This window comes from Anser anser (genome assembly GCF_964211835.1).
Source record: "Anser anser genome assembly, chromosome: 18".
Taxonomy (NCBI): Eukaryota; Metazoa; Chordata; class Aves; order Anseriformes; family Anatidae; genus Anser; species Anser anser.
This window is the reverse complement of record NC_139739.1, coordinates 872758-944036: the sequence shown is the minus strand read 5'-3', so window position 1 is coordinate 944036 and position 71279 is coordinate 872758. Positions and strand designations below refer to the sequence as shown.

Genomic DNA, 71279 nt, shown 5'->3' with positions numbered 1-71279 from the left:
TGGGGAGGGAAAACAAATTTGTTTGTTTGTTTGTTTGTTTGTTTTTCACAGGAGGTTCTCCTGGTTGTTGAATACCCAGACACGACTGTGGCAGCACCCGGGCCATGCATGAAGCAGAGGCATTTGCTGAAAATTCAGCATCACTCACGCTGCAGGTGGGAGCAGTCACCCACATAAGGTGCAAACCGAGCTCATTGCACCCTGAGCCGTCTCCTGCCAGCACAGAGCCAGGGAGAGGCTGCATCTTCTAAAAGGCCTTGTGCAAGTCCTTCTACTCCTACCAGCAAAATTTTGTCTTCCCATTGCACCTGCTGAAAGGGGTGGTTGAACAGTCTGAGACGACTGTGGTAGACATGGAGCTTTGCTGTGATGCCTTGTCCGGCAGCAATTGGTGCTGAGAGCTGATTTCCAAGTTGCAATGCCTTCCTCTGAGATTTCCTATGCATATAAACATAACTCAGGTTGAGAATCCCAATCTAATTACCACATTTCACAGGTTGTGGGGCATTAGCTGAGCTACAGTAACTATCTGTGTATGCATTCTTAGTTTGCAGCAAATGTAAATTTATATTTAAATTGTTTTCTTGACATATAAGATCAGTAACAGTACTTAGCAATTACTTCTGGATAACAGTGTGTACTTGCCAGCTAGCTTAGGTGACCTACAGCAACCTGTTAAGTGCATTTACTTATTTGCAGAAAAGAAAGAGGGAGAGTAATGAACTGAAAAGCCATGAAGAAGAAAACTCGTCGTCTCGTGACTTCGATACTGAATTCAGCCACAACTGTTCCAGGACACGGCGTCGCAGTGAGCTCCCACCTCCCTAAAACGCTCTGCTCATCAGATCCTGTCAGGCTCCACCTCCATCAGTCCCTTGACTTCAGAAAAGTCCCAGGGCACCCAGACAAAAGCTCCCGTGTACGGTGGGAGGCGATGAACACCTTTTTCTTCCCCTGTGCGGTGTCCCGCAGTGGCAGCAGGCGGCGTGGCCACCGCCGGGCAGGGCAGGGCTGCTGGTGCCCCGCGTCACCCCCGGGGCAGGAGGGCCCAGCCCAGGGCTGCTGGGCTGCGATCCTTGGGTTACAGCCCCATCTGAGGCAGCTTTCAGTGGAAAGAGGACCCAGGCTCCTGAAATACAATATCACCCACCGCTTTCGGTGCGCAGCTGCCCTTGTGTCTTTATTAAGAGCCCCTCTCTATTCTACAACTCTAATGTTTCTTTTGCTTCCCCGTTTTAACCCTGAAGCCCTCCCCTCTTAGGCACCGTGCTCAGTTAATGTCTAATCTCCATGAGTCTCAGCCAGGAGGCGGATCAGTTACTGCCACCAATAATGACTCCATTTACAGAGCTCTTTCAGCAGATGCAACGTGATCCTATGCCCCTGACTTTCCCAGTCCATTCACAAACTTCTTTAGACGTCCCCCCATCATTAAACAGTCACTCCTGTCCTCTTCTGCTTTACCTTGACCGAGCACTATGGAAGAGACTGTTACACCGTATGGAATTTCTCCCACACAATGCTCTGCGACCAGACGGCGTTATTGAGCACACCCCTGCTCTGCCAGTTGTAAGGCACGGTTTTGCTAAGAAGTTTGCTGCAATCTGGAGTGCTATGGCAAAACCAAAAATGCAGGACAGGACACGTGCAGCCTAGCCTGACCGGAGCTCACGCACCGAGCCTCCAAACGCAGTCCCTCCAGGCACTCGTGCCGGTGAGGTCTGAGCAGCAAGGCCCAGACCGTGCTCTTCTCCCTGCTCCTCCTCTCCCCGCTCTGCCCTCCCGTGCCGGAGCCCTGATCAGTGCCAGCAGCACCGCCCCGCTCAGTGCTACCCAGGTTTGCCCGGGAGGCAGCTCCTTGGGCGTGCTGCAAGGAGAACCCCGAAGCATCTTCTTGTAACCAGTGGGACCTTATTGTCCAGCACACAGCCACTTCACGTGCCCCTGCCAAGTCTATCAGGCACTGTGGGGAAAAACGAAGTAAAGCAATGCTGCTTCTAATCTGCCTGCTAAAGAAATTGGAGGAAATGAGAGATTTCCAGATAAAGCCACGGCAGGGAATGGCATCAGGCTGCAGCAGGAACCTGGGGTTTAGAAAGTATAATAAAAATCAAGGCAAACCGAGAGATGGCAGGTGTGATTTGCCCATCCCTGCTACAAGAGAAATGGGATGTTGGTGGAGGTAAGGTAATTGCACAAGACACTGTGGATATAGCAGAGGGGAGCAGGGTGGCCTAGAATGCCACCAGCTTCTTGCTCGATTTCCCTCCCAGCTTGAAAACATCCAGGAATGTGCCACAGAGCACCAGACATGTAAGAAGAGACTGTGAAATCACCGTCCTGGTTGCAAAGCAGGATCTGCCAGCTGAACCTGGCCACCCTGCACATCCAAGTCAGTAACGCAGAGAGAAGTAGTGTAGCAAACAGATTTTTTCTGGATTTTAGGCAAGTCTGTGACACAGCAGTCAACACTCACCAGAAAGGTATTGCCCAAATTATCAATTCGTTGGTGATAAATAACTGGAGCGCAGATGGGACCAAAGGATTACGCTCAGCTGCATTGTGCCAGCTTACAGGGAGGCAACCAGCCCAGCAAGGTGACACGCAGATAGGAGGCAGGTGTTGGGGGTGAGCGGCTGTGCAAGGACGCGGCCCCAGGTGAGGGAGGAAACACGTCTGTGGATGTCTGCAGTGGAGGAAGGCGCACAGAGAACGGTCACACACCCCCTGCCCTCCTCTCCCTGCTGCCAGCCAAGCACGGGGTGGGACGGGAGCAAATTCTGGTTTTGTGTGAGCGAGAAGGGAAGCACTCAGTTCCTGGCCTGGATAGCAAGTCCCCAGACTCTGCTAAACCCCCAGCAGCGGGTGACTGAGCTGGCCAAAAGGTACCAGAGGATGCTGAGATGGAGCCAAGGGAGGGAGAAGCAGGACCCTTGCTGTTGTGTTTTCACTGTTTCTGGTTTTAATTTAGCTTTTTGAAGAAAGTGCGGCTTGGGTTTGATAGAAAAGAAATCTTTTCAGAAGTTTTGTCGAATCTTTATCTACTTTTCAAAGAAAATATTCGGGTTTTCATTGAAAATGCCAGTAACTCAGTACAGCAAGGTTTTTGCAAATACCTAACTTCAGTCGATGCTTTGTTTACTTTTTGACAGATTTCATTTAACTCAAAATGTTCATTGGAAAAAAAAGAAAAAAAACACACAGCAAATAATCCCTTTCTGACCAGACCCGGCAAGGAATGGAAACCACCGCAACGCACAGCGACCCTGCTGTCCGCACCCTGTTGCTCGTGGAGCTGCAGGAGAGGAAAGCAGCAGAGGGGTCCCGGAGGCGCTGCAGCAGCTTCACCTGCTGAAGCCCGACCTGGGCTGGCTCCCGCATCCCCCACGCACTGCTGGCACCTGCCCCAGGCACACTGTGCCCCACGCCGTGCTCTCACGCTGCTGCCGCCTAACCTGCAGAGCTAGTTACGAAATTATCTCCATGTTTGGGGGCAAAAATAAATATTTAATTGTGGTAATGGCCATAATTTGCATTCAAATGTTTTCCAGAGTACGAATTCCTCACTAAATGACACCAAAGGCTTCTGAGAATGATGAACTTATTTGAGAACATTGCTTTCTATTCCGCTGAACGTCATCATCAGAAAAATGGCTAAATTTAGCAAATAAAAAAAAGCAAACAAAAAAGAAAAAATCTATTTTCTCAGCTGTAATAAATATAGTGGGTAGTAAAAAGGAGCATACTTCAGTTGTAAGTGGGGTATTGTTATTTGATATGTGGGAGAAAAAACAGAAAGCTAATAAGACATTTTTATACATAAAGAAAAAAGAATCACGTAATCCTAGTGCATTATACACGTTATACTTATTCATGGTCTATCCACAGGCAGATATTTATTATTATACACAGCTATCTGTTATGCAAGGAGATGCAGATCTGAGCTTTCGCACGGAGAATCTTTGGGCATGTCCTCTGCTCAGAGAGGATCCCGGTGTTATTTATCCCCTGTATAAATACGGTTCTTCCTCTGGCCGAGCTGTTTGCAGTCGCCGTCACCGACGTGACCCCAACAGTCCCCGGGTACAGCCCGGTGCTCCCCGCTCAGCCCCGGGCACAGCGGCGGCAGCGGCTGGGCTCTGCCCCGCGGCACAGCTTCTCCTCTCGGCCCTGACTCCGGCCCTGGGTCTGTGCCCTCTGCTCTGCAGCCTGGGGAAGCGCCCGGGAATGAGCCTCCAACCGGGGCAGCACCACGCACACCTCGCGGGCTGCACAAGCTGCCCCTGCAGGGTGCTGTGCCATCCTGCCCCGAGCAGCCTCGCTGCTCGCTGCGCTTCTCCCGGCGGGGACCTGGCCGCTCGCGGCTCTGTGCCGGCTGTCCCCAGGCACAGAGCACCCTGAACTTCTGTATCCCCTTTTCCTTTCACAGGCGGTAGCTTATCTATCTCAGCGCTATTCAAAGCAACAAAGAGAGCACATCCTTTTAGTTTTGCCAGCTTTCTGATTATTTTTTTTTTCAACATCCTTTCAGTCCTGAGCACTGGCTGCTGTATGTCTGCCCAGTTTGTTCTTATGTGGAGATAATCCCATGACTTGATTTTCAAGTACATTTAATGTCTAGACAGGGCATTGTGATCCTTTGTCCTTCCCGCGTGGTTCCCTTATTGATTTCAGCAGCCCTTCAGGCACAGGCACTTCCTAAATTCAAAACCGGTCAGCATGGCAGGCCTCCCCACGCCACATGCATCCCAGCTTCCATCGGTGCCTCGGTGCTATCAGTTTGCTGCACTTTCTGCTTATACTTCTCATCAATAGCCAGGAATAAAATAAAATAAAATAAAAATAATAAAATAAAATAAAATAAAATAAAATAAAATAAAATAAAATAAAATAAAATAAAATAAAATAAAATAAAATAAAATAAAATAATAAAATAGTCAGTGTGGGATATGGCAATTACAATGGGGGAGGAAAACGGAAGGTGAGACAGTGACCTGTACCCAGACACTGGCTCCATGGACCTGCCCTCGAGTTGCCCCCTATGCTCAGGCTCTGGGCCAGCCTGGGGGGATGTGGCGCAGCCCCTCGAGGACACCCCCATCTCCAGGGTCCCCAGCAACACGCTGCCACGGTCCTCAACCCACATTCAGAGCATCCCAGCCCCAGAGTGTGGCTTATGGCGGCGGCTCGGACAGGCTGGAGCGCATCCGACTTGTGCCAAACCCACAGCGGGTCCTGGGAGTCCCGGCCCCAGGAGGGTCCCGGCCCCGGGGGGAGCCGCGAGGGGCAGCAGCCCAGGGCACCCCCAGGACACCGGGCACGCACTCCTTCCCTCTGCATCCATACATCAGGACAACCCAATTAAGTCATTTACAGTGAGGACCTGGAGATGGCAGCAACATATAATCACAAACATAAGCAGTTTTTACATGGTAATTATATATTCTATTTTTTTTATCAGTGCAACACAGACAGAAGATTATTTTATGCTTGATATCATTCTAATTTTTGATCCATTTTTCCCCCAACTTAAAAAGGATTAAGATTGGGCTTCTGGTAATAATTTTGGATATGCCGACTTCATAAGTACTACACAGCTTTGTATTAAACTGATTATTAGCTACTTTTGCTTATTGTTAACACCGCTTCTCTTTGGGCTAACATCTGAAGCGTATGAAACCAGATGGTTTGAATGGTCAAGCTGAAAGGCCGGAATATTTTTTAAGTCTGTTTTAAAATAAAACATACTCTTCCTTTAAACTCCATCTGATAAAACAGACTCAAGTAGATAGGCAATGAGAGAGGAAACACCGTGCCTGGCTTTGATCATTTTCAAAAGGAATTGGCACATGTGATTTTCCAGAAGATGAAGGCACCAGGTGAAACTATTTCATATCCCAAGACCTTTTCTCTGCTGAAACCAACATCTGCTTCTCGTTTTCCCTCGGTTTGAAGAGCAGTCTGCCTGACCCCCCCAGTTTACATCAATAATTGGTTTGTACCGACGGCTGGGCGAGAGGCAGCGGCTGCCACGCGCGGCCAGCACCGCCCTGATGAGTCCCGGCAGCGCGTCCTCGACTGGGGGACAGCCCCGTGGCAGGACGGGCTGCCAGGGCGGGGGGCTCCCTGCACCCTGCCTCCAAAAAGAGGAGCCTGTGCCCCCCGGGGAGCCGGGCGGGGGGAGCACGGGGCAGGAGGCAGGAGACGGAGAGGAGGGGGCGGCTGCCCAGAGGCTGCGGGGACGCTCGGCGGGGCAGCAGTAATGAATGGCGCTTCAAAGCCTTCTCTCGCTGTTTTTTCCTTCCTTCCCAACATTCGTCCCCGCTCACGTCGAATGATTCACTCGCTTTCCACCACACAACACAGTGTCCATAGAAACGGGTGGGAGCGCTGGGAAATGGGAAACGGTTCCTGGGGGCGCAGCGGCAGCCCCGCCGCTCGTCCCCCTCAGACCCGACTCACCGAGGGCGTCCGGCGGCGCTCAGCCTCGGTCCTGCCTCCCGGCCTCTGCCGCAGGGCCGTGTTCAACAGCCGGGGCCCCGGTGCATGCAGGAGGCTCCTCAGCCAAAGCAAATGGCTAAAGCCACCCCTTCTGGCCCCAGACGGCCGCGTGGCGGCACCGCACCGGCCACCAACGGGCAGCACCGCCACACATCCGCGTAAAATCAGACTATCATCAAAGACAACATTAATTATAACTAGTTCCCTAATAGCTGAAAATAACTAATGTAATTCTCTCTGTTTGGTGCCAGTGGGGAACAAGTGCAGGGTAAATGAGCTCATGGTTAGGAATCAAAGATTAACAGACTATCTAGGAGTAATTTCTTCTCCACATGAATTAGCAAATAGTAGGTAATTATTGTGGACAGAGCTAGGCAGGTTCATTTTACTAGGTCAGTTAAGAATAGCCTAGAATAATTAAATTGTCTCTAGAGCCGGTAACGATGCTGGAGTTGGAGCTGAAAAGGCCATTTTTCCCTCGCCGTTCATCTTTTCGGTAACTCATGTTTGCCCTTAGCGCTCCCCGTTGGGCAAGCCTGCGCTCACAGGCGCCTTTGGCTGCTTGGCCGGTGGGCCGAGCTGCACCACGGGGGGGCCGGGACACCCGGCTGCGTCCCCACGCCAGCACCCACACCCAGCTGCGGGGTCCATGGGGACGGGGAGGTGGTGGCACCGCTCTGATCCCACGGCAAGCGGGCCCCCAGGATGCACAACGTGGCTCTGAGCCCTTGCAGGTGGCACCGGCTCTGCCCGCGCAGCGCCTTCTTTTCTTCTTGCAGATGGGGAGTGAAACAATTTGTTTGAAAAGAGCCCATTCACACACATGGGTCACTCACTCAGGTGCCGGTGCCTGCCTGAAATAAATAATCACAGCATCGCTCGGGAGCTGGTGCTTCAGGTGGGATGGTGAGAGCCTGGGGGACTCCTCTGTGTATTACTTACCCCAGACGTTACCTGGCAGTGGGATGCAACTTTACCTCTCCTAATGCTCAATGCCTACTGGAAAAAGGATGCAGCATCATTAAAAATAGAAGCATGAAAGATTATTTACATTTCAAGAATAGCTAAGCTCTTTAAAGAAACTTCCATCATCCTTTAAAGGCTCTTAGTCAAACGTTGTTCATTATTAATGCCTGTTGGCTTTATTTAGCCTATGACTACAATTATATATTTATGAGGTAATCAGCAATTGGAAATTTCCCTGTAATGGTAACTGGAGCTTGGCATCCAAATAAAATGAACACCATTAAGAAAGTATTGCGGTCATTGGGGTGGATCAAGTGTGCTAATAGCCCAACTAACAGCAATTAAGTCAATTAACCATTCAGACATATGCTGCTCAATTTCCCTGCTTAAACAGCCCGGTGCATCTGCGAAATTTGTGGAACTTATTTATGGTGTAAGCGGCTGCTAGTCATTATTAACCAGGGGAAACAGTGAAAATAAGGGAGGCTTGTAAAAAATTAACTACTGCAGCAAAAAGATCTGCTAATTGTCAGATCCCTTCCCCATGGGGAAGGTTTCATTTTCCAGAGTATTTGTATTTGTCTTTTGAACGTTGCTACGAGCGTTTTATGGAATTGCATGTAGAGGTGGATGAGACGGGTGCGAGCTGCAATACCAATCTTCGGGCGTGCAGTGTGCTCAGCCCGAGCCACGTGCACAGGGGGATGTCTCGCTCAGGAGCAGCACAGGGCGCTTTGTCCATGGGGGCTGAGCCTTGGGAGCCGAGCTGTGCGGCTTGGACGTGCAGGGGAAGAGATGGAGCGGGGACGAGGAGGGGGAGACGGCTGCGCCACGCGCTCACGGCCCTGTGGGGACATCCTGGGACCGAGCACTTGGTGCTCAGCAAAGGGTCCCCCCGCTCCCCGTCCTCCTGCAGGAGCGAGCGGTGCACCCTGCAGCACCGCTGCGGGATGGGGCTGCCGGCCAGGAAGCATCGCAACAGAGAGCCCAGAGCGGGCAGCGGGAGCTGGGCCACCCCGGCCCTTCCCTCCCAAACGGCAGCACCGAGCTCGGGGAGGCTTGTTGGAACAAAGCGCCTCTCCTCTCCCTTTTACGGTTTTGGTTTCTCACCATCTGTCCAAGTGAGGATGTTCCAAAGTTTTGTTAAGTGCCTGTTTTAATGAATCCCATTAAAGTTAACCTAGCCATATAATATACAGGAGAAATCTACCATAAATATAGGTAAATAGAGATTGTAAAGATAAATAACAATACCGGTGTGTGAGAAGTGATAATGTACTCTATTTACTGCAGGCCCATAAAAGGCCAGTAAAAGATACTGCACCTTTAATGACTTACTTTCTCCATGGCAGCCAGCACTCACAGTTAGCAAGCTAAGGATGCAGTGACACAAAAAGCTTACAGATAATTAAATATTGATTTTTGTTTTCTAATCCTATATAAAAATTGTCCTGGGTCTCCCAATGGTAGTTTCATCTCACTAGGACACAGGGAGGGCTATTAACCCTATTTGGTTTCAAGCTGTTGCAGAACAAATAAACAGGGAGCCTGGAAAACTGAGGCAGCGGCTCCGGCGGGCGCGAGGCAGCTGCCAGCCCCCGCCTGCCCCATCCGCTGCTGCTGCCAAGAGCATCGTGCCCGGGAAGGAGGCCAGCGGCAGGCCTGTGATTAGAGCCACAGCTCTTTTGTACGGGTTTCATCGTTTTCGCCTGTGCGTGTGGTTCTCATGGTGCAGGGAGCCTTGCAGCCTCTGTGCAGACACGAGAGCCCCGTGCTTTAGGCATGTGCGCTAAAAGCAGCAGGGGCAGCGCAGGGTGCCCCGGCGCCTCTTCCTCCGGCTCCTGCAGCCCTCCTGTAACGGAGCTGCAGCAGGCACAGCCCTGCCTGAGCGCAGCTGCACCACTTGTTTCACCGCAGCACATCTCTGCCCCTGCGGAGGCAGCCGCAGAGCGGTGCCGCGCGCTGCGTGTCGGCAGCGGCGTGAGCAGCGCAGCCGAGGCCTCCTCGCCGGGCGGCCTCTGCCCGAAGGCTCTGCGAAAGCCGCCCCACGCAGCGGGGCTCGGGCAGGGCTGCGGGGACGCTGCCGAGCACGACCATGATGGACGAGCCGCCTCCGGGGAACCCCTAGGGGAGGCAGGCCCTCAGGGCCGCGGGAGCAGGGGAGTTTCAGTTGCTCGGTAATTTTTCAACAAGCCCTCTGTTGGCTAGAAAATATGAGATTGCGGCGCTAACGCGATGTGTTGATCTAGATGAAGTGTCATCAGAGGGATGTCTGTGGTGTGGAATTTCTGCTGAGGGTAAAGGGGAGCATGAGAAACCTCCCTGCAGCACATGGCCAGAGAGGTCTCGGAGTGCCGGCTCTGCGTGCCTGCCCTCTCCTGCGAGCCTATTTGCTCTTTAGAGACGCTGCTCTTCTCACTGTAGCCCCCACATCTACCATGTCCCAAACTCATTTAGACTGTCCCAGAAGATTTCTCCTGGAAAATGATATTTCGATTCTCATGCAGAACGCGTGCAAAACCTCAATGTTTTTCACGACGCTGACGTCTCCCCAGGTCTGGGTAGGAGCGTGGCAGGCAGGCGCTCTGCGAGGAGGGTGCTGCTGGGGAGGAGCTGGCAGGAGCCGCCCGCAGCACCGGCTGAGGGCTGGGGCTGCCTGCAGCCACCAGCGCAGGGGGAGCACGGTTCTGAGCTCGTGGCTGCAGCTGGGGCAAGGCTGGAGCTGCCTGGACCCATGGCAGACCTACGGTGCTGGCACCGCCGGGGTGCCGGGCGATGGCTCGCACGTGGCGGGGAGCGACGCAGCGACCCAGCGTGCGTGCTGGAGCGTGCGGGCACATTGCTCTGCAAGGAGAAGAAAGGTATTAAAATAATAACCTCTAAGTCTGCCACGCATGATGTTTTCTATTGCTATTGGGAAAGCAATTGCCTCCAGCAAAGATCTATTTCCTAAGTTGCTCATTTACAAACATGCGGTAAGTACTGTGTACACAGTATGAAATGGAATAAACCCCAACATTATACAATAGAGCCACTCATTCACAAAATGAAGCAAGGGGCCTCCTTTTCCAGTTATCTTTTCAAAAACACCATGCAGCATAACTCACACTGTTTACAGACTTCAGGATGTGAGTAAAGCACATTGCTTTACATAATTCCTGTCCTTTGGTAAATCGTGCCTTTTCTGAAAGAAGAGAACATCCATTCCCATCACTTCCCCAGTGCTGTATATAAATGAGGCCGTCGCTTTAACATGCCAGATGAGCCTGATTGTAGGGAAAACAGCAAAACATCTTCCTGAAAAACTGCATGCACCATTTGCTTAGAAATCTTAAATTTTGTCTTGCAGAAGCCTGTAGACTCAATGCTTCCCACGCCAAGCGTAAGCAGTTTCCTGCGTACACCAAACCCCTGCACAACCATGCTGGAAGTTCAAGGAAAATAACGAAAGAAGCACATCCCAACTTTGTGCTGGCCACAAGCATTAATGCCATATTAATAAATGCCATAAGCATTCCGAGCAGGTGAACTGAGGTCTGCAGTGAGCATGCTTGTGCACCCAGGGGGCTCACGCCTCTGCGCCTCCTCCCCCCCCCAGCCCCCAGCCGTGCTCCCCTCGCCTCCTCCCCAGCTCAGGCCTCTGGCTCACCGCCTTTAGAGCTGCGGCAGAGCTCGCTTGTCCAGGCACCCCTCGGAAGGACAGAGACAGAGCAGCAGCCCCCGCGCGATGCATCTGAACCTGAGCAAATAACCACAAGATCTTTTGTGGTTGTCTGACTCCTTCCCTGCTCTTCCTCTGGGGGTTCATGACCTCATTTGCATGCTTTGCAGGCTAACCGCTAATCTGTGCTCTCCTTGGTGTGCTCCTTCAGGAGGCTGCTCAGGAGCCCACGGCTGTGTTTGGAAAACAGCTCGCGCTGAGCCTGCTGCATTCCTTCGTGGGGACGGGCTGCTGCCCAGGCTCGCTTGTGCCTCCTGCCCAGACCACAGCCCCTGCCCTGCCCGGCCACCTGCACACTGTGCTCCCCACCCCTGCTCCTGCCGCCTGAATCCAGCCCCTTCACAGCCCCTGGGAGCACAGCCTGCCTCAGGACCCAGCCAGCGTCCGGAGACTCTGCCCAGGACCTTCTGCTGCAGCCCTGAGACCAGGCCTGACGTCCGCTCCATCCGCCTGCAGCTTTTAAGAGCCGAACACTTAGAGTCTCTCTAAGGATTGAAAGGATGTGGCGAATCCTGTTCCTACAGACACGTCTTTTTCTCTGCACTCGAGGAGCAGAAGTCGGCAGGTGAGGAGAAGCGCAGGGACCGGCAGCCCTGCAGGCAGCCCCCAGGCGGTGATCGGGCACCTTCTGCACAGAGGAGAGCTCTGACCCTGCCGCAGCCCTGCCCAGCGCCTCGGCACCAGCCCCGCTGCCCACCAGGCAGAGGGGGTGTGGGAGAGAAGCCCCACGTGCCGCCAGCACAGGACACATGCTGCCAGGCCAGGGCTCACCCGTGGGCACCAAACTCCCAGCCAGGAGGAGCTGGTGGCACCAGGGCGAGGGCAACGCCTGGGCACGCTGCGGGTGCTGCCCCCGGCTGGTTTGCTCCTGGGGAGCACGGAGCCACATCCTGGCAGGGGGCAGTTGGTGCTGTGCCGCCTAGCCGTGGTGGCCTGGGATGGCACAGCCAGTCGTGGCTGTGACACGACCACCAACCCTCCCGCTGCCCAGCCAGGGCACCTGTACCCCTCCGCCTCCCCAGGGCAGCCGAAGCTCCATCCCGTCCCCGTGCCAGGCCGCTGCCGACACGGTCCCTGCTTCGAGAGTGGGTTGTGGGCAACCTGGCAGCCTGGGTGCGGGGAGCACCTTCAGACGCAGCCACCCGGCAGCCGCTGATTGAGACTCAAAAGAAATTGTTGGAGGGCAGCAGGATGTCAGGCCAAAGCAGGAACAGCAGCAGGTTTGAGACTACAGACGCGTTAGTCAGAGCTGATGAATGCTGGCTTGTCAAGTCTTCCCATTTCAGTCCCTGGATTGCCTTTAAAGTTTGCCAAGTCACTTTTCAGCATTTGTGTGGGCAGAAGGAGACATGCAATTAAGCTGCAATTGCTGCACCAAAGCCGAATACTTTCAAGTTTGTTATTTCCTCAAAAATGACAAAATGCTGGTAGCAAGACAAGTAACAGGATGGGCGCTGCTGTTGCAAAACTACTCAGAGCAGGGACGTGTTTGTCCAAAAACTGATCCGGCTTTTGCTGAAGAATGAAGACATGTACATCAAAAGCTGCATTAGCATTGGAGAAGCAGACTGGGGAACTGAGAGCCATAATCAAAAAGCACTTCAGAGTGCAGGTGAATCACAGGCAGTTAGCGTGTCTGGCTGCAGCAGGCATCCCAGCGCTCAGAGACGCCTGGCTCGTGCACGCTGAAGGTGCGCGGCTCGGGGCTGGGTTTGGCAGCCCTGGGCCCATGTTCCCGAGGCAGCAGCACTCACAGCCCCTGCCTGAGCCCTGCCCCGGCTGCAGACGCGGTGCTGCCCACGGTGAGCACTACGGGCAGGGAGGGCAGGGGGTCCCCGTCCCCCTGCGCCCACACTGCACCGCTCGCCCTCCTGCCCCTGGGCAGCCCTCCTGTGCACGCTGCCGCATCTTTCCTCTTTTGTCTCTTCTCCCTCTGTTGTCCCGTTAATTGCTGTTGTTACCATGAAAAAGACAAAGATGAGGCTGCGTGCAGCGCGGGGCAGACGGGATGACAGGTAAAAGCAAGCTTTCATGCGCATCTCCCACTAAAGGACAGCAGAGCTACAGCTCTGAACACGGGCTGTGTCTCAGCACAGCTGTGATCAGAGCTTTCCTGGGAGCCTTTGGCAGCCTTCTGAGCAGCCAAAAAGCTGTTATTTCCCAAATATCACAGGGGTAGTTTTGTGGATACAAACCTGTACCAGGTTCCCTTTCAGTGGCCGCACAAGTACCAGCATGGTGCCGTGTACTGAGAAAAGTCCTTCTGGGCCACAAACCAGCCCGGCTGCGGAACCGATCGATTCGGAGCCAGTTGGCTGCTGAACTAAATTCATTTCATCCTAAAGTGCCTCGCTGAAATGCAGCAAACACCTCAGCAAGAGATCCGGGGCTGGGAAACGGTTCCATGAGGAGTCCACGCTGGAATCGGCGCTGGCATGTCGTGATAAATGCCCGCGAGTAACCAGGCAACAGGGAGCGGGAGTCCCCCTTGTGCAGCGGAGCTTTGGGTAACATACTGCTTCTTAATCAACACTTAAACAAGAAATGCTCTTTTCTGTCTAATGCCTGGGATGATTTCATAGCAGCTCTTCGTGCCATACAGTTTTAGAGCAGAGACAAACTTTTCAGAAGGGAACATTTACCCAAAACATGTGATTTAATTGAACAGTCATTTTCTGCCTTTCTGCTGACTGCAGAGCGCTGTCTGTGAATCCGAGCTGCTCGCATGCCAGCTCAGCTTCTCTTCTGCTGCGAAGAGGCAACAGCAACTACAAAATAATCAATTAACTTGCATAAATAACCCAGTGGTGGGATGGGAGAAGAGAAACTTGGGTTTTGGTTGGATATGCTGCGTACGGGCTTTGCGGGAGCTCGGCACAACGCTGGCCGTGCCGCCGGGAGGGGCCGGCCACCATCGGGGGGGACACGGCAGCGTCCCCACGCGCCCCCTCTCAGCGCCTCAGCAAAACCATCCCCGGTCACAACTTTTAAAACAGGCTACGGGGCATGATTATAGTTTTAAATATTAATGGCATACTAAATGCAAATTACAGAGATGCTGTGCAAATAAATGGAGCCCGATTTATTTTGTTCTGAGCTGTGGTTAACTAGGCCAGAACAATTGCAACCATACTGTTTATTTATGCCTGCTTTAAGACCGTTCTAATCCAGAATGGAGAAGTTAAAAACCACAGATTTACATTGGCTTTATTATGTAAAATGAAACAAAGCCTGAAAAAAACACTGCCCTCGTGAACATTTAATAAAAAGGAAAATATACGTGGACACAACTGAATTTGTGCCATATTCTGAAGGCCACATTCCCGGCCCATCTTTCTGCAGCGGCTGCTTTTCCCAAAGCTGATTATTTCCCCCACGCTGCTGAGCCTGCTGTGGCTGTTGGATGTGCTGGCACCTCGAGGGCTGCTCAGCACCACGGGCCAGCTGCGCTGCTGGCAGCCCCGGGCCTCCAACACAGACCACCGGCCGTACCGCCAGCCCCAGCAGTCCCCTCCCAGCGCAGTTTGCTGTTGCCACTCTAAAACCCGAAGTCATTTCTTTGGAAACTGTTGTTTTATCGCCACAAACTTTCCATGGCAACATGTGATTTTGATAAAGTTTAATTTCAAAGGAAATTGAAACAAAGTATTTCAATAATGCAAGTGTTCTTTTTAACATTTTCCAAATGTCACATTTTGATATTTTGCTTTGAAACGTCTTTTCTTTAGAAATTTATACTATTTAAGAAAATTAGGAGGAGATTAGATTTCTTCCCAAATCATATGACTGAGCGCGATTTCTGCGGGAATCTCTCCCACGTGTGCGTGGGCGGCCGGCCCGCTGGGCACCCTGAGCACGGCCCCCAGCCCCAGCCCCAGCCCCGCGCCCCTCTCCCCGTGCCCCTGGTGCGAGGCTGCCCCACGGGGCTCCTCCTGGCCCGGGGGGCTCGGCCCAGCAGCAGCAGCGCCACGGTCCCACTCCTGGGAAGAGCGGCTCTGTACGAGGCGCAGGGCAAGTTGCCTGAGCCGAAATCCCCTCTGACCTTGGAACACGACGGACAGAAAAACGACAACAACAACAAACAACAAAAGCTTTCCAACTGATGCAAATCAGACGGGAAGTGTCTTGAGGAAAATTTAGAAATGTAAGGTTTGCCACTGGTTCGGGGGATTCGAAAATTCTAAAACTAACAGAGAATGAAAATGCTGCCTTTAATTTAGCAAAATGTGAGAGAAGGAAGGAGAAAGGGAAAGCTTCTTAGCAGGACAGAGGCTGTTTCAGGGAACCCAGTCCTAACAACAGAAAGAGCCCAAGGTTTGCACAGGCAGTTCTTTTAGGTCCAAGACCTCCTGCAGGCGAGTCTTTGCCTGCCTCAGACAGGGGGTCTGGAGGCCAGTGCAGCACACGTTTCCTCCTGCCCGCTTGCCCAAGTGGCGGTACCAAACTGCAGGACACGACATCAGACAACGAGGAAGGGAGGTAAGGGCTTCACTTTTCAGTTTCTGCTGAGTGTGGAAGGGGAATTTTTCTGGTCTCCAAGGATTTTACTCACAGGGCTGTGTAAGATGACAAAGGTGGTATAGATTATTGGAGCCTTCCTCTGTAACGGGCGGCAGAAAGGAGCGGCGGCCATTCATTCTTGGGGGAGGGGGTCACAGCAATTCTTTGCAGCCTATTTTAAATTACGGCTTCCAGCAGAGTTGGAGAAGACAATGACAGGAGGAAAAAAAATGCCGAAAAAAAAATCACAGACAGCAATAAATTCTCCTACAATGGTCTGAAGAACAAAATGCTTCCTAAGCAAGTTCAGCTAAAAGTATGTGTGCAAAAACCATATGGGCAGTGGGAGTGCGTGGGCGCGCTCATCAGAGGTGCCGGGTGCCCGCTGCTGCCTGGGCACGGACACTCGGCACCTCCGAGCACCCGAGTGGGAGGGGGGGGGTGCAGGGAGACCCGGGGGGGTGGGCGGGGTGGGGGCGTGCAGGTGCCTGCACGGTGCCCGTGTGTGTGTGTGCGCGTTCACGTGCACGTGCGTGCTCCGCTCCGGGCGGCAGGAGAGCGGGCGGGCGCGGGAGTGTGTAGGTGTGCTGGGGGAGGAGAGTTTCTTTATTCAGAAGCCCACTAATTCATCAAGAAAACGTTTCCTAGTCGCGGCGCTCATTGGCTGCCACAGAAGTACATATTTATTTCTGTAGATCGTGAAATCATGGTGTGGGAGGGGACGTTCCCTAGGCAGTAAGCATGTTCATCCTCTGGTTTTATTCGGGGCCCAGCTTCACTCTTCAGATGCATGCCTTCAGGATGCTGAAATAACGGCGCCGCTAACCGCACTGTTGTAGGGTCACCCCACCTCGCCGTTAAAGCCCCTGCGTGTGCCGTGTATGTGCACAACGGCCCCGAGGACGGCAGGCAGGGCAGCACGGCGCATGCCCTGGCTCTCGTTGCCAGCTGGGCGCTGCAGAGCAGGGGGCTCCGCGCACCACATCCGCGGGCAGCTCCCCCAGCACTGGCCCAAACCCAGGCATCGGTGCTGGGGACAGCCCCTGACAGCGCAGGCTTTGGCCCCGAGGGGACCCCTGGGCACAGGAGGGCCGGTGAAACCAAACCACGCGTCCGGCGGGGTTCGTGCCACCCATAAGCACTTGGCACACAAAAACGCCCTGTGCAAAGCCTTTCACTGCATCTGCAGAAGGATTTCAAAGAAGTTTTCCCACAGGACTCGCCAAGCTCTGTTCGTTTCCAGCCTAAGGCCCCGCTTTCTCAGCGAGGGGACAGAACCAGGGGCTGAAGGCGGCGGAGGCGGCGCGGTGCCGGACCCGGGGGCAGCGCGGGGGGCGCGCACCCACGCGGGCACGCGGCGGCTCCGTGTGCCTGCCGCCGATAAGAGCGGGGCCAGGCGCCCTGCGCCGCGCGTGACGGGAATAGCGAGAGCACTGCTGGTCTCGAGGGCGGCAGAAGGAAACGGCTGCACGCTGGAGATGAAGTCAGCCTCAGAGCAGGGACAGATAAGGGACGGCAACGGGCAGCCACAGGATATTTTTAATACACGTTTAAAGAGAAGGTTGCGCCCAGTTTTGATGGTTAGGATAGCAAACCTTCGCTCCTTCTGATATTTTAAAAGGCTACAGGAAGGATTAAAATGTAATTCCAAATTCAGATTCATGTTTCTTCTTCAGCTCTTTCAAATACCCAAAGGAATTGTTAATATTTCAGAGGAAAATTTCTTCTCTCCAGCATCTTTGGCATCGCCTTTGCTTGGTAGCCTGTATTCAACACTGGGAATGCGAGAATAAAACACAACAGGTATGTTTTGCCTGTTTAAAATCCACACTCTTCTTCACAGCAACAGACAGATGAAGAAGGAGACCTGTGGCTTAAACCATGGGGTGAACGCAGGGATGTGAACAGCTGGTGACGAATTTCATCCCTGCTTCCCTGACCAGAACCTCGCACCAACAAAAGGCTGTTCCTATGGATGCTCCATAGGATGTTCCTATGCTTCGTCCTCCTGTGCTCCCACCCAGCCAAATACAAGCTGAGCTTCAGTCGCTGGAGACGCACATGGAGTGCAAAGCACTATCGTCACTAGACATTTATTTCTGCAGAAACCGAGCTATTGTTTTAAATTTAATTTGCCTCCGGTACCCAAAGTTCCCATTCCAGCCCCAGAACAGCCACGCGGCACCTGCCTGCTGCTGCCCTGCTGGTGGACACAGCATTGGCCCAGCCTCTCCCCTCAGCATAAATCCAAACTCAATGGGATTACTTCAGATTTATGCCAGCATAACTGAATTTAGCAAGTTAATAAATGTCTCCTCCATTAATAAGCAGAGAGCTGCTTAAGATCACGGACTTCATGACTACAACAAGGTCATGCCCGCCACTTCTGTCCTCATAACTTTTCCAGTGTTAGTATCTTCTGCATTTTGTTTCCCCCAGTGTGGACCCAAAGCCAGGGAGAAGGGAAGGGGCACCTACACAGGGCAGAGCTCCCTGGGATAAAGGCAGGATGAGGCCATCCCGCCCCGTGCTGCTCGTGCCGCGCTTCCCCCAGTGACGTTCTCTCCCCCTCCTCTCACGGCTCCTGCTCTGGCAGCTATGTCACTCTCATCCTGAACCATCTGGCTCCTGCAAACAAATATAAGTCCTCCTACACAGACCCTCTGCTGAGGGACTGATCCTTCCCCAGTTGACACCAGCTTCCTTCCACTGACGTTGGCGGAGCCGCTCCTGCCCCAAGCATTCATCCCGTGTCCCCCGAGCACCCCCGGCAGCGGTGGGTGCGGGCAGGGCTGGGTCCATCCCCGTCACCCAAGCAGCCCCTTCCGAGGGTGCAGGTGGGTGGCAAAGGCTGCAGGGCCCCGCATGCTCTGCTCCTAACTGGGGGTGTCCGGACCGGCTGGAACTTCTTTGCAAATTTCCACTTTTAGGGTAAGAGAGATGTTCCCGTACCACGATCCCCAGCCCCAGGTGCCAGCTGGAGCAGTGACGCTGGGCGTGCTTGCAGCTGCCCCAAAAGGATGGCTTGGTGTTGGGGCTCACCAGGGGATCCCCCCGGGACTCCTGCCCGGCACCGCGGCGGCTGCAGCACCGGGGAGCTCACCAGCGAGCACCCGACCCCCCCGTCACTGCACTGAAACACCAGCGCCCCAAGTTGCCTTGTGCTCAGGATCCGAACAACTCCTCCAAGCAACTGCCTGGAGAAAAAAGGATGTGCGGTTTGGGTCAATAAAAACAGTCAACTGAATAACGGCAAAAAAATATTTCATCCTGACTTTGGTTTTAAAAACTATTAGAAAACAAAATGAATTTGAAAATGAATATCCAGCAGTCCATTCCAATAAGGCCAACAGATAATGCTTTAACCTTATTAAAACGCGGAGGGTTTATTTCAAAGCAAAAACTTATTAACATAGAAATGTTCCTGCAAAAATAGTATCAATTTGATAAATTTCTGACAGGTAAAAATTGAATTGCAAAACTGTCAACCAGCTGTGTTTAGATCAGCCACCTTAACTAGAATTTGAAGGAATACAAAATAATGGGATTTTGCTTACACTCAAATTGTCTCTTATGTTTAGAGCTGTGTGAATAATATATTCTCCAATTGACAAAACACATAAAAAAATAAAAAAATACAAATAATTTTTGACCATTGGAGAATTGTAAAGTTCCAAAAAACTAATTTCAAGATGAATAGAGCAACTGTTGTTGCAAAAGTTACTATTTCACTGTGAGTGCTACTTTCAGATTTTGTTTTGACCTTAGTCGAATGGATTTTGAAATAATTCAAATTAATTTCTCTTCTCTGAAAATTTAAATATTCCATTTAAAGTGGCAGGTTGAGATTTTTTTTTTTCCACTCTTTTTGCCTTTTCCCTCTGCAAGCAAGCTGGTTGTACAAAATTGTGACATGCCTCCCTGTGACGGGGGAGCCCAAATTTCGCTTTGGCAGCAAGGTGGGACGCAACACCACCACCCGCAGCCCTGCGCCGGGCAGGGCAGGGCGCAGCACACGGAGCATCCCGAGGGACCAGGGTGCCGAGGGCAGCCCAGCAGCCGCAGGACCCCCACACCGCCAGGGCCCTCCCAGACCCCCAGGAACAACCGGGGGCCCCCACGCACGCCGGGCAGCAAAGTTGCATCTAACCCAGCCCGGCTCTGGGAATTGTCCTCGCATTTCTTCCCCTCTTCTATTGGTGTCTTTTGATTACAAGTCTGCTTTGAAGAGACACTAATTGTAGCCTGCACACAATGCTTGTAATTATGCCTATTACATTTTGATTCATTTCCATATGTCAACACTACTACAAGGGGGATGTGTGTGGGGGGGAGAGCACAGTTTTATAATCGGTTATTGTCTGCAAAAAAAATCTGCACAGAGCATGAGTGAAGTGTTCTTTGTGGAAATTGAAAATAAGATTATAAATAAAAGTCTTCCTCTGACATCCAGAAAATGGACACTTTAAAATAAATTGCCACTGTTGATCAAGAAGATTGCTAGCTACCTTTTACATTAATGAGGCAAATACTCTTCAAGTCCCTAATAGCAATATGTTTGAGTATGTCATTTCAATAGCTTCTTTCTTAATAGAGCTTGACCCTAATATTCCCTTTGCTGTCAAAGGCATTGTCCTGCCAGACATATCTGTGATTTTTAGCTGCTAATCAAAATAAAAAGGGGGGGACGGGGGGAGAGAGAGAGCAACTGTTATGCAAAGAGCCACGGCCCCCGAGCGAGAAGATGCTGCCGCTCGGCCGAGGTGGGACAGAGCCAGCACCCCCTGGAGCCCGGCTGCCCCTCAACCAGCGCGGTCATCCGGCTGCAGGCAGCCCCAGCACGGCCTCCCCACCGCCCAGTCACCCCAGCACGGCCTCCCCACCGCCCAGTTGCCCCCGGCCCCCACCCATGGCACAAATGACGCCGGCGTGGCTCGTCCCCGCCAGGTAGCTCGACCAACTAATTACAGCACTTGCAAAAGTAGGAGAGGAGCTTATTCTTTAGAAATCAATCAATACAAGTTAAAAGGGCATCTTGTTTGTTTCTGTAACAATGCTCTTTAGAAAATTGGGTCCCTTTACATTTCCTGGCTGATACACCATCAGTCATATGTTGCATCAGTCACATCACGTTACGTTTCAAAGCATAATATAACATGATGTGACTGGTGCATCAGGCAGGGGATTTACAAAGAGAGGCATTCTGCAAGACGTTAGATCCACTTTTTTTTTTTAATCCGAGCTTGAAGATAAAAGCAGTTGGCTTTGTGTACCGTGCGCCGTGGTAGGAAGGGTGCCCAGGCAGCAGAGCGCGGCCACGCTCACCACGCGCACACACACATCTCCCCCCGCCACACTCAGAAGCAAAGAGAAATAAAATGGATGCTGACAAATAGAGCCTCCCAGGGTCCAAGCACAGGGCAGGCACAGCCACGCAGCCCCCGCTGTGCCGGGGTCCCCGGGCAGCAGCCCCTGTGCCAGGCACCCGCAGCCCATAGGGAAAATGACGGAGCCGTTCCCGCCGCGGGCACCCGCAGGTTCCCACTCTCCCCGGCCCGTCTGGCCCCTGCTGAGCCGCACCCCACGTGCCGCAGCTTCTGGGCAGGACGGGCATCTTCTGGCTGCGGTGTTTCACAGCAACACGTGCGAGGGTCTCATGAACAAAGCCGCTCCTGCATCTCCGTCACGTGGATCAGTTCACTATCTTTCAAGTTCTTCAGAGACTCCTATTTTAGCAAAATGAGATTTTAAACTCCGAAATGGCACAAAAGCTACATTTTCCCTGGAAATAATGGTAGCAGAATTTTTTTTCCTGGATTTGCACCAAGCTATATTATATAAATATAATACAACTTTAAAGCATAAGGAGATACAAAGTGTTTGATTTTCTCCAGCACCCATGCTTGATCTGAATTCCTGCGCACCTCCAGACCTCCCAGCTTGGAAGGCCATCTCAGAAGGTTGGCATGAAAATGAAATATAATGCCTGAATTACAATTAGCCAAAAGTTTGTTCTCAAAGTCTGAAGGTGTAGGCTCCCTAAAGCCCTGTCACGAACCCAGGTCTGCGCCACCGGTAATTTCTGGTTCCCCTTTCAGAACCATCCCCACCACAGCCGCTGCTCGCAGAGGGATGCAGCGGAGCTGAGGAGGGTTTCAGCAGCGGAAGGGAAGGGATGATGTATGCCGGTTTTAATTGGGGCTGCAGAGAATATTCAGACAGCTGCCCACATAGGAATATAACCTGGATGTAACACGCAGGCTGGTAAAAAAGTTTATGAGAAGGAAACATTGTGACTTTTTCCTATAGAACACACTAAACAGTCTGAGCAAAAAAAATAATGATTGGAAGATTCCTTATTTATTCTGATAAGTTATCATCAGTGTCACCGAGACGAACATTTAGGCAGAACAGCTCCCCTGCCCACACACTGTGTTTGCTTTTTAAAAGTATTGCAAATAGCTCAGCGGCTTTAAATAAATAAATAGCTAATGAGTCACACCAATAGGAATTTAATGTCAAGACGGAGGAAGTGCGTGCCCAAGTGCCTAGCCTACAAAGTTTGTCAGTATTTCTTAACCACGTCGGTGCTGCGCCCGCTAGCAGCTCGCTCTGGCGGACAGGGGAATTATGCTGGGCATCCCCAGCCGCGCAGCCGGGCAAAGGCAGAGCTCGTCCTGCAAGGAGGGCGCGGGGACGTGGGCACGGAGCAGGTGCATGGGGCCAGCCAAGGAGCACCTGGAGGCACAGACATCGCCCGCTGCCTGCGCAGGGCTGCGCACCATGGCCAGCCCGTGCCAGGGCCCATCCCGCAGAGACAAAGGCAGCAGCCTGTTCCTGGAAGCACGAACAGAGCCCTCGTGTTTCTGCTCCTGGAGGAGGTCCCCCACGCAAGCAGGAATGCCCAGGAGAAAGCCGAGATGGCACCGCTGGGTTTATTGTTGCAGCTGCCCGGGGCAAGCACAGATGGCACTGGGAGATGGGACAGGGCACAGGATGCGGCCAGCACGGGGGCGGCTGCGAACCCCTGCCCGCTGTCCCTAGCACAGGCTGGGCTGGGGGCTGCCGCGGGGCAGCCACGGTGCCTGGGCACGGGGCCCAGCAGCAGCCGTGCGAGCCCATCTGAGGGCGATGCACGGGGAGTCTGAACGAAGCTCAGCCCTGTCGGCATGCCCAGGGAGCGAGTGGGCGCTGGAAGGTGACACCATCCCTCTCCTTCATTCATTTCTTCATCCGAGAGAGCTGCAAAAGCCCCCCAGTTACTCAGAACACGAGGTCCCCTCTCACCACCCACTCAGCCTATATTGGTACCTTCACATTTATAACAAGCTGGCTAGCTCGAAAGAGCAGTCTGAGTTTAGCAAATCCTGCCTCGCCAGCGGAGCTGAGCTCAGAGCTAACCCCAGCCACCCTCCGACAGCTCCAGCTTGCGCTGACAAACCTGCTCCCACCACAGGCTTTTTCCCCACACAAATCCTATTAACGGAAGAACAAAAACTTTTCCAGCACTGAAAACCCATGCTCAGAAGTCATCCCAATGGCTTCCCCATCCTCAGTGACCAGAAGCCTGTCTAATAACGACGCGCTGCAGGGCCCAGGAGAGGAGCTCCGGCCCACCATCTGCACAGCAGCTCCTCTCCTCGGGGACACCGAGCCACACAGAGGGGACCCAGGTGCAGGGGGGTCGCTTTAGGAGACCCCAGGGCACGTGGGCAGGGAACCACCGGAGCTCTGCAGGGAGAGGACACCGAGACGCTAGCACCAAGTTACGTGCCGGCCGAGACACAGCTGCCACGTGCCACAGGACACCACGTCAGCTGCATCCTGCTCCTCTCCTTTGCTGGCTGCTCCAGAGCAGCCCTGGGGGTGTGCTGGGTGAGGGGCGAGCACAGGCTCAGGGCCACACCAATGCCCGGGGACCAAGCACCCGGAGCAGCACCCCTGAAGGAGCATTTCCAACTCAATCTTCTTGAGTGGGCTGTCCTACTAGAGCTAGATTTTTTCCAAAGGAAATCTGGTCCATCCTGCAAAACAATCCATTTGTCCAAAAAATACCCTTTTCAGTGAAAATAGTTGTAAGGGGGATTTTCAACCAGCCACAATCTTTGGGCAGGTGGCTGGGCGCATCCCAAGGGACACTGTGCAGGAGGAGCCACCAAAGCGCTGCCCAGGAAGGCAGAGGGGAGAGGGAAGGATGAGGCCGGGCAGCCGGACCCCCGGCACTGCCCGCTGGTGGGCACAGCCCGTGCGGGCCCAGGGCCCATCGGTGGGGGAGGAGATGAAGGAATGGAAAAATCATCACATACATAGCACAGATGGAAAGAGTTTACAGCCCTCCTCACTTCCTCATCCTCGTGGTGTAAATTATACGGACAGATGTACAATCTGGGAAGTTGTCCAGATTTTCTCTTTTTTAATTTTTTTTTTTTTAAGAAAGAGGGATGCTAAACCAACACTAGTTATGCCATGTCTCGTCCTTGGCTTTCATTGCTGGCTATGGGAGAGAAGAAGCCAGCGCTGCTGGCACGTGGTGAAGGATCCCGACGAGCCCCGAGCCTGCCCGTGGCACCTCTCACCATTCTCCTGCGGACAGGGGCGCACGGCGCTGCCGGGCCGCGGCCAGGCAGGGGCTGGTGGTGGCTGTGCCCCCCGGCTGCCCCAGCACCGAGCGTTCCCAAGCCCTGCCGACGGTGCTGGGCCAGGGTGACTGCGATCCTGCGCACAAATTGGAGCAGCTCTGAGGCTATTTACTAGATTGCCAGGAATGAGAGGGAGGGGGCGGATGACAACATGTTTCCAGTGCCTTGCTTTGCACAGATATCCTCCAGGCAGCATGTGTACGTCTGCAAAGGGCTCAGTGTGCCTCTCCGCGCTGCTTCCAAACAAGGATCAAGTAAACTTTCCAAAGCATATTCTCCCCCGTCAAACACCACTCTCACTTTGGAGACTGTCCATGGCTTTGACACGCCTGTGGGTTTTCTACCCACATCCTTGTGCCAAAGACTCCCTGGCGGGAGCAGCAGGTTGTGCTTGGCTTTTGATGGAGAGACGGGAGGCCGCTGGCGCCCAGCCCCACACCCGAGCTCCGGCTGCCATTGCAGCGGCCGCGGGGACGTGCCCCAGGACTCCGGCTGTCCTGCACCGGCCCTGCCGCCAGCAGCAGATGCAGGGATGGGCAAGACCCACGGATGGAGCCCACCGCAGCTAGCAGGTGCTGGTGCCCTGCAACACGAGCACCCGGGGACCCCACCTGTGCCGGCAGCCACGCAGCCCCATCTGCCCACACAAGGCTCCCGTCCGCCCAAAACCAAGCCCAGAGCACGGCTGGGCCTGTTCACCTTCTGTTGCTGCACATGGCATCAGCAGATATCTGCTTCCAAAACCTAAACTTGGAGACCCAGAGCCATGGCTCTGACCCCTCTCCCCACGGTCCCACTGAGCTCCTCAGCAGCAGGAGAGCGGCCCAGAGCCTCGAGGTCCTGGAGGACCCAAGGTCAGGGACACCCCAGGGGTGGCACAGGGAGGACAGAGGTGGTGAGGCTGAGGCTGGCTCAGCACAAAGCCCCGGGGGAGCCTGAATTGGGGGGCGCCCGGCTGGCAGCCCGGGGACCAGCAGCCCTGCAGACAGCAAGTGGCAGCCCAGAGGGCTCACAGCTGTGCCACAGGGAGCTGCCGGGCCCTTCTGGGCCATGCGGCACTGCACGGACCTCCGCAGGTAATTAAAGGGCTGGGTGGCTGGAGAGAATAAAGGCTTTATTTATGCCTCACTATGGCAGGGATTCAGAGCTGTTAGCAGGAATTCCCAAGCCCAGTCCTGCCTGCTTTGTTCTTAATGGGGATGGATTTTTATTCTAAACCACCAAAGAACCAGCAAAAAATAAAGTAAAATCAGACTGCACATTGGTCTCCTGTGCCCCACTGCAACACAGTGGTAAACATTTCCACCCACTGGCCACAGTGCTTTCCACCTCAGCTCACTGCCCCTGAGACCTTACCCAAAACCCATCACACTGAGCTGCACCCAGCCTCCAATACCAGCAAAAACAAGTCGCTCCAGAGCGAGGAATAAAATCAGAGGCATCTGTGTGCTTTATACTCTAAACAGGAACTGGCCTGCCACCTCAAACTCCATACCAAATCACAAGCAACAGAGCAGAAAACCAAATTATTCTCAGCTGTTACACTGCTTAATTTAATATTTCCAATGAGCTCCTTTTCCTTCTCTTCAAGAATGAAATGCATATTTGTGCTGTGTCACAAAACATTAGATTTTGTCAAGGCAATTCATTTTTCAATGGTAATTTGTAAGTGCACACCATACCACACACGGTCTGGGGAATTTTATGGCTTCTTTCAGAGGGATGGAAAATAAGAAGCACTCAAACTAGTGACGAGAGCATGGAGAAAAAAAAAGTGAGAAGAGGTAACAATAACAGACTGAGCATTCATCTCTCTCAGCCGCACCAGTCTCAGAAAGGAAAGGGAACCCAGGGAGTAAGCAGCGGCCATGTGGTTTGGGTGCTCCAAGACAAACACCACGAGCGTCACTGATGAGCACAGGCCATGCCCGCTCTGCAGAGCTCCAGCTCTCCGCAGAATTCCAAACACTGAATTTAATGGGGCATATAACAGGCTAAATAACCTCATCAGCTTAATAATAAAACAAATATAAGTCAGCCTGCTCCTAGGCTTGTTATCGCATAAAGATCTTTGTGAAAGACAAAGGACTTAAGCTGTGACATGGAGCTCGAGCAGGGACAACCAGCCCGCTGGGTGGCAGGGGATGCTCTGCTCGGAAGCCCCTGCCTCAGCCAGATGGCTGTGGCCCATCCACGCTGCCCACCAGCCTGGTCCTGTCCCGGAGCAGGAGCGGACGGAGAGCTGCTGTCCCGGCACGTCCTGCTGGAAGACGTGGCTGCCACGGCTCCAAACGCACACACCAGGAGCCAGCACCAACACAGCGAGGTGCCAGGATTGCAACAAAAGCTCGCACGCTCTGCTCCGGCCACCAGCACAGCCAGGGCTCGGCTGCCCCCCTGCAGCCAGCCCGGGGTGCCCAGGAAGGGCCCATCTCCAGGCTGCGGCACAGCCTGGGAGCCAGCCAGGGAGCAGCTCCGGTCACCAAGCCAGCAGCCCCGGCAGAAGGGGCCCAGAAGGAGCACCCGTGCCCAGCCGTCGGGCTCAGTGCTCTCCTGCAGACACCGCCTCCTGCAGCAGGGCTCTCCCTGCTCAGCCCAGCCAGCTCCACGAGTCCCGGGCTGGCACCGCAGGCATGGGCATGGAGGCAGAGCACACCGCCAGCCTTAAAACAGAGCTTGTAAAGTTGATGGGTGGAATTGTGTGACAAAACAGGGTGATCCTCTAATTAAACCTGTGATTTGAGGCTTGAGTTAGGTCACCAACAGGGGCAAAAGGAGACTTGATCTACTGTGTTTGTTGTACTACGCTCATAGGCAGCCATTTAATTAAACTCACACCTCAGGGAACTCCACAGGCCAGAGGCAGGAAGATATTCCCCACCCGCCTGATGCAGAACTTTGCTGCTAGTGTTGTTTTGCTGTCCCACCTTTCCCCAAACATCAGATATCAGCCACCGCTGCAGGCGGGGATGTTGGCTGCACGAGCTGTTTCTTCAAGTAACACTGACAACACTGCAGTCTGGTGCTGTTTCAGGATTAAGCCAATGCTTTGGTGTCAGGACAGAATTTTTCCCAGATCTGGCCGTCTGGAGGCTGCTTTTGTCTCTGGTTCGGCCACCTGAGCACTCACACCACAGCAGGACCCTAAGGTCCCTTGCTCTCTCCTGCTTTCTCCCCAGTTTGCGTTGCAGCTCAGAGTTTTTTCATCTTTGTAGCAGGAGTCCTTTGTTTGGCTGTGGCACATTAGCAGGTGTTTTTAGTTTATGTTTTGTGCCTTTGGAGGAAACTGTCAGCTCAGGTAAGCCGCAGCAAGGATTACAGCTGGGATTTCCATTAAACCTGCAGGAGTTTCTGTGCTCCTGGCCCATGCACATCTCACAGGGACTGTGGTCTCCAACTCATGTACACGCTTTCTACCAGTTGAAGCACCAAAAAAAGCAAATACCAGCGTACTCACACATCTCAGAGGGCCACAGGCTCCTGGGTCACGCATGCATTTCCAGAATCCTGCCCTGCTCCTGGACGTTCCCGCGTGCCAGCCGAGCCCCGGGCGTGCAGGAGCAGCCCCTGACTGCCCGGAGGCGCTCCCTCTGCTCCGCTCCAGCCGCTGCCTTCGCTCACCACCTGCACTTTGTGTTTGCTGCTAGTCTGCAAGCTAATAGCAGGTATCCAGCCTGTCACAGGCTGACATGTTGTGACATACCGTAATATGACAAGTCCTGAGTGATGCCACTAAATGGGATCTTGCTGCATCAGTGCCAGACAGACAACAATATCTTTCAGGTTGGTACCAATGCCCCCGTCTCAGTAACAGACAAAGAAATATTCATTTAATACCAGCTTGCTTTGGATATCTCACTTGGTTTTCTTGCCACCAAGAAGGTTATTAAGAGGGATTACCAGGAGCCTGAGACGACCATGCAGCCAGGCAGAGCTGGAAGCTGTAGGCGATGCAGCAGGTAACCAGCTAGAGAAAACTCCTGCGTGTCCCTGGTTCTCAGGGGGGCACCAGCACTGAACAGGGGGATGTTTTTAGTATTATATTTAAAACCACGTGGTCTATGTTATTTAGTGCATTATGATGCAGCATAAAACACTGGCATGGTGTGGAATACACGAGCTAAATATTTTTGTGCTACGTGTTTCATACTACTTATTTTTCTTGAACTTGTTAGCTTCGCAGCTCAGAAATTCAGGTGTATCACTAGGAGGAACCAGCAAGGCTCTGCCACACAGCAGAACACAAGGGAAGAGGCACTAAGCCACCACACTGCTGGTCAAACCACCCTCACTAACACTTCACCAGGAGCAGAATAGCACCAACACAGTAGAAGCCACCCCGCATACACACAGGAAATACAGTTTAGCAGGAATAGCTTGCTGTGCTGTCCAATCCAAATCCTAGCTACAATATTTAGTACCTGTGCATCTCATCTTCAGGTGCAAGTTCTCCTTGAAGCCCAGCATAAGAAGATCACAGGCCCAATGTGTACGTTGTGTTTCTGAAGGCCTGGCTGGTGGCTGCCTGGTGGGTTGTTGTATGAGCACATTGGTTCACCCGGACTGGTAACGGAGATGTCTGGGGATGACAGCAGCTCTTCTGCAATTGCCTGGCAAGACACGCCACACCTCAGTGACTACGGTTTTAATGCGTTTTCAAAATAATCTTCTATATCTTCATCCTGGAGTTGCAGGCAAAGCACAGGCAAGGAGACTGGAATTACCTCTCCACCAGCTAGCAGTTCTCTTCCACCACCACCAGGCCAGCAGAAGACCTCAGACACTTGGTGGTGCAGCTTTGGCTGTATACCTCGACAGGAGGACAGAACAGCATAAAAACACCTTTTTTTCCACGATGCTGACTGCAGCCTGCGGCACCCAACAGCCCCACACCGCCAGTCCCTGCTGCCCTGGAGCTCCTCGCCCGGGCCGAGGGAGCTGGCACTGCCACGCGTGCCAGACTCAAGCGGCACAGGAATCTGTTTGCTTTCTCAGTGCTCCACGAGTAAGAGAATAAGATTTATAGCATATTTTAAGGTTAATCAGTAAAATCTTTCAGGCAACTAACTGTATAAGCTTCTATTCATATAGCATGATTTATAACACTGAGGAGAAGTGATTGGAAGCGGCGTGGAGAGGCAGAGAAGGTGTTTGCTTTGACTCCCCACTCGGAAGCATGCAGGCACCAGCACAGCTCTGCAGCACCCAGCAGAGGCACCCCTCACTGAGCTGTGCTCCCACGGGGGTTGTCTGTCTGCCTGCCCACCCCGACCCCGCGCAGGTAGCGGGGGACACCCCTGCCACCCCTGGGCCCAGCAGGAGCAGGATGGTCCCTGCAGACCCCTCAGGAGGGTGCAGCACCCAAACCACCCGCGGGGAGCGGTGCCAGGCACTCATGGGCACCCCCGGAGAGCATCGCTCTCGTGCAGTGCAGGCACCTCACAAAACCACGGCTATTTCCTCAAAATGAAGTTTTGTTGAGGAGGAGAAACAAAGAAGAGCGGTAACAGCATTCAACCTGTCCTCCTGTAACAACTTTTTCAATTGTCCTTTGCGATATATAAAAAGTTTAACTGATTTATTGTATCTGAAACAGTACTTGTGCCAATTATCTATCAGTCTTCCTGAAATACATTTTTTCTGCCATCCTGAGAATTTTCCTAAAGGGACAATCTAAATAACCAGGTTTCACTGCAGTTAAAAAGGAAGCTGAGCACCAAAATCCCCACATCCCTTTGCAGGGTGCGCTTTCTGTCCCCCTCCAGCTCTGACAGCGCCTTCCTGCTTCCACTTCACACCCTCGCAGACACGGTGGCTGTGCTGCATGTAATTAACAACCTTAATGAGTTCAGTGGCCTGCCTGTGGATAACCACAGCCAAACTCTGCCTTTAACGTGCGGCACCACAGAGCAGCGCTGGCTCCGCGCTGGGCTCGTGCCGCGAGCTCTGTGCCGGGTTGGGAGCGCGAGCGGTGCCTGGGCAGAGCACGGGGCGCAGAGAGGGCAGCCCCGGCCCCTGCTACAACCAGGAGGCGTTAAACAATGATTTCAGAGTGTGAGGGGAGAAGATTGCACAAAAGATAGAAACGCTGCATGGTTCCTGAGCCAGCAATCGAGTTCTCCAGGAGCAGCTAGTGAGGGGACTCCGATAATCACTAACAGTGTTTATTTGCCTTACTTAAAAATATAAAGATTTTCTCTCTAGTTCTGGGAAGGGGGAAAGGTTAATGAATTCCTTCAGAGCAAAGAGATCTTCAGACCCCTCGGTGGAAACAAGGTCAGAAATCAATGCTGGAGGTGGAGCAGTGAGGCCAGGTTGGAAAATAATGAAAAGGGAAAAAAAATACATAAATAGAGAGGCAGGAAAAAATGATAAGCTAAACAAATAGCAGGGTGACACTTGCTCAGCTCCCCACAAAGAATATTGAATTATTGTCTATAATTTGGGCTATCGAACCTAAATTAGGGCCTCCAGACTAAAAACTGCTGCATTGTCTGAGGGTACATCAAGGGTCAAATGCTCCTTTGGTTTGCTCATTATTTGCTCTGATACTAGGCTGTCATTAGCGGCAGCAGCGCTGAACAAAGCTGCATTACAAAGGCAGTACACATCAATGGTGCTAATTAATTGGATTAATGGAAGGGCAGCACAAATTAGGTCTGGCTTGGATAATTTCAATGAAAACTGAATACCAATCCCCAAAGTCATTGGAATATGGATGAGGCAAATTGAGTTAAAATAGAGGAGACTGCTGCATTCATTAGCCCGCCCACCCTCTGAAGTAGTTGTTTAATATGCAAACTATTAATATGCAAATCAGCGCAAATGAAAAAAGTGTGATTTTTTTTTTTAATTCTCCCGAACACAGGCAGCTGCCTGACGTGAAAGAGCTGCGCATTTCCACGCTGGCAGAGGATGGCATTGCAGAGAGCAGCTTTTATCTCAGAAATTCACATCTCGTAACCTGCGCTGCCCTCAGCTCAGCAGTACACAGGCAAGGGGAGGGAAAAGGCTGGGAAAATAACTAGTTAAAAATAAGCAATCCTGCCCCAAATCACACTGCCAGGCACGGGGAGCTCTAGCCACAAGCCCCACAGGCAGAGGGCCTGTCCTGACAGAGGGGACACGCTCAGGAGCTGCTCAGCGCAGCCCTGGTGCCCCCACGCCGCGTCCCCCCGGGGTGCTCGCCCTGCCACATCCTGGGCACATGCTCCCAATTCCGGGGTGGTGCAGGCGGCCCCCAGCTCACCGCCTTGTGCCTGCTGCTCCTGGCTTCGGAGCACTTCTAACAACTGAGTTTATTAAGGAAAAGTGATAGGCAACTTTCCCACTCTGTAACTGCCGCCTATGGGGGCCTTCTGGTAGTGGAGAGCTCTTCACCAAGGCAGAAACAAAGCAACATCCAACACCCATACTGAAGCTCCCACATTTGGGCCAGAAACAGAAGAAAAAAACTACACAATTCTTGAAATGATGCGCTGAGCCTGCCCGCCGCCTCTGTGACAAGATTTGCTGCGGTTCACCCAGCAACGTTGGGTCTGCGCTGGTCTCAGGCAGGAGATGCTCGGGTAGAGCTCCTGCACCCGGGCAGCACGGGAGCGCACATGAGATCGCTGCGAACGGCTCCTCCTGAGACTATAATCCGAATTGCCTTGGCCAGCATACGAGCAGCTGAATCTGTGAAGATTAGTAATAATTCCCAAACCATTTCTGACTTCACGGTTCCAGCCCCGTAAATTACAGCTCTATTGTGGTGCTTTCCCACCACTGCTGCAGCGCCAATCACCACCCTCCGACAATTACAGAGCAAGTGAAAAACTTCTTAGGAACTGTAATTACACCTAAGAACTGTTTCCCTCTTTGGCTTCCTTTGCTTAGCAGGTGACCCTTCAATGTTGTGACAAACACGTTGTTTGGAATTATTTTTTCATTTCTAGCTGTTAACCAGACATGTCACTGCTTCAGCTTTTGGCATTTTCTGCTGTGATTTTCTTAGTTAACTAAGATTGTGTGTTATCTCACACCCCCAAGCCCACTGCTTACTATGTGCACGTGCCACTCGCTGTGCTGCGTACCCCTGACCACCGCTGGCCCGCAGCTCAGGGGAAACTGAGGCACACACTGCGGTCCCCAAGGGCTGGGTACCCTTCATGCATCCATTGATGGTGTGAACCAACGGTCAGAAAAAATGGAAGTACTCCACATTTTATTAAAATACTTTCACATGGCTCAAGCTGAGCAAGCTCCAACCCCACCAGACTCGACCAGTCACCTCTCTTCCCTGGGAAGAGGAGCACCTCCCAGCCCAGCCACATCAGAACATCACTAACAGGACTGGGACAGGGAAAGCATCCACCTGATAACATTTTTCCTTCTTCGTCTGTTTCCTTTTAACATCTTCTTTTGTCTGTAGGTTCCTATACTGCACTCACCATTTGTTTTTGAGTGCCTAATCATCACAGCATATGTGTAAGTTCTTTGTGCAGAATTAAGCCATTAAATATTTCGAGGGATGGGGCATCTCACTTCTCCTCCAGGAAACTGGTGAGTGCAATAAACCGCACTGTCGGGGTCCCCTTCACCCTGGCTCAGTGCTTTGGCCTCGCCAGCAGGTTCGAGCACATCCCTTGTCACTCTCCCTGTGCCAGCATGGTCAGAAGGGAAAAAGTCCTGGAGCACTTGGGAAAGATGTGGTAATGGGTAAAAGCAGCCAAACAGGAAACGAGCATTTTTGTTTTATCCAACAATATACTCTTACTGATTTTCTTGGCACTCCATCCTTATCAGCAGGATGGGCAGCTGCAGCTGTGCCCAGTCTGCTCTGGGGCATGTTCTGCCTCTTCGCCTGCTGCGGGGGCACGAGCCGGTGCCCGAGGACCCAGCCCCGCACAGACCAACTGGAGAGAAACGGAAGCAAAATACCAGGTTCCTTTAATGACACTTATCAGGAGTACAACCAGCCTTTCCTAATTAAAGTCAGATCACCTCCTCGGGCAGAACAAGCCCAGAGCATAGCAGCTATTTTCTTGGTGATTTCATTCGGTTTGTTTTTCTGTGCATAAGGCAATGTTCCTGCGATCCCTCCAAGACCTGGCAGAGCCTCCATGCTCTTGTCACCCTGTAACAGCTTCCTGGATTAATGATTCTGCAAAGGGCTAATTCTTAAGAGGGCAATGTCTTTTGCAGGCTGGTATTGATCTTTGTCAGCTTCCCCTTGAAAGAAAGAAAATATTGGCTTATTTACAAAAGGTAGCTTTTTGCTCCTGGCAAGTCAGCCTCAAGATTCACAGCTCCTCATGTCCCTCAGAAATTGGATAGGCTGAGGGTAGCTCCTCGAGTGTCAAAATCAAAGTCCTCAAAGTTCACAAAACCACAAACTTGCATGGTAGAAAGGGACGGGTGCTTCCACTGAGCAAACGGACAGAAGGTCTTGTGCTGCAGCACAAAACCCCATCAAAGAGGGCTGAGCCTGAGCCAAGACTGAGGGAGAGGAGCTGCACAGAGAGCAGCCATTTGCTTCATTGCTGAAATGCTACGGGTGTACTTGGGTTTCTGTTCTAAAGTGGAAGAAAATACAGGTTTTCAACAGTGTGCATGGAATAGATTTTTTTTAGAAGTCATATATATTTGTATAACAGCCAAATAAATATATATATAAAACTGTACAAAATTCAAACTGAAAAAGAATCTAAAATTCTGAAAAAAATATTTTAGCAAAACACAAGATACCCTTTGCTAACCAGCACTGCTGAAACAGAAATGTTCTCCTTTCAGAAAGTGGCCTTTCCAGTGGCAGAAGCTGACACTGGTGACGGAAGGGCAGCGCGCAGGTGCCTGAGCACAGGACCAGCTCTGGTTCATCCCTGGAGAGGTGCCCAGTGCCTCTGAGAAGTGCAGGAGGTGCCGAGAACTCTGCACCCTCTTTGCCCTCCCAAGAGGGAACCTAAAATATCCGCACATGAATAACCAAATGCTCCGGGCTGGTTTGCAAAGCAATCCCAGAATAGCCCAGATACGTGTGTGCATGTGTACATGTAAGCATACATACAAATAGAGAAGGAGGCATTTGCAGCTCAGATAAAGGAAGAAACATGAATTATAATGCTAAAAAGATACAGGAGAATGTGTGGCTACAGCATGCTAGTCGTGAGCACCAGGGTCTAACGCGGACTCGATGCAGGGTTTTCCTGGGGCCATCCCACCCCTCCCGCACCCACGCGCACCGGGGGTCCCGCTGCCCACAGCACAGGAGCCGCGGTTCGGGGTCGTGGCCGTGCTCCTCCCACAGCAGACCCAGGGGTTTCCCCAGTTGCTTCCCAACCTGTCCATTCACTGGCGCTTCAGCAGCAGGAAGTTATTCTGTTTTGGGCTTTTCCTTTTCCCTTGAAAATATGAAGTATAATACAATCTACAAGAGGACTTCCTCGCCCTGGGGAGGAGCACAGGGTGCCTGGCAGTGCTCCCAAGGCTACAGCCCTGCAGCACGGGGATGGCAGTGGACACAGCGCTGGGGTGTAAGTTACTGCCGTGACCTCTACGAGAGATTTGGGGCAGTGACACTGAGCATGACATTGGCCCAGGTGTTGATACCTCTCACACCTGAGAAAAAGTCCCCGCAGCATCGTGACCGCAAATCCCAGAAGCACCTGAGCCCTGCGTCCGGCTGCACGCTCAGGTCGGCCCGTTCTGCACAGGGCTCCCCCCAAATCCCATGCTTAGCACCATGCTAAACAAGCAATATTACACACTAAAAACAAACAAACAAAAAAACTAAAAAGCTCTTCCACCCACTAACTCCTGCTGTGCAGAAGGTGCCAAATCAGATTACAGTGCACAGTTGCCACATTATCCTGTCTCGACTTCACTAACGCTCATTAAGCTTCTAAAATCCTTTTTATGGTGTTTATAACACCTCCAGAGGAGTTTACTGTGTAAATATTATTCTACCATTAAATCCTGCAACAAGGCAACCGTCAACAAGTGGAATTTGTAATGGGCCTGCCGAGAGGGCTCTGCTTGCAGGCTGCAAAGCCTGTGAAGTGAGGCCAACGAAAGCAGCCAAGAACACAGTACGGAGTGATAAAGCACTTCATTTTGATGCTTTAAATCTCCTACCACTTGGGCCTGCTTAATGTAACAGGCCCACTGAGACATTAGATTTGGGCCTGGAGTCAAATAAGCTACGGGGAGCCACTTACTGAAAGCAGCCTTCCACGTAGCAGGAGCATTAGCAGTTTAACCCAGCTAATCTGGCGCGCAGCCGACGCGGGCTGACGCGCGCCGGCCGAGCGAGGGCGGGATGGGGCACGGCGGTGGGGGCCCCTCTGCCCCCCGGTGCGGCAAAAACCCCACGGCTGGAGCCCGGAGGAGACGCGGGGCAGGAGGCGATGCGGGGCCAGTGGTGCCCGGCCACCTGCAGCCCGGCGCAGGGGCTCCCTGCCCGCCACCGGCCCCGCTCACCCCGGCCGCGAACAAAAGAAATGCAAAAAGGAGAAGGTCGCCTGGAAAAAAAAGGAAAGAAAGCAAAAAGCAGAAGGGGGAGCCTCGGCGAGCGGAGGGGAGGGAAGGAGACTCCCTGAAGATCCTGCAGAGTTGGCAAGTGTCAAAATATCAACAGCTGTTCCCAGAGCACAAAATAAACACATTGGAAACGCATGCTCTTTGCGAAACCGCGCCGCGCTCCCCGCGCCAAGCCGAGCGCGCTGCCTCTGTTCCCCTGCCAGGCCCCGCGCTGAGCGGGTTTTGGTGAAAGTGCTCGCAGGCGCGAGCCAGCCCCCGGCTCCATTTTCCAAGTGGCACCCAGCAGGTCCTGAGGCAAGCCAGACAAATCACAGACTTTCTTTTACTTCAGTGGCGGAAAATGAACCCAAAAATAAGCGCTTGGAATTTTAGGGCAACAAATAATTAAAACACTGAACATATTGTCGAAGCTGAACTGAAATATTTTGTTTCGAGTTGTTGTACCCCTTTCCTAGAGCCTTCCCTCCAAACACAAAGGCAAAAACCCAAATCCATCCTTAACTGTTAAATGCCACATTGAAATGAAAAATCTCATTTTGAAAATGGCAATCTGATACGCTTTGAGGTTTTGGAAAAAGAAAAAAAAAGATCATTCCTCCTTTTTCGGGCCAAAGCATTAGTCAAACTCAAGCTCAGGTTTATAAACAGCCCCGGTTCCTCCCCGGCCGACGGCCGCCCCTCGCCCTGCCCCACGGCTGGCTCAGCACCGCTCAGCACCAGCCGGGGCCGGGCAGCATCCCCGGCACGGCACAGCCCAACGCTTGGCAACCTGCGCTTGTACAGGAGAGAAGATGACCAAGTTTGGAAATGTTGCTAACTAATTTTTACCATATGTGTTTCCTGGTCCTTTGTCAGTGCCTGTGTCCAAAAACACGGCTCCCCCAGGTTAGAGGGGGCTCCGCTGCTGCAGCAGCCCCAGCCCGAGCACTGCCCGGCGCTCCAGACCTCCTCCGTCCTCCTGCACGGCCCCGCGCCGTGCTTCGAGTGGGCCAAAAGGCATCCACGGGAGCTGAAGTCCGAGCGCCTCAGCGGACCTGCTGCGTGAATTTCAAGCTTAAAAAAAAAAACTCTTTTGGAATGAGAGCAGAAACAAACGTTTTTAAATTGTCTGTGAAGGAATATGCTGGAAAGCAGTGCTGCAGCTTAACTAAAACGGTTCGGTTTTGACAAAAGCGCTTGGATTTTATTTCAATTTTGACTTCAAGCAAAATAATCTATCATGTAAAATTAATATAGGAGACAACAGTTACGATGCAAAACACAATGTAATATGATAAATAATGAAAATATTGAAATACAAGCTGTTTCTGAATTAAAAATTGAAATGACTTGATACGAAAATGTCACACAGGATGCCGTAGCGTGCTTGAATGTTTTTCCAGCTTTCCTCCAAAACAAAACTCCGCTGCAGCCCGGCCAGCTCCGCAAAGCACGGCGGTGCTGGGGGGCTCCTCGGCAGCTCCGTGCTGCCGGGGGCCGTGGGGGCTCCCCTCGGCCCCGCGAGGGGCTCTGTGCCCTCCGGCCCCTGCTCCCGCGGTGATGTCAAGCAGCCGTGCGGAACGTGTGAAGGAGCAGCGATCGCCATGGCTACGGAACACAACAGACCGCAGGCCCTCGCTGCGGGCTGCTGGCGGGGGGCCAGGCTGGAGCATGGGCCCGGCCCCCCCCTCCCCGCTGGGCGGGGGTCCCGTCCTGCCCCGTGGCCGCCCAGCCCTCAGCCACCGGCCTGCGCCCCGCGGAGCCCCCGGGGCTCGTCCCTGCCTTCAGACGACGATGACGACACCACGGCTCAGAAGGACTGGGACCGGGCCATCAGGAAAGGAGGAAAAAATATCCCGTGCCCCTCCTAAAGAAACACGGATTGGTAACTCCCCCCTCAAAGCTGCATATTTTAGCAGGGTTGTCATCCACATATTTATCATCTCCGTAATCCCCGAGAAAAGGCCAAATGCTCCTCACAAGCGAGCCCAGCAGCTGCGGGTCGCTGCTGCTTCCTGCCCAGCACAACAGCCCTGGAGAGGGTGAGAGAGAAGGGGGGAGCAGAAGTCCAGCGGGGGCAGGAGCCCACCATGAGATGCCAGGATTCACCAGACACTGACATCAAACAAGGGGACACCAAGGAGCACTCAAAGGGACCCTTTTCTGAAATGGAGTCCAGAGGAGAAAGCTGGAGGTCTTTACCAGCAACGGATGGTGAGCCCCAGCTGTGCCATAGGTGGCTTTAACACTGCAGAAAGACTGATCCTAATGTCAAAGCCTGCGTTCCTTTCACACTGCTTGGAAACGAGGTGTCTTTCCACTACGACAAGTCACACCGTGATCTATCCTATGCAATAAACGCCTTATGTGACACTGTAATAACAGTCCAGTTGCAAACACCCTCCTAACTCATATAAATTGTTTGTTTTCCCCTGATAAACACTGAAGACATGAGTCTTGATAAAGACAGACAATGGCCCCACACCAGCAGCTCCCTCCCCACCAGCCCAGCGGGCAGTGCCCGATGCTGGCTCCAGCAAGCCCACAGGGCACGGGGCCAGTCCAGCCACTCTGCTGCTGACCCCACACAATATGGGACCCGGCCCCCCTCGGCAGAGCATGGGCAGCACCTCCCACCCTACTGACTGCAGCTGGGCCCCCCAGGGCTACGGAGCCCCCCTCGTCCAGCTGAGGACAAGGAGCATCAGTGGCTTAGGGGACACCAGCCTGTGCTCCCCCAGCGCCAGATAGGGCAGCTCCGCGGGTAACAGCCTCCAGCACAGCCACAGGGCAGCCCCCATGCTCAGCACAGTCCACACATGGCAAACGCGTCCTTCACTTTGTGCACTGCAGTCATACAGCGCCGTGCAGCAGAGGACATCAGGAGAGGAGACCGGCCGTGCCCACCAAGCTGACCATGTCAGGGGAGTGCAGCCACCTGCAGGACAATTTCCTGAGTGGGGGGTCCTGATTGTGAGGGGGTCAGCTCTCCTCACTTTCATGCGCTGAGCTGCAGAGGCCACAAAATGTGGCCAGAAAGAGGCAGGCACCCCAGGCAGGATGAGGAGCGCCTACGTGCCGGCTGCACCACGCACCCTGGGCGCTGAAGGACGCCCTCGTGCACTTCGTGCAGCGTGCTGCGGAGCTCAGAATGCTCCAACCTGAGCAGTTACGTGTGAGAAAACAACCAGGGTGCTGAGGGCATTATAGCACATACAGAACACTAATTAAAGGGTTTCCATCAAAAGGGAGGCTTGGGTAAGGTTCCCAATTATCCCGACAGGGATACAGATTTTAATGGGCACCAGCACTTGCAACAAAGGTCTGCATGCTGGTCCTGACAAAATCCCATTCAGCAGCTTTTGTGAGGCTGGGAGGGAGCAGGGTTGGGAACGCCGCTGTGCCTCCGGGCAGGGGATGTGGATGTAGCTGGGGTGGCGTTGCCTCCCAAGGGAGGGATCATTGCAAGGCTCTGGAGGCACTGAGGATTTCACCTCCACCCCTTCCCATTGCACCCTGAGTGACCACAACGCTGTCTTTTGAAACTCTGATGCTAACGAAGTCCCTGCCATCACACTGCTTCTGCTGCAAGGGCTGCAAACACACACTCGGGGGACCCTGTCCTTTGCACAGAGAAGACCGCTGCCTCGCTCGCGATGCCAGACGTGAGCCTCCCACCGAGGGCACCTACAGCTCCTGAGCCACAGCACCAGCGCCAGCTGATGCCGGCAGCACCCGTGCCATGGCCGCCCGCAGCAGCTCGGGGCCGCGGTGACTCAGCCGGCAGGAATGTGGGAGTTTGGCACCACTCGGCACTGAAAGCCTTTTAATTCCAGCCTGGTGATGAATGGGCAAGGCCTGAAATGAAATGTTCGGAGGCTCAATGTACCAGGCCTCCCGCTTGTAATTATTTTTGTACAGAATATGTCAAGTGTCGTGCTTCACAAGAACTCGTTTAGCATGCAAACATTTTGTGATTAAGTGAGGCTTACTTAATTAAGCACTTTGTAATGACTCTTAAACCAAAGAGTAGTGGATTAGTGCGTCCTATTTGTGTCTATCATGTTAAAGGCGCGGTAATAACAGGTTGCTGCAGACAATTAGGGTTAGAATACAGAGTGGATGGAGGGAGAACCAGCAGGCACCCAGAGCCCTGCCACTCGCTCATGCCCTGATTTAAAGCTGCCTCAGCGCAGACAAGGTGAATTTGCTCCCTGCTTCTGCTGCCTCAAACCCCGCATGGTGCCACCGAGCCCCAGCACTTGGCATCGCTTGGTGTCATGCACCAGGATGGGCCTTAGGGTGCACAGCAAACAGGAGGCCGGGTGGGGTGGACATTGTTCTAGGAAATGGCCCCCACCCCAGCAAAGACTGGGGGTACACAGTTGCCATGGCAGTAGCCAACTGATGATTTGCTTGTGGGCATGCAGGTATGATGGTTTAGAGCCACGTGGATGAAGCAGGGGCCTGGCCCCTTGTGTGCTGGGGCACAGCACCTCCCCAGGGCAGTCGGGGTTGGTGGTCTCCTCTGCACCAGGGTAAGAGCACAAATGGGAGCAAGTCCCCAGAGACATGGTGTGCAGCCAGGCTGGCTATGATGCCCAGAGCACCACCTGGCTCCAGATTCTGCAGGCAGCAAAAAAATAAAATAAAACACTGAACTCACCAACCCAGTCTGCTTTGGCCTGCTGACACCAGGGCTGGTGGCTGCACCACAGCAGCTGGTGCTCCCAAACGAAGGCAGATGCGTGTTACCTGTGTGTTACCACAGAGATGCGGCTTCTGAGGTTTCTGGCTGCTACCAAGACTGGTGGGGATGCCACCAAACCTGTGCACTGACCAGCCCATCTTAGCGATGGTGGGTCATCCTACATCACTGTTCTTAATAAAACTAAAACAGAAGATCACATTCCTCTGCCTTCAACACATCTATCAGGCTGGATGGTTGCTTGGGGCTATCACACAATATCGATACCCCGTGCTCTTGAGCAAGGCGTTGCTTATTGTCTCAGCTTCTGACCACAGAAGGTGCAAACCACCTCCTGTGGTCACTTGTGATGTTTCAGAGGCACCACAGGCCAAGTTCAGGAACTGTTAAGCTGGAAGATGAAGAGCTGGGCAATTCAGCCCTGAATTGTCAATCCTCGGTTAAATGGTTAACAGTTGTACTTGATCTTTGAGGTCTCTTCCAACCTAGATGATTCTGCGATTCTTAACACTGCTCATCATGCGCCTGCAAAGCTCACAAGCCCTGTGGGGCCACACTTCTGTTCCACAGCAACGCTTACTTAGCAAGAACTATTACCTATTGATTCTTGCTATCTGAGAGGCACAAGTACAAAAAAAAAGTTGCAATAAACATGAATCTCCTGGGTGCTCAGGATAAAGGAAAGCAGCGTCGTGATGTCCTGTGCTGGAGAAAGCCCTTTTGTTTTCTGACCAGGAGCACACCAAGCATGCACAGAGCCCGGAGCCGTGAGCGGGGGCCTCAGATGCCACCCACCGAGGAGGAGGGAGGCGGCCGGCCCTGCAGGTCAGCGTGTGACCTTCCTCTGCTCCCCGCTCTGTCCTGGTGCCCCAGGCCACGATCTCTGGGGCAAGGAGAGCAGAAACCTCTCCCTGCCCGGGGAACCTTCCAGAGCCCCGCCTGGGGGGGGACACATCCAAAACGGGGGGGGACCGGCAGCAGGCGCCCAGCACCCCGCAGACCGCGGGGAGGGCAGCGCCGAGGGCTTCCCTTCCCGCTCCATTTCCCGGCGGCCTCGCCCGCTGCCACGCGGAGCAGGAGCGAGCCTTTTGTCTCGGCTCGGCCGGCCGAGGACAAAGGCGCTGCTGCGCCCTTGGCCGTGCTCTGGAGGGCGTGCACACACCGAGCTGCGGCCGCCGCCGCCCCGCAGCCCCCGGCACGGCGGGACCCGGCCCCCGCTCCCGGGACGCGGCCGAGCCAGCACCCGCGGCGTGCCCGCGCCCCCGCGCCGCGCTTCGGCAGGAACAGCGACCGGGGAGAAGGGGAGAGGGAGGCCGGGGTGACGGCAGCCGGCGCTGCCGAGCGGCTCCCCTGGCTGCCGAGCATTATTTTCCATGGTAACCGGCCCAACAAGCCCGGGAACAGCAACTTGGTTGGAAAACACGGCGGCGCTCAGCCTCCTCGCTGCCTCTCCCAGCCTGCTGGGTGGCAGGCACGTTTGTCACAGGTGACACCACCCTCCCGTACATCACGTGGAGAGAGGACAAATTATCTCATTACTCCCCAACAACTAATTCGTTTAAAGGACCAAACCAAGCAGCACATCAGTCCGGCAAGTACAGTGAAGGTGAGAGGCAGAGCTATAGCCACGCACACATTACATACCAGAAGCCACGTTGGAAGAGCACCGGGCGTGAAGCAAAATGGAGCACGCGGGGAGAGAGGTGACCAACGCAGCTCCAGTTTGCCACCTCGTGTCCCTCGCGTCCCACTGGGGATAACGCAGCAGCCAGCTGTGCTCCTGTGGGTGCAGGGCCACCAGCAGCCCGGGGCTGGATGAAGGCAGGGATGGAGGCAGCGCCTCCTGCAGCCCCTGCCTCGCTCCCACTTCCTGCGGCGAGCAAAGGATGCTGGTGGGGACAGCCGTGCATGGACAGTGCTGTCCTACAGGCACGGGCTGCTCTCGCCTCCGTTTTGGAGCTCGTGTGATGGTAGGCAAAGTTATTTACAACACAGAGCTCTCGCAGCTGCCTGCTCCCTCCACATCCCCGTCTGCTGAGCGCCCAGCAAGAGGTTTCCGGGATTTACACCATGTCAGAGATGAACGCTCACAGATGTGTGCGGGCCAGCTACACACACAGAAGGTGCTACACGAGCAGACCTCGGGTCCCATGTGCCTCACATTGGACATTTGAGCATTTCACCACCCTGATAAAACATGCTTCTCCAGCGGAGGGCAAGTGCAGAGCCCCCGCACCGGGACTCAGCCAACAGGCAGTAACTCAGCTCTTGCAGCTGTGCTGGTGCACCCAGCACACAGAGCTCCCTATGGTTGTTCAGTAGAATTATTTTATCAGGTTTTATGGTTTTCCTAATCCAGCTCTTTTGTCTAGAAACACCTTACCACTGCACCCTTCTTCCTGCAAGAGGATGAGTGGCTCAGGGCACCCCAGGTACGATGCCCAAGAACAGGGGCTCGCTCACCCTGGGCTGCAGCCTGCTCCCTCATTAGCAGTGCTATTAAGCCCAACACTAATTCAGTGGTTTGTGCTTTTTTTTTTTTTTCCAGCTGAAGAACAGGAAAATGTAGACAGTACCTATCCTGGAAAATCTTTCCCTTTGAACAGAGAAAAAAATTCTGAATTCAACAACAAAAAATGTTTACCTGCATGCGCATGGGGTAATGGGGCTCAGAGACAGTAGGCTTATGTGTTAGGACCAATTCACTTCTTTATCTCAAGAAGCACAAAACTCAAATATTTTCCTTCTGATAAAACAGTGTTATGAGCAAGCAGCGCCCGTAGAGCTGAAGGCAGCACATGCAGCAACATTAAGGCTCAGAGGCTTACAACTTCGATACCATTCACCCTCTTGCCCCCAGCTCCTTACTTTCAAATACTCAGAAGACAACAGGTAATAAATCTGGATGCTTTACACTTTTTCATTTCCTCTTACCTCACATTTAATGAGATTTCTCCCTTAACAAAGGTACTATTGAAGCTGACTCTTAAACAAGGCCAGATAGGGGCTGAAACATTTTGGGGACGGGTAGGGGAAGAGGACTGCAAAAGGCTGGGGGAAGAAAGGAAACAGGAGCTTAGCAAAGGGTCAGCCTGGCTTTAGTTCAAGCTTTGAGTGAAGGTTTAAAAGTGATTTTCTTTTATCTCAAACATATATCCAGCCTGGAAATCATCCCCCCCACAGTTGTTACCTTGAGATGAGCCTGGTCTCAACAAGTCCCGAGCAGCCCAAGCACCAGAGATTCAGTGGTGCAGCAACCAGAGCTCCCCCCCCACAGGTGGAATTTATACCGGTGAGAGGGACACCAGCTGAATGCCCTTGCAAACATCAGCAGGGGGATAAACAGCGGGACTAACTCCAGCATAGTTCAGTCATGATTAATTTGGAGTGCATTCCCCTGAGCAATGCCTCACAAAGGAGGGGCTTTGAGCAGTGCAGATGTACAGGGCTATGGGTCTGGCAGTGTGCAGGTAACGCCGTGCACACCTGGGCGCTCCTCTTCGCCCCTGGAAATGTGTGTGCTCTGCTAATCCTACACCGTGCATCAGGGAGAGATGCTATTTTTGCCTAAACTTAACCACCCTTGAACAAGAAGCAAACCCAGTAGATTTAAAACTACAGGAAGAAAACTCCGGAACTCAAGCTGCAGCTCTGAACTTGGGGAAGCCAAAACATTTTGCAAAACCTCCAACTACACAAGGTTTTCCCAGCCCTAAATACTTTAGATTTTAGTAGCTGTTGAATTTCAGAAGTTCAGTATTGCAACTGAAGGCGATTAACGAGCAAAGGAAAGGAGGGAATCAAAGCTCCTGGTCCTGTGAGTGCTCTCAAAGGAGATTTCAGGTGGAAGTGATACTTCTTAAGTCGGCTGTGATCATACCGCTTCTGTTAGATACTGCAGTGATGGCTCGGCTCTGCTTGCACTCCCCATTCTCCCTCTCCCTTTTGTTCCTGTTGCCATTTCATTGGTTTAACTCCTCCTTTTCTGTGTCACATATTTAAAAAAAAAAAAAAAAAAGGATATTTTAATCTGCTTTCCTGTCCTTCAAAGAGAAAGGACCGGCTGTTGTGCTCCGTCCCATCCCCGCTCCTCCACCCACTGCACGCACACTGCGCTGAGTGCACGTGCCACGGGGTGATGCTGAGCACCAGGAGCCAGCGTGGAGCCCACGGGTGCCCTCCCTGGTGCACCAAACATACCGATGAGGGCGTGCTGCTCCAAAGGGCTGGGAACGGTGCCCTGCCCTTCCCCGGGAAAGGCAGGAACACGTCTCACTGTTAATAACTTGAGCTGGAGAACGCACCCAAACAGGGCAATAAAAAGGGAAGAGCAAAGGACAAATATGATCGCTGGAGGGAAAAGCAAAGCTTCTGGAGGGGAGCCCTGGCTCCGGAGTCCGTCCTTCGCAAGTGCAGCGTGCGCGGTGTCTGACATCTGCTAGTGCTGCGACGCGGAGCTCCAGCCCGCTGGGTCTGGAAAAATGCTGCGCTGTTTTAGTAACTCTAGGCAGTTGGCAGTTTCACTTTAAATTGCAGCGTTAATCAGAAACACATTGTCCATATTGTCAACACTTCGTTTAACCACTTCTATAAATTCAGTATTAGTGTTAAAAAGATTCTGATTTGATGGATGAAATAGTCATCCTCCTGCAAGCCAAACCCAATAAAAGAGAGCTAATAATTCAAGGAAATAAGGCAGAAGATACTTGACAGAGGCACAAACTGGTGAGATTTCCCTTCATTTGTATCCGGTTTTGAAAGAATGGCCAGCGAAGCCAGAAACGTGAGACAGGAGAGCAGCTCCCTGTTGACAGGCTCGGTGGGAGCTCCTGTTCCCTGCCGGTAGGTACAACGGCTGGAGGAGAGCACGGAGCCATACACAGGACATCGACAGAGATTAAGTGGCATGAATACATCCTGAGTGTGTCTTGCTTTGAAGATGGCACAAGCTGCCCTGGCACATGAGCTTTTCTGGGCCTTTTTGGCTTTCTCTGGCTGGAGCAACACAGGCAGGCAGCGCCCATTCACCCCGTGCCGGCAGCAGCCCCGTGGAGGGGACACACGGAGCAACGGATCCTGTCCTTGAGGGACAGCCCGGGACCTGTCCTGCTCCTGGCGCTGCCCTTCCCGCCGGCTTCCCGAGGACACGGCCCCAGAACGGACCCGTGGGCTTGCTGCAACCTCGGGGCGGTGCGGCTGGGCGAGCGCCCACTACTCTGCCGCTGTTTCCCTCCCCGGAGCCCTCTGCCACTTGTGCTGCCTCTGACTCGTGTTTTCTGCAGCAGGAGCGGCACTGGGTGCCGGGAGGAGCCGGGAAGCGTCGTGGTGCCATCCCCACCGGGCTGCTCCTGCCCACAGCCCGCCGATGGCCCTCGCCTCCCTCGGGCCCAGCCGTGGCCCTGAACACATCCCCCTGAGCAGGATTAGCCCACGAAGTGCTGCAATGACCTGAATTTCCTACACCTCCACCCCTTATTAGTGTAGCCTTCTGAAAACACTTTTTTTTTTTTTTTTAAATGTGAGCCAGGCTCCAGATTCCAAATCTAATTGCATGAAACAAGAGGTTTTCAGCAGTTCTCATCCTACACAAATAGTTTCCATTTTGATTCCCAATCTTCTTGACAAAGTATTTGAAAGTTGTTGTTTTTACTGCAATATGAGTATAAAAAAAATAGTTCTAGTCAGTGAACTTGGAAGTCATGGAATAATAATCCAACAACACAAGCCTTCTTGGAAAACTCTTCTGAGAATAACAGTGCCCTTGGGCATGTCTAGAGCCTTGTTTATTAAAACAATATAATTTAAGAATTAATGCATTTATAAAGCAGGACTTATTACATAAGAATATTGTGCTTCTTTCATCGCTACAAAGGATCTACTTACTAAATTAATGTAACTCATTTTAGAGTTTTTTTCTCTTAATCTTATTTGGATTTAGGTAGCTGTTTTTGAGAAAAGTATGGAAAAGGGGAAAAAAGGAAACCTTTCCACAAACACTCATGTCAGCCAAACTCTTCATGGGTTCTGCTTCTAAAACTGAAGAATGCAACAAGAGATCAAAATTAGGGGAAATAAATCACATTTCCAGAAAAATCTCTATTTCTGTTGGAACAGAGCATGTCTGACAAGCAGGGAAATATTGGGGGACTAAGGGAGTTGGGAAGCACTAAAAGCAAATTTAGGTTCCCATTCTGCAAACAATTAAGCACGTGGCTAATTGACGTGCGGGCGGGATGCCCATTCCATAGCTGCCTGCAGCACCACTGCTCACGGCGCTGCTGCCCCGGCTGCACCGCGCGGAGCGGCGTGGGGACGCGGGTGGGAGCAGGGACACGGGTGGGCGTGGGTACATGGGGGGGTACAATGATGACAGCGATGCCAAATCCCCGACTGCAGGCTCAGCGTCCCGCAGGGGCAGATGGAGCGAAAGTGGAGCAGCGTCCCTGGAGCATTAGGGCCTGGCCCCAACGCCCAGCTGGCCCCAACGCCCAGAGAGGAGAGGAGGTGTGGCACAGGGAAACATCATTTTTTCAGACCTGCTGTTCTGGTTGTCCCTGTGTTTCAAGCCCACAGGTAGCCAGGCAACAACAGCAACCCTGACAGCAATCCTTTGGGTCAAGCTGAGCCAAGGGAGAGGTGCTGGGGCAGAGCACATAATGCCATGGTTCCAGCCTCGCCAGGTGCACAGGACAAGGTGCCAGCGGGCTCCCAGCGGTCAGGACAGACCCCAGGGGACAGGACAGACCCTTGCCAGGGCCATGCCAGCTCCGGAGTGCAGAGCTCTGCAGGACCAGCTGCTCCACTGGGGGCTTTTCGTGCCCACTCGGCACCAAGGGGCATCAGGGACAGCTCAGCTGCTCTGGTTCAGCCGCCTTCTTTCCACTGCAGGCACTTGGTACGAGACCTGAAGGGAGAAGCACCCAGCTCCTGGCAGCACCTGCAGTCAGGCAGCTGAGCTGGGATTTGCCCTTGTTTCTTGGTGGCTCCTGGCTCTGCAGGGTGGCCAGCAGCAGGGTGCCCTCCTGGTGCCGGCTGAAGCTGCCCCTCCAAGGGCAGGGGCTCTGCGCTCCCCAGTCCTTACGCTGGTTACCTGCTGGGGGGGCAGTAAGAGGGGTCATTTTAAAGTCACTTTGGGTTGGGAGAAGTCTGGATTTCATAAGCCCTTTTCAGTGTGAATTTTTTGAAACTTTTCACAGTGATATCACTTTGAGGTTTTCCACAGCCTCAGAATTTCTTCCAATTAATGGGAAAAACATTAATGTCCATTTAGGAAAATAACTTCTACATTACTGACAAACGTCTTCAGTTACGCCGCATGCAGCAGAAGCCTTTCCAGAGGAGAGGCACTTTTCACCAAATACCGTTCCTTCATGCCTTTTTAAGCGCCGTGGCAGTGCCCATGGGTGCCATCCTCTCTGAACCAAGAGGTGTCCGAAGCAGGGACGGGGACAGCGAGCAGCCCCCACAGAGCACCCGCTGTCATCCCGTGCCTCCGCCCATCACACTCCCCGGGGAGCCGAGGAGCATCCCGCCCGGCCACAGCAGTCACCCTTCACTCAAAGCCTGAGCTGCCTTCAAGCAGTGCTCAGGGCTCTGCTGCCACCCCTGGCATTGGGCTGCTCTTACCATGCTCTGGCAGAACCCTGGTTTAGCTCCAACCAAAGCCAGGTGCTGCTGAGAAAGCTGGGCAGCTTCGTCTCCGCACTGCTGCTTTCGTGCAGCGTCTTGCCACCAGCCTGGTCCTGGCTTTGGGTTCCTACACAGTCCTTACTTGTGCTGTGCAAATGCAGCTGGTGATCTGCTGATAAATGCCTGAGACAGCACATACAAGTAATAAAGTCAGCGCTGGGCCCCTGTGCACCACATGGCCCTGGGTGCTGAACCCCTCTGCTGCTCTGGCCTCGCATGGACAGTGCCAAAACAGCTCCCTGATCTGTGGTGAGAGGACAGGGGTCCCCATGGATTTTTCACAATTTGTCATATTCAGATGAAAATTCCTCTCTCTTGGCCTCTGTCAATTCATTTAACACGGGCTTCTGGCCTGGTGAGCAGCAGGGTGCGCACGCTGCAGCTTGGGGCTGGCAATCGATGCAGCCGGGTTCCTCTCCCGGCACAGTCCGGAGCCGTGGCACTGTGCTGCAGGCTCACATTGCCCTGGTGGAGCGCTCACAACCACACAGCGAAAGGCAAACACCAGGCCCTCCTATTTACATTAATTTGGCCTTTAATATGGCTGTTTCTTAGGCAATATGCCACAGGAAAAGATTAATTCAGAAATGTAGAACGGCTTCTTAAAATTAAAATATTGCAAACCAAATACCTAAAAATCTCAGAGTAGACCACAGCACTGGGTAGGACAACACAGCATGTATAGCATGGGCAAGTATCCAAGTATCGGGAGAAGCCATGTCCTTTATTTCTGGAAGATTAAACCAGAATTTATACCTAGCAACATTTCATTAATATCAATAATACTGACAAACCTGAGCAGCTTGGTGAGGAGCACACCGGCTTCTCCAACGAGGAAAACAAACAAAGCACGACTCTCGTCCCAGCTGGTCGGGGCATCCCCGGCAAACTCTGCTCGCTGCCTTCGTGCTGCTGCTGGCAACTCCCTCCTCTCACACTGCGGCAATTTTCAGTAACAGACCAGGAAAGGGCAGAGGCACATGAAGTTTTACTCAAAGCACTGTTTATGTGTTTTTCAGCCATACAAATGCTTGCTCTCTGATGTGCTTATAAATAATGAATGAAAGGAGTCCAGTCTTCATTGTTTTATTCACTCCTATCTGGTAAGGGACACCAGCATGTTCAGGAATGTTATTCAGAAAAGATAGCCATCCTATCTCGTATGTGAAGTATTACTTTCATAAGAAACATTTTCACGTAAAAGCTACTCAAAGACCTTGCACTCAATGTAGGGCTGAAGCAACCAGCAGATACACAGCTCTTGGAGGCTTGAAGCTCTTTCAAGAACATTGTACTTCTCCTCCCAGTCATCTGAATAAAATATATGACTATTTTTTTTCAGTTGCTGATATCTTCTGTCAGGTTCTGGGACAGTTAGCAGACATTGTAAATAGAATGTGCTTTAATAGGACTGTAAAGAAAATTTATGGCTGCTGTAACTTAAAGCATTCAGGCCACAGGACGGTTTTTAAAACACTTGTGCATTTTTTTATTTAATTTTTTGTTGTTGTTTAGCGATTTCACCATCTGGGAAACTTTATCCCCTTTCAGTTTTTGGGATATGGAAATGTCTATGAACAGAGTTGAAAAGATGAGCAGCATTTTAGTAACCTGCACCTGTTTTTCTTTCCTGCACCATGTGCTGTTGTTCTGCATCCTCAGTTTAAAAAAAAAAAAAAACTTTTCACAGGATAGAAGTATATATTCCATTTTCATCGTATGTGCTGTGTTGGACCAAGGCTGTACCTCCCAGTGCTAATATGGCCAAGTTAGGTTTCCACCTAGAAACAAATTCCCTTTGTTCTCTCAGTCGTGTGTCTGCGTGCAAGTTCTGTGATCCAGAACACAACTTTTATACAAGTGGACAATGCAGCTGGGTGAAAATGTGCAAAAATAAAAGAAAAAAAAAAAAAGGATGGCAATGGGTGACCATACATGACGGTGCTGAAGGGTTCCAGATTCCCAGGCAGTCTCCCGCCACTCCCCCGCAGCGAGGGCATGGCACAGGTACGGCAGCCCGCCACCCGAGCCCGGGCTGCCCGCCTGGGCAGGGGCTCTGCACGCGCTGCTCCTCCCAGCTTTGGTTTCTCTGTTGAAACCCTCGGCTAGCTTTCTGCTTTGCTTAGAACAAGTTCCACCTTTTTGCGGTGGTGCAAGAGCTTGGCCCCGGTCTAGGAGGTCTTCTGCATTGGCAGCGGCCCTAAGAGCAAGTGGAAACTCTCGCGGCCACACGAGAGCCTGCGTGGTCTCGTCAGCACCCCGGCTCTGCCAGCAGGGCTGGGAGCAGAGCGCAAGGCAGGGCAGGCGGCATGCTCAGCTCGGGCCGGGGGTGGCTTCGGAGGTGAAGCAACTCGCTGCTTTAAAACCTGAAGCTCAGCAACAAGCTCGCCGTGCTGCTTCCAGTTAGCAGGCGCCGAGGCTTCCTCCTCCAGGAGCCGCGGGAGGAGGCGCGGAGGTGCCCGGCCCCGCAGAGGGGCAGCCGCCCCGGCCTGGCGCATGGCGCCCGCTGAAGTCGGGGCAGCGCAGGGGGGGATTTTCTCTCCGTAAAGACTTAAAGGGTCTTAAAGACTTAACAAAATAGCTTTGAGTGGTGTCTGAAATAGTATAGCTCTGGGCTTTCAGGCCTGAAGTGGAGATAGTTGGAAATTCTCCGACTGAGCATTTCCATCAGAAACTGCAATTTCAGTGACATGAGAGCATTTCCCAGGAATACGTTGATTCTGAGAACATTTTTACAGGAATTTTGTTCTGCAGCTACTGATACTATTCATTCAGGTTTTATTATTCTGTTTCATCAAATATTTAATATTTGCTAAGAATACCAAATTTCAGACGATTTTAAGGCATGACTTCCCCAATTCAAAATGTTTATTAAACATCATTTTCTGCGTAAGATCCATCCTGTCTTCTATCTGATTTTAATTTCAAAGTTAAAAACTTTGCAGTCACCATTATCGGGAGTTACAGCCAGGTAAGGGCAGGGTGCTGGGTGCCGCTGAGGACGGTCCCTGCCTCCTGGCCCGCTGCTGCGCAGAGCACCCGTCGCCGTGCACCGCTCCCTGCTCAGCTTCTCCGCGGATTTGTCAGCAAGCGCGATAACGGCAGCGATAGCGCGCAGCCATCAGAGCTGATGCCTATCTGGCACAGGGGCTGAGCAGGGCCCCGGTCTCCGAGAAGCTTTGAGCTTCAGAGCCTCAGAGCCTGAAGGAAATAAAGCCCTTGGTAAAATAAGCGGATCAGATAAGCCAGGAAAAAAAAATGGAATTGCATAAAGTAAAAATAACTAATCTATCTGGTTTTTACCACATACAAAAAGCAAGAGCTGATCTGAGAAGATACCTGCTGGATGTGTGCTCATTGGTTCAGAGGTTTCTTTCTTACTTTTAAGAAAAACATGGAGATCTGTAACTGGGGCCAGTGAATCAGACTGCGCAGTACTTTTAACTGGTATTCAAAGGCTGTCAGACTTGAAAGCATTTAAACCCAGGAAATGCTAATATTATATTTTATTACATTTTAAAGAGACAAAAATCCGTGGAAAAATCTATGAAAAAATAAACAACATTTCAGTTCTGAACTATGGGCGTCGGGTTTAACATTGACTCTGCTGTGCAGATAGGCTGCCTGTAACAAAATGCTTTCCTAAGGACTCTGAAGCTCCAGCGGGGCCCCTGTTTGACTAAGGGAAGGAATTGGGTTCACATAACCCTCACTTAAAAAATAGACTGGCACATTTTTGCTTTATCAAACTCTATTTGCAAAAGACTAGGGCTAAATGATCTGAAAAGGTTATTTTGAAGCAGGGTCACCCTTGCTGCCACAGGTCTAATAAAACAAAACTATAGCCAAATTAGAAACATATTTCATCTAATAGGGGAAAATATAATTGGTGAATCTGTCTGGTGTTTGACCTACAGTATTTATGCTAAATGAAAGTTTAAATATATCACAATGCAGCACGAACAAGAAAAGCTGCATTCACTATATTTTCTGCGGTTTGATTCCTTCCCCTTAACCCTTAGCTTCACATGAAAGCCAACATCAGCAGTGCACAGATGCTGTGAAATAGCAGCAATGGCCAAGATTTGCAGAAGTGATGAGTGATTCTGGGTAACTACTCGAGAAACCCAGGGAGGGCTCTGGAAACGCTGAGTCTGTCCCTCTGGGAATCAGAGCTCACGGTGGGGAGCTGGGCACCACACTCTGAGGCTCTGAACGTCCCAAGTCAGGTTTGGGGTCTGTGCGTTAAACCCAAGGACCCTGGCACTGGCGTCCTCGCGAGCACAGGGTGATGAGGGCATGACCTGGATATAATAAGGATACGGATCCTGCATCTGCAGAGCTAAAATTATGTGCTGTGCTCATAAGCGCAGGCAGCAGGGCTGAGCTGCCAGGGCAGCCACATGAATCCTGTGCACACAGGTCCCTTCGGGGGCTGCTTGTGATACAAACCAAACACTTCCGAAGCTTCACCACACTGGACACGGACTTCTGCAGTTGTGGCTACACATAACAGCCTTGCCAGGAATCTGCAGCAAAGAAATTCAGGTGCTAATAGGTGGTGTCAGCCTCAGTGTGTCCTGGGAGGCTCGGTCCCCACGCACCGGCCGGCTGCGGGTGCCGGCTGTGCAGTTTGGGTCAGCCGGCTGCTCGTAACCCCCACCGGTCACGGAGCCCCCAGAGCATGAGCTCTGCATAAAAGCAAGAGGATCCTCGAGCAGCAGTGATGGATGGAGGAGATTATTACCAAGGATATCATTTTAAGAGAGCCTGTCTTTTGGTTTCTCGCAGTTACATAACATTTCATAAATTTCCTAACAGGTCGGCTCCCCGCTCGTCAGCCCGACAGCCGCCGCCCCACTCGGCGCTGCCCGTGCCACGAGCCCCAGGCGGGCAGAGCCGCAGGGCCTTGCCGGGCACCCACCCATGCCTGCAGCAAGCTTGGCCAGCGCGGGGGCTGGCAACAACTGCCAGGCTAATGCTCTCGCCTGCCCTTGCCAGTGCAGGGGTGGGGGGAACGGATTTCTTGGTATGGTTTTTGGCACCACAGTGGAAACAAGCACAGTTTATCCAGGTCTAGACATCAGCTGCAAAAACAGCTTTCAGCGTCAGCTCAGCAGGGTCCACGTTCAGCTCCTCCAGCAAGCTGGGAAGCCAGGTACCCCGTGGCTCTCCTGCGTGCCCAGCTCACCGAGCAGCGCTCCGCTCCCCAGCACCCAAAGCTTCCACCGCAGCCCGGCACGAGGGCGGCTCCCGTGGGGCACCGCGTGCTGCCAGCGGCCCCTCTGCCTCCTGCCACGATGCCTGCAGCCTGCAGCCTGCCGCGGCCCCTGAGCCAGGAGGTTTTCCCCTTTGCACCAGGGCCACGTGGGTGCAATGCTCGGCGGCGGCTCAGAGGAAGCCCCTACGCAGGGATATACGGTACTCGTTGTCAGCGCTCTTCTGACGAGGGACACGTGCCAGTCCCTGTGTTCCCTAGCATTTATGTGTTCCAGCAAAACTCTGCATGCTCAGCCAAACTCATGCAGCTATGATTCATCCCTCACAGGAGTTCAGGCTAAAAACAAAGATCCCAACCAAACAATCCTTTAAACTCCAAATATCCAGTAAATCAACTCCTTGAGCAGGAGGCAGAGGGATGCGCATCTCTTTCCAGTGCCACGCTCAGGACGATCCCTTTACACGGGCAGGACCTGCTCTGATCATCTGGGCATGGCTTTCCCCAGGAGAGACGCGTTAAAATCTTATATAAAGTACCAAGACTACAACAAGGAGCTGAGAAGATGGACTTAGAAGACAGGGAGCTTTCTTCCTTCCCTTTTCTTCCCCCTTCTTTTCTTAAAGCTTCATGTGGAAGAGAAAGAGGCTAATTAAATTCTTTTGCTGAACATATTTAGCAAGTCTTTCAAAGAACTGATTTTGTTTGGCCGCTGTCCAACAGTGGGGAGATAGGACTGTGCTCAGTGAAAAGCAAGAGCAGAGCATTGATTTAGGAGGATCCACGCAGATGACCAGCTGACAGGATCTGGCCTGTTTCAGACGCGGAGGGAGGAACGATAAGGGTGGCCAAGGTGGCTTTCTTGAATTCCTGGTGCATGAGGTTAACGCGGAGTTCGTCTCCACGACATCCTCCAGCGCTTAATTTACAGCGCACCCCGAGCGTGCGCTCGCAGCCCGTGCACCACGCTGTCTCCGCTGATGCAGGCGTTATTATTTATTCAGTACCAAGCATCCCGTGCATCCAAAAATAAACAAAACTGTTTGTTGCATCAGCAGCCTGAGGCCCCACCCAGAGCTGCACTGACACTGAAACATACTCAGATTTCCAGCCTCATTCATGTCCAACAAGCACTGAACACGCCTCCGAGCCCGGCTGCTTGTCTGAGCCGAGTTCCCAGGCTCGAGGCCGGTGCTGGCTGTCCCGGCACACGGCAGGGATGCCCCACGCGGGACGCGGGAGGATGTGTGCTGGCAACCACTGGGGGCCCTGCAGCGTGCACCCCTCCGGGGTCTCGAGGGCACGGTGCCAGCCCTGGTGTGCTGCCGTGATGTGTGGGGACGGGGACCAGGCAGCACGGCCCCCGGGTCCCCCAGCAGCCTGGCAGCCAGCCCCCGTCCCAAGCACAGCACCAAACCTGCCCCTGCGCCGCGCCAGCTGCCCGGCGGGATGCTGGCTCCTGCAGGGTGGCACATTTACATCTCTTCACCTATTTCCGGGGCAAATTGCCTGATTTTATGATGCCTGACCGGCTCCCTCGGGGATATCATTAGGCGGGCAGTTAGTGAACCACGACATGAGGTTTTGCTTTTCCCACAAGGTTCCTGTGAGAAAGCCCTCCCTCCCTCCGCCTGTGGTTATCTTATCTCCAAGCCCTGCTGAGCTCAGCACCTCAACCCCTGCACACCGGGGAGCCCCAGGGCCCGTCCCCACACCCTGGCCAAGCAGCCACCCGTCAGCACCATCCCCGTCCCCGTCCCCATCCCCGTCCTGGCGGCTGCTCCCCAGTGCCTCAGCCGCCACTCAGGTGGCTCCTCTGCTCTCCTGGGCAGCTTTTCCTTCCGATTTCGGCTCTTTTTTACGACTGGTCTTTGTGCAGAGAGCCTGGCTGTGATTTTAGAACGTGAGACACTGCAGATATGATTTCTGCTTTAATATCCACGTGGGGCTGAGGCAATCCAGCCTCGCAGGCATAGGGGGCTCTATCACCTCTTGGGTCCAGCACCGTTCCCAGCACTGCTGTGCGCGAGGCTGGGACCCGGGACACCCTGCCTCGGAGCGCATTCCTCAGCCCTGGGCTCGCAGACCATCTCACTAAGGCAAGGCGCTTTACTGGGAAAGTCTGAACTGAGAGACAGTTTCATCCCGAGCAGATGTTTCAAATTTGTTGCTAACCCATATTTATTTAGACTGATAATAACAGGCAGCCTTCCAATCGTGCCGCGAGTTTTTACAATAAACTCGAGCTCACATTATCAAAAGCAAATCAATTAGCAGGCACAATCAGCCCCCCCGCCGGGCGAGCGCTGCCGGGAGCCCCGTCCTGTCCCATCCCGGGGCTGGGCCCCCCCCAGCACCCAGCCCAGCTTTTGCCGCGAACCCCAGCAGCACAGCCCAGTCCCTCGTCCCCTTCCCCATCTACGGCTCCCTTTTAATTGACTTCAGAGAGGAACAGTGATGCTTTCTAAGGGGAGGATTGATTTAGACATGCAGTTCTCTCCACAGACTTCGCAAATGGTTGTAACAAGGTCACAGAGAAAAACAATTTTATCCTCTGATTACTGTAACATGATATGAGCTTGGAATTGCATCCACTTTGCCTATTTATTTAGGCGTTGCTTGTCTGGTCCCTGAAGAAAAGCCTCCTGGTGCAGGAGCAGCGCGTGGACAGGGCCAGGACTGCTTCTCGCTGCCCCCAGCCCCCAGCCCGCGGAGCTGCCGTGGCTGCGAGCACCGCTCAGCAAACCTCGAGCCCGGAGCGGGACACAATGGGGCGCGTCTGCTAGACAGCCTCTGGACGAACAACATCTTTCTGCACCCCTTTTTTTTGAAAAAAAAGAAGTCCAAAATAGCATATTTTAAAAGTGCAGCTAGGAAAGAATACAGCACATCAGCTCTCCTTGATCAGCTTGATCCACACAGATAAATGGACGTGGCAGTTGTATGTACGCACCTCACTTTCTGAGAATGTTCATCCAGAGTGAAATATTACAAATATTCGGTGGATTGTCAAAATAATGGGAATATAACAAGGTCAAAATACTAGGCTATAGGATTGTAACCAGCCCTAATTCCAGCAAAGCCATGTTTAAAGCCGAATGTTTTGTCACAGTTTTTTTGTGGACCGATGGCTTTGTAGCACAAGGTTGTTTGGACCAAGTCACTTCTGATGAACACTTAATATAGTGGGGAATGTCACATTCATTTCATACTGTGAAAGTTCATAAACTTTCTCGGATAATTTAGAGACTTTTCAGCCAGTAACCTGTTGCCTGATGAATGATTTACGTGCTGAGGAAAGGCAGAGCACGAGGCTGGGGCTCTGCTCTGAGCGCTGCCGGACACGGGGGCTGCGGGGGGCCCCCGGGTGCACGACAGCCACTGGGGGGGTCCCCAGGTCCCCCCTCTCCCCTCCGCCGGCTCCCAGCCACCCGCGCCTGGCGCGGCCGCCCCCGCCGCAAGGGTTAACGTTCCCGTGCAGCGAGCGGTGGGGGTTTTGCTGACTTCTTGCTCTTACATCATGGCTGTGCTATGAGGCCTGGCAGGGGTCCGCGCTTCAGCACTGCAGCTCGGCCCCGAGCGCTCTGTAATTCTTGGCAGGCGGGGAAGGAGACTTGTGTGGGGCTGCCGGGGCGTGGGGATGGGGCAGAGGCACCGCGTGCGTGCCCTTCCCCTAGCTGGGGCTGTGGGGGCTCACCCAGAGCCCGGCACCTGGGGTCTCGCACCCCCGGGGGGAAGGTGACAGAGATCCTCCTGCAGCTCCCCGTCATTGATCAGGCTGCAGGCTGGGGAGATTCAGCCTGCGCAGCACGGCAGCGCCATGCGGAGCAGCGTGGCACGGCATGGCACAGCACCGGGCGCTCTGCAGGATGTCACTGGTCTGCGTGGGCAAGCATCACGTCACGTCAGGGACATTCCTGCAGTGCCCTGACAGCGAGACGCGAGTTGCCATGGGTCCAGATCATGGGAATGAACTTACAGAGCAAAACCAAGCAGTCGGAGTCAACTACTCCCTAAAATCATCAATTACACCGTGACAGCCCTGAAGGAAGGGGAAGTCAGGGACGCGCTGCTCAGGGGAGTATGAGGCCAGAATTAGAGCGCAGTGCTCAAAAGCAAGGCTGCGAGTCAGGAGGCAGCAATTGCATTTCCAGATGCAGGAGCCCTGGAGGGGCCGTGAGGCTTCCCCCGTTGCCCAGCCGAGCTGCGCCGCACCTCAGGCTCCAAGGAGCACCAGGGCACAGCTCGGGCCGAGCCCCGGGCCTGCAGCAGCTCCGGGAGCCCCTGGAGCAGCAGCACGGGCATCCTGGGGAGGGAGAGGGTGGGCGGCAGGCGCTAGGGCAAGTATTGCTTATAAGTACCACTAGTACTTTGAAAGAGAGAATAAACACCCTATCAATAAAGTTTACAGACGAGACTCAGCTGGGATAAATCACAAATACCACCACCAGCAAAAGAAGCAGGACTTGGAAGAATCAGGAAAATGCAGAATATGACCAAGAGAAACGCGGCTGGGACCAGTGCAGCTGATACAGCTGAGACATGAGGGAGGAAACAGGAAAATCTGGATACAGTTAGGATGGAAGAGGCAAAAAAAGGTTTCAGACAAAAACTGGGATGAGTCTGCAATGAAGGATGAAAGCAAAGATTGTTTCCAGCAGTGGTATCACTTCAGGCCATGCACACAGCCATTCTGTTGGTGACTGGAGCAGAGCCAGATGCCGAGCGCCAGGCTGGGCTCCTCCAAGGCACAAAGGGCACCCGAGGAACGCAAGAGCCGTTGGACCCCGCGCTATCGGATGGGCTCACGGCCGCCCTCCAGCTCCACCACACAACGGCAGGAGGAGCTGGGACAGGCGTACGGGCAGCCGGCCACACAGATTCTCAAAAGGAGGTATAAAGAGTTGGACCTGAGCATAGACACAGTATTCCTGATTTTCTCTTTTCCTGGCAGAATGATGTATGAGATACCCAAGGGAAGCAGTAGAAACTTTCATTGTGCATGCTGTTGAGTGAAAAACAAAACAGAAACAAATAAAAACATTGACTGAGTATTTGGAAATATATCCTAGAGTGCAGTCTCAAGAGGTGACTTAACAGTTCTTCAGCACCTCTGGCTCTAGAAAACAGTGAGACTAGTGGTGAATTTACCTATTATTCAGCAAAACAAAGTTAATTGGAACATGGGAAAATCATCAGCAGCAATGTCTTTAAAGAACTTATTCGTAATAAATATAGTCCACAGAAAAATAAAGCAGGAGTATGCATGGGACTAATATTATATTACCTCAGTTTTATCATATCTGAACTGGAAGGGGAATGCAGTGACATCTGGACAAGTCATTAGCAGTAACAGGCTCAGCATTATAGCCGAGGGTCACCGCAGTCCTTCCAGCACAGCAACCAGAGCCGGTGCGGGGCTGAGCACAGGGATTGCATTTCCCCCAGAGCCGGGGTTTTGACCTCCGGAGGAAGGGATGCTTTTGGCCGAACATGCTGCATGGGGAGAGGAGGAGGAGCAGGCCACCAAGCTGGAAATAATTCCTAACTAGTTTCTTCTCCTCGAAAAGTAGGTTACTTCCCCATGGCTAACTTCACTGTCACCTTTTATGTGCCTTAGAAATCCACAGGCTGATGGATGTAGAGTAAAACTGAAATGAAATGCTGGGAGATAATGGCCTCATGCACTTCTCCCCCTGTCCCCGGACCTGGGCTGGTGGCTTTGTAAAGCCTGCAGACCCAGCAGCTCCCTGCACCGCCCCAGGAGCAGCCTCGGGGACGCGGCAGCATCGGCGCTGCCGGCACAGGAGGGACCCACACGAGGCCACGCCACTGCAGCAAACCCTGCTCAGCTCTCCTCAGTGCTGGAGGGGAAAGGATGCCCTGGGACCTGGGGGAAGGCTTTTATTTGAGAATGAGGAAAGGAATGAGGAAAATCAACTGTAATTCACGTTGATGAAAACAAACACTTTCCATAGCAGCTGCTCAGAAAAAAAAAGCCTCTTTCCATTCTCTGCACAGGAGCCAGGTGTTCCCACCCCCAGGAGGACAAAGGGGTCTGTGGGGTGATGGTGTGATCCCAGGGCCAATTCCTCACATCCAGAGCAGCCCAAGATGCCCCAGCCATGCAACTCCATCGCGTTCATCAGCAGCTCTGATCCCCCGCTTGATGCTGTGAACCCCACAGAGCCGGACCACGCTCCCGTATCTCCCCACTGTGCCCAGGGGACCCTGCAGAGTCGCACCTACCCCAAGGAGACCCCCAGCAGGTCCATGCACGGGTGCTGAGCCTGCTGGGGCCACAGCACACCCGCGACAGCCCCGGCAGCCCCGCACCTCGGCGGCTGTCAGCGCCTGCCCAGGCAGCCTCAGCCCCGTGGGCGTGGGGCTGGGGGCGCGTGTGGGCAGCGGGGCTGGACAGGATCATCGTGCTGCAGAGAGAGGCAGAGGAAACGTTTAATGAGTCTGGCATAAGCTTTAAACAGCGTGCTGAAGTGTGGGGGGATGCGTGTCCAGGCTCTCTGCTCCTGCATCTTGTAAAAGAAATGTATGCAGCGCGAGCGAACGGGAGCATAATTAAAGCAAACAGCAGCTCACGGCGGCTGGCAGCGGGAAGGGGCTGCGGAGCAGGAGCACCGCCAGGGTCGGAGCAGCCAGAGCCACGCAGGATGTCTTGCTTGCAGCTGAACGAGATTATATCACCACCTTTTTGTTTGAAATACATAAATATCCAAGAAGAATCTGCAAGCGTGTTTACTCAATTTAACATCTGGAACATAAATAAAAGATGGCCAGAGAGAGGGATTTCTTTGGAGAGCAGAAAACAAAGTACCTTGCAACTAACTTATTTTACCAGTTCTCACTAACATAATTTCCAGTTCATTTGGTTATCAAAAACACTGATTATTTTCACGCTGAAGAGGTGATTTCAATGCCCAGTGCAGTACGTCCTGTGTTTGGGATTCTGCGTTAGTTTTTTGATATCCACTAATTTCTCCATGCTGAGGCAAATTTGTCACACGCATGGGTCTGTTTGATTTCATTAAACAGAATATTTAAGCATAAAAATTGTTTAATCGCCTTGTGTCATTATGAGATGAATTTCATTTTGCATACATTTGCATATTTCATCAAAATTAAGGCTGCTAATATGCAAATGAGAGACAGGTTGCGGCTGAGGTGTTTATTGTAATAGCTGCAGGCTGTTCCACTTGAAAAGCTTTCTGGGTGGCAGGGCAGAAGGGGGTGCAGGAGCAGGCTGGGTCTCGCGGAAACAGCTCAGAATTCTCTTTAAAGTCAGTTTTCTGCCATTTTTCCCATTAAAGTGCACTGCAAAAATACTCTGGCTTGTTAACGTGCCATTGCTCTCCTTCACCTTGGTGCCTCACCTAGCCGCTTTGTTTTCCCCACACCACAGCAGCAGTCACTAGAACAGAAGTAGCTCCCAGCCTCTAAATTGCTGAGAAAGCCAGCGAGGGCGAGCAGCGTGCCCAGCAGCAGCCTGGGGACCACGGGAGGTGCCCGGGGCCGCAGGAGCTGACACCCAGCCGTGCCCAGCGCCGCGGAGCTGGGAGCTCCCTCGTCGCACCGAGCAGCAGCGAAGGGCAACGCCGGATTCCTCCAGACCCCTTTGAAAGGCCCAGACAGACAAATCATGGAAATCAATCCGCAGTGGCTAATTAACGCAAGCTTCATTAACACGCAGTGGCTGAACAAGCCTCGCCCAGCGGTTACTGTGTTTTGTGGTAGGCCGAACAAATTCGGCAGCAGCATGTCACCGGGATGAGTTCCGAGCTGCCCGCGCACCCAGCGCCAGGCGCTGCTTGGCTTTGATTTTCTGATCAATAGGAAGCCTCCCCGGCGTGTCACAGTCAGCACTTCTGCTGCTCAGAGCGTGAAGCTCCAGGAATTTTATATGATACAGCATCAGCCCCTTTTGTTTTATTTTTAAAATATATTCTTTGGTTGTTATTTATGAAGAAAAGTATTTTGTGCTGTTAACCCTTTTATAGACCTCAGCTTTCAGTAAAGTCATTCTGTAAACTAAGCGACTGCTTTCTTTTAGAAGCTGGAGTAACGGGGTCTAAAACAAAGCCCATGATGAGCAATTATCTACTTCGACTTTTGTATAGTAATTAAAACAAAATTAACTGGTGAACAGTCATCTCCATCCATCCTGAGCAGGAGCACTTTCTGCTGACTCCGCACAGAGCACACAATGCAGACGCACAATGTGAACTCTTGCTAGGGGCTGTGGACAATGGCTGAGCAGCACAAAGAAGAGAGCTTATGGGAATTTTTAAAAGCTTTTGGAATTAACATTTAAAGCACAATGAGCTTTTTCAGCACGTATTAGTCAAACTAAAAATTATATCATCGTTTCTCTAAAGAAAACTAACGGTGGCTTGGCTGTCATGCTTGGAGATAAGTGCTGCCGGTGTATTAGAACATAGGTATTCCTGATTTTTTTGTGTGTTGTTTTTGGGGTTTTTTTTAAATATTAGTTCTGAATGGCCACTCCACGATGACTAATAAGCAAAGGTAACCCTGCACTCCACACAGCACAATTGCAAAGGAATGCAAATCCCAGTGCTATTCTGAGTATTTCTCTTTGCACAGAGGAAGGAGAATTGGACCACCTTAAGTCCTTCTGAAAGGCTAAGGCTCAAAGGTATGTATTTGTTTAAAAAAAAAAATGGTAGTGATTGCAGAGAAAAGAGAAACCTGAGAGCTTATTCTTGAACAGTCAGACAGGGTCACCAAAACCAGACTAAATAGTCTGACTGCAGGGCAAAGCACTGGGGCTGTCTGAAAAATGATCCTCTGGATGGAGGGAATAACAAGAAAAAACAGGGAAGGAGGGATGGGTGGGAATGCAGGGCTACCGGCGACATGGTCACAGCAACCGCAGAGGGGGACACCACACCCAGGGCTCCACAAAAGCGCACCACAACCCTCGCAAGTGAAGGTCCTCCTTGTAGCTTAATGGGACATCAGGATATAAAATTTGTGTTTCAGAGGCTGTTTTTTTTAAATAGTTGAAGCGTTCAAGTATAGCCTAAAGAATTTATGTCCTCCTAATGTCACTAGCACGCAGAGCCAGGCCAGCTCTTGCACCATCCAGCAGCAACCAGCTCACTCTGCACCAGACACCTGGAGCACTCAGCTTTTCCTCTACCTCACTCTACAGCCTTCTAGTCAAGCACATTGAAGCAGAACTTGACCCTGGCAAGGGCAAACTCTAAAACCCTCCACCGCGTGGGGGAGAGGAACAACTTAGGGCGAGCTCATAACTCATCTGCATTTCAGAGAGATTAAGGTTGATCTAGAAACCACTCAAGAGCTCATTGCATTAGAGCTAGGTAAACGTCTGTGCTCTCCCTGTTGCTCATATCTTACTAGGACATTGCTACTAATGCCAGCTTTTTTTTTTTTTTTCCAAAGGATTACCCAACTTTCAGTCTAGAAGGACCTTTCCAAATGCTCTCACAGACCATCTCCAGGAAAAGAGCTCCTAAGAACAAGCAAAAACTTTATTCTTTAGATAAAGCTATATATCATCTCTTCGTAACAAAATTGTGTGCTAGCATCTCACAGAACAAGAGTTCTTGGTTTATTCATTTTTCCAGGGGGAAAAAAAAAAAAAGCCTAAACCAAAACACATTCAACTGCTTTTACTGATTGCCTTACCTTAAAATTTGAAGCTCTGCAAACCCTCCCCTACCACACCTCCCCGGGGGGGGGGGGGGGGAGGATCACGCCTTTACCCTTATATATGCTTCACCTGCGCTAGGTCCACCTGTGAGGAGCAGGGCAGCAGGAACAAGCCCTGTCCCACTCATCGAAAGCCAGCTGCAAGCCCCATAGAAGGCAGCAGGCTGGTGCGCTCAGGCTGTTGGGTGCCCCATGGCCATGAGGGCCTTGCTATATCCAGCAGTAATTGCATTCCTGGAAGGTGCTTGCAGGTCCTCTGTGCCTTCGTGGTTTGTTGTTCTTCAGTCTTTTTCTTTATTTATTCTTTTGCTCTTTCAGACTTCTATTACATTTTCTTAGTGCCTAGCTTGATTTTTCCATTCTATGGCATGAAAGTCTCCTTTCTGATTTTTTCTTTAGTGCCCAACGTTAGCTTTGTTCCCTGTTTTTCTCCTTGCTGCACCTTCTCCTGCATCCCCAGCCAGCTGCCCTTTCCCATCAAACTATGACAATCCCTAATCTTTCCTGCTGGCCTCCCTTCTCATGTGGAGGCCTGCATCTTTTCAGGTTGGAGGCTGATGTCTGTTGGTTGTGGCACTTGCCTAGGAAAGCCCCAGCTGCAGTTGAGAAAGCACTGGCGTGCTGTTGTGCATAGGTGTGCGTCTGCTCCTGCTCCTGCAGGTATTTCTTTCAGCATGCAGCAGGCTTTGGACGATAAAGGGCATCCCACAATACCCCATTGTGTCCATGCCCCCGAGGTTGCCTTGGGGGGAGCCGGGTCCTCACCCTGGGGAACAAAAGCAGTACACAGGGTGGTTTTGAAAAAACACAATTCAGCCGAATGGAGAGGCAGATGACTGAGTAAACACGAGGCACTTGCCAGATATTAGGCAAGAAAGAAACACACGCTCAATTCTTTTAACTTATGACTGCACTTAATTACTGCTTTTTCCTCCCCTCCTAAGCTACATATGGGATTAATAATAATGCTGAATCAGATATACTCTCTTATTCACCGAAAAGAGCAGAGCAGTAAAAATGAGCAAAGGAAGCTCTTGCGCAGCAACACGTACGTGCTTTGGAGGGAGACGTCTTCTCGCAGGGGGCTGCCCTGCTGGGGGCAGCCTGCGGTGCCTGGCTGCTGGCTGGAGCCGTGCCCGGGCTGCGCTCCCCCTGCCCGGCCGGGGGCTGCCAGCGCCGACCCCCCAGTGCCGGGACCTTGCGGCGTGCTGGGGCTGGAGCTCGGCTGGGGCCTTCTTGGGTGAGCCCAGGCAGTCCAGTTTGGCACCCTGTGCCTCCTGTGCCTCCGTTTCACTGTCTGCAGAGCGGAGAAGGGTCCTGACCTGCTTGCAGTGACCCCAGGGCCACCAGTGTAAAGTCTGGGTGCTGTATTTTTTGCAATGAAGCCCACAGCCCTGAGGAGCTGGAGTTCCGTGCCCAGTCATCGCCAGGGCAAAAGGCAGAGTGCACTCTCCTTGCTGACTGTGTGACACGCTTCTAAAAAATCGGGCAAGTCTGTAACCCCTGCAGGATAAAGACATCTAAACGCTCAAGTTACTCAAAATCAACCTGAATATATTCATGTAGAGCATCCGAGCAGCCTGCAGCTGGAGGCCAGCAGATAAGTTGCAGCACATCCCCTGCTAGAGCACCGTGCGGGGAGGGCAGCAGCCCCCGCTGTCCCCGAGCACGGTGGTTCAGGCTGGTGAAATAGCAGTTTAACTAAACCCAGTAACACAACACAGCTGAAACCGAAGAACCAGAACCCTGTTGCAAGGGGTTTGATCAGCGGTGCTCAGAGCCACAGCAGCCCGCAGGACGGGGCCGCGTGTCCCCCGGGTGGTGCGGCCCCCCTGCAGGCACCACGCTGGCCGTGGGCTGGTTTAGGGGAGGAAGGGGCTCCCTCATGCATTTCATTTCACTCCATTGATTATTATAGGCTCTTTATCTGGGCATGCCAGAGGGTACAGTGCTCAGGGACACTTTAATAGTGTGAAAATTTAATTCAAAAAACCCAAACTATGTGCTCTGCTGTGTTTGACTGTTTACCTGCTAATGTTTGCCAACCGCTATCTCATTAGCTGTACAGGAAATATAATTGATATTTCTGTAGAGAGATGACACTTGTGCCTCTGCTGAAACTGGAAGGCTTTCTCAATGCTTCGTATCACTCCTGTTTGCTGCTTCCCATAAGTGATACTGCCTCATTTTGGGAAGGAATCCAAGAAATAAGAGCTTACCGGAGAGGCCTCTTGAAAGTATGGGCAGCTTTATGTTAGCCTGGGAGCTCCCTCGGACACAAATCTTCGGGAGGAAAGAGTGGATCCTCTGCTGTTTGCAAAAGGGCCACAAATGGGAAATAAAATGTTTGTGCAGCTCTTTAATGTGAAAAACATCCATTTTGGAGCATGGATTCTGTGCCTAGCCTCAGCGAGGCTGAGCAGGCTGCAGTGGAGGGGCTGGTGGGAGGGAAGCCAGAAACATTTCCAGAGGCCCCGGCGCCCTTGCAGCGGGGCCAGGCCCCAGGCCGGGGATGCTCGCGGTCAGCACAGGAGAGCCGCCAGCTCCCGTCCTCGGTGCCCGTGTTCGTGTCTGGAGCTGGGGTCTGTGGGGCAGGGCACGGCCTGTAGTGGGGCTGCGGAAGGCTCCGGCCTGCTTTTTGCTCTTCCCTGCCCGCCAGCTGGGTGCCAGAGAGAAGCAGCAGCGGTGCGCGCTCCGAATTGCCGAGGGCTGACAGCGGCAGGCTGGTTGCTGCGAGGCCCACGCCTGGACACCCACACCAGGCAGCAGCACCGCATTCCGGAGGTGCAAGGTCCTGGTGAATGGGGTGCCACAGGACACCAGACACAGCACTGAACGTGCTCCTCCTGGCCCCGGCCTTCATCCACTGAGCTGCGGGGAGCCGCAGCCGGCTGCTTGCTCTGCCCGACGCCGTGTGAGCACAACGGAAACAGCCACCGTGGAGATCGGCGGGCCACGCCGTGGCTTCCTGCTCTTGTCACCAAAGGTATTGCTGCCACTGCTCTACTGTTCCTTCCCACGCCAACCAGTGCCCCCAGCCAACAGGAGAACGTTGTTTTCCTTGAAAGGCACCGGGGGCTGGAGGCACCCCCACGACAGGGGGGCAGCAGGCAGGGTTCTGCCACCAACAGGCAGCAGAAAGACACGCAGAGCTGCAGAGCGGGGGTGACCGGGGAGGAAATAGGCAGGATTTCCATCAGCAGAAGGAAGCAGGCATTAGGGGAGAGCACGCTCAGAGGAGTCATTCTCAACCGTTTCCAGCCCGGAGTTAAGCAGGTATTTCTGTAAACCTGTCCGCAACAAGAACCATCCACACGGGGCTCGTTGCAAACCTACAGGAAAGAAGAATTTCTGGTTTGGTGGCTGTGTGTCCTCATGCATTTCTGTTCTTTTTTTTATTTTGAGTAAATATTGAGATCCTCTTGACCTATGAAATCTGTATAGTGCATTATTATGCATCGTGGGGTTGCTGCAAAAAATAGCTTTGCTGCCACAGCCGTTTCCCCTTTTCTTCTTCCACTGATGATAGGGTTCTGGTGTTATTTCTTGCCATAAAACCACATCACCTCTCTTCTGAGATTTGCATACAGTTCATACATAACAAGACATTCTTCCCTGGGACTAAATCTCTTGAAATCTGATCCGTGAACACATCTAAACAGTAACGCTAACAGGTAACTCAGAGATATGGAAATGTAAGTGATTCTCCAATCAATAAAGATAATTATAGTGAGAGATAGACTGACATGCAGTATCTTGAGGCTTTTTTCTTGTCTTCCAAGGCTCCCCAGAGGCACCAGAGACACTGGTGAATGTCTTTCCAAGGCTTCCTATGGCTGGGGAAAATTGTTCGCTGAAAGAGGAGCACAAGTGACACTGCCAAGTTAACAATGTGCACGTTGCAGCTGAAGCCAAACTTCTCCAGCAGACTAGGGGCAAGCAATAAGAGCACAGTCATTACCAAGAGATTTTGAATTCCATACTTCACTTTCTCATTGACATCCTATTTTTTGCTGTAATTATAGACAGCATGATAAAGAGATTAACATTATTCAGTTCTTTTCCTACTTCTTAAAACATGTCACTAATTTTGTCCAATTAGCCTTGGGTTTTAGCAGACTAAATACAAACTGCTGTCAACTTCTACAGAACCCAGGAAGAGGCAGAGGTTCATTTTCATTTTTCCCCCAAGGTTTTTAACTGTTGGAGAATGCTTTGTTTGCACGTTTCTGGAAGGTCTGACGATGCAGGTCACAGAGTATTTTCCAATATGACCAGCTGATCTTCCTCCTGGTTATAGCATCTTTGCGCATATGTGCAGAAAAACCCCTAAAGGGGACTGAAAAATTATCAATTAAACAGAAAGCAGCTTTGTTTGAATCAGGAGCTTCCTGAGCTGGGCAGCGATGTCCCCTCCGTCCCATTCTGCCCACGCTCCCTAATCTCCTCCCGCATCCAGCAGTGTTCCCATCCAACTTGCACTTGTGGCTGCTGGCCTCCCTGTGGAAAAAAACCCTGGTTTCCTGTCCAGCCCTCATCTGGATGGTCTTCGTGTGGAAGAGGAACATTTAAACATTCTTAACACAGTTCATTTTGATTGAACTAGTGAAATATTGCTAGTGCAAGCTTCAAGAAAGACCTTTTAAATTTTCCTGCTTCAACTTCTGTCCATTTCATGAGCCAAGACAGACACTTACGAGGTCATCTGCCCCTCTGCTTTCAGCTCCTTTAAAAAGACATGTCTGACAACTTTGATGCAACCCAAAATGCAATGCATATCTCCCTCCATGGCACTAGTTTAGATGTATAAATATATATGTACTTGGAGAGGAATGAAACTGTGAATATGGTGGTTAAGGTCATGCCATTACGGGTGGTTAAGGTCACACCATCTGACACATGTCAGATGAAAAACTCAAGCAAGAATATTCAGCAAACTGCTCGGTGCAGTTTTTCATCCTTTCTGCAGAGGGAATAGCCGGTCTCATGCAGAGCAGCTTTCAGCAGCATCGGTCTAGTCCTCCCTGCTGGCAGGTCAAGGCAGTGTGTGTTTCAAATAGCACACGGAATATCTATTCGCCTTTAACAAATGTGATGCACAAGAAAACGCCAAATTTCACTCTCCCTTTCTTCCTTCTCACCATTGTATTTAGCGGAGGAAGAGAGGAAATCGCTTCTCCCCATCCACATTTGCCTTCTGTTCTCCCTGGGATGAGAGGATGCTCCTGAAGCTTGCTTTCTACAAGTACAGACCTTGCTGTAAGGGGCCGGCCTCTGTTTCACAGGTGCTGGGGGTCAGTCCTGCAGAATGGCGTTCTCAGCTTGCACTGGGGGTGCTGAAGCGGTGCTGCCCCGTCCCACTCCCGGCTGCCTCGAGCCCTGCAGGGTTGCTGCTCCGATGTGCTCATACCACGATGATAGCAACTGATAACACCGAGCACGCACCACCGCTTACACCAGGCTTGCACTATTTCTGACTCCAAAGTACAGATGGCTCTGGGGTGGCTTTTCTTGGCACCTCCCTGCAAAACCTAGAGAGGGCATCTGCTGAAAACAACTGCTTCGAAAGAGCTGATTCCTCGCCCTCTCCCTCCCGGGTGCTCCCATCTGGATAGCCCACTGACCTCACATGCTGCACTGTGCTGGGTTAAACGCGCTCACTTTAGTTATGTACTTCCAACAGCTTCAGGCAACAAATGTATTTCATGCGCAGTCCTCCTGTACCTCTCCTTGATGTTCTAAAGCAATGAGAAAGAAGTGTTAAATTTGTTCTTGGCTACTTTTCCTTGCAACTCCCAAAGGCACCGGTTACAAACTGAATCAGTTATCAGCTAGTTAGGCTGGCAGTTCCCGAAGGTACTGCATGAATACTGATAGGGACCCATGCATTATTCAGTGCGAAGAGCAGAGGAAAATGAGCAACACGTCCAAAACAAGAACAGCAGTGGCAGTAAGGGAATAATTAGCGAGCTGTCACTTGTCCCTGTCAGTATTCCCTCCCTTAACACATGAGGGAAAATAATAAAAAAGGGTAAGATCATCTTGCAAGCTCTGCTCTTAAATATGCAGCTGGTAGGTTAAAATACAATGATAAAGGGGAGAGGATAGAGAGCTCTGATACAGTTTTCAAAAGATATGGCCTCCATTTCCATGGAGACTATATATTTTTTATTTTTTTTTAATCCCACAGGCACTGGGTTATGCAGTTAGTCCCTGCCTTAAATATCAGCCTATGTGCAACAGCATGAAGGGGACGTGGCTCTAACAGGGGGGCTTATCCCAGGGAAAATATTTAGGGTTTTTTCCTCCCTTTCTACAAAACACAACTGGAGTGTGTGTGTTTTAGAGAAACCAGGTTCACTGAAATAGGCTCTGATGAGCAATTCTCAGTCTCGGAAGCCAAGTGTGAGAGCGGGGGAATCCTGCTGGCCTGGCTGCATGCACAGCACCGCGCCCCCTGTGCACCCCATCCCTCCAGCGGGGCTGGAGGTGTCTGAGGGGCAGCCAAAACTGCAAACTAGAAACCTACCTCACACCAAGTTTGTCTTGGAGTAAATTATTAACTAATTAGCCAGTTTGTGAGCTAGTGGGAATAGAGTCGTTCTGCTGTGATCTACTAAATAGCCTCCAAAGCTTCTCCTGCAGGAGCAGAGTGCTGTGCTGCCCCGGGGGTTAGCCGTGCTGGGGAAGGCAGCACCCGTGCCCGGTGTGGCCTGGATGGTCTGAGTGCCGGGGATTTCTCCAGACCAGACTGCAACAGCAGCACGCCACGGTGCTGTGCAGTGCTGGTGGCCACCAGCACGATGCTCTGGGCCTCGTGGCCTGGCACTGCAGTGCTTGCCAGCACCACGCCTGGGCTCTGGCAAGGCAAGGACAGAGGCAGAGCTGCACGGCCAGGCTCCTTGCTGCAGGTGGAGCGCTGCTGGGGCAGCCGCTCGCCTGCCTCTGCAGCAGGCGCCCTCCATTGCCGCGTGCAGCAGCCCTCCGAGAGCTTCGGCACTGCCTTGCTAATTCCGTTTAGGGCGGGGATTTGTGCAATGCAAAGAGAAACTATTCATGGCAATGTTCGCAGTGGCTTCCCTAAAATATCCTGACATGGATTCCTCAAAGCAATCTGCCACATCACGGTGAAGCTGTGGAACTGATCAGAATAAGGAAGCGAGCAGGTCTTGAAGCACGTGGCCCACCATGAATCTGAAAATGTCAAGATTCGCCAGCAAATTTCAGCCCTCTCACATGTAAAACAACCACAGGGATCATCTACAGAGAATGCAATGTTTAGAAAAGCTATTAAAGAGCCTAGCTTCTTCCAGAGATCTCTAACACTTACGTCATTGAAGACCCACTTCTCGTTTTCTCTGCCCTGATTTCTTAAAGGGAAATTTTGGACAAACTGCCGCTGAAGGCAGCAGCGCCGCCAGGCAGGTCGTGGTGCAGCAGGACCCCCGCTGCCCAGCTCCCGCAGCAGGGGGCAGGGGGCTTGAAGGCCTTGTCCGGGCAAAACAAAGGGGAAGAAGGGAAGGGAAGGCTGGAAAGAATTGTCTGCAAGGGGCTTCTGCCCAGCTTCACAGGAGAAGCTCCTCAGCAGCCCTCTTCTTGCTCTGGGAGGATGTCTCCTGTGAAGTCACTTTACATTGGGGTACTTAAATGACAAGTCCCTTCTTTTTCCCAAAATATATTTCCTTGCTTTTCCCTGCTTCTGCATAGCAGCCAGTAGGATAAAAACACTCCATATATAGTTTTGTGCTATAAAAGTGCATCCAAAGCAAACCATTTTCATGTTGGGTTTTTATAAGTTCTTTCAAGTTACTGACTAATCCTTGCCCAGCCTCTGACATGCCATGGTTTCCTTTGATATCTGGTCCCAGATTTGCACAAATGGCTACATTTGATTGACACAAGATGTTGTAGATAATCCCCTATTTAACCTTTATTCCAGCACAAATTTACAGGAAGTTTTTGGTTTATCAAATATCTTTCTTGGATGTCCTTACACTATTAACTGGGTGGCCATTTTCATTCACATGTGTTATGCATTTTTCTAGGTCCTTGATGAGCAAGCCTCTAGATTATATTTTTTAATCCCACAAAGCTTGTGTATGTACTGGGGGAAGAAAACCGGGG

At 52.3% G+C, this 71279-nt stretch overlaps 1 long non-coding RNA gene across 2 annotated transcripts; it reads right to left on the bottom strand.

Moving 5' to 3' along the window:
- Positions 1–20815: 20815 nt before the first annotated feature.
- On the bottom strand, positions 20816–46367 carry LOC310883699. 2 transcript variants are annotated; one of them, XR_014573671.1, is made up of 3 exons: positions 43725–46367; positions 28749–29009; positions 20816–21414 (listed from the first exon to the last, which is right to left on the bottom strand). It is a non-coding gene; the product is annotated as an uncharacterized lncRNA (long non-coding RNA). The 2 variants fall into 2 exon arrangements; XR_014573672.1 differs by having other exon boundaries at positions 28749–28937; positions 43725–46340.
- Between the last annotated feature and the right edge of the window lie 24912 nt (positions 46368–71279).